The sequence below is a fragment of the Cucumis melo genome, chromosome 7 (assembly GCF_025177605.1).
Source record: "Cucumis melo cultivar AY chromosome 7, USDA_Cmelo_AY_1.0, whole genome shotgun sequence".
In the NCBI taxonomy this organism is placed as follows: Eukaryota; Viridiplantae; Streptophyta; class Magnoliopsida; order Cucurbitales; family Cucurbitaceae; genus Cucumis; species Cucumis melo.
In genome coordinates this window covers 8,539,221-8,611,309 of record NC_066863.1, presented here as the reverse complement: position 1 = coordinate 8,611,309, position 72,089 = coordinate 8,539,221, and the positions used below count along the sequence as shown (strand labels likewise).

The following is a 72,089-nucleotide window of genomic DNA, read 5'->3' as shown; positions in this document are numbered from 1 at the left end:
TCTTACATTTTTGCATGACTACCTTGTTTATGTTTTTATAAATGAATTTCTTAAACCGTATGCGTTTTAATAAAATTTTTAGACTTAAACCACTTGTTCTATATTTAGTAATGACTTCGATTCAGCATAAGGAGTTGGGTCGTTACAATTAAAAATTAAAACTTCTTAACATTTTTTTAAGAAATAGAAGTAGAGGGAATCACATTATTTTTTTAAATGCATTATTTTTCTAAATTGTTTGTAAAGTGCATTAATTTACTAAAAAGTATTGAAAACAACATTAATTATTTTAACAAAACATGGTAATGGTTAAATAAAAGACATGATTAATGATGTTTGGCAAAAAATATATACAATATTACTCCAAAAACGTAATTAGTAGAAGCATTAAAAGTGGAGAGGGTAATCAAAATGATACACTGAAATATATGTAATTGTGTGGCGTAACACAATTTAATAGCCAAAAGTAAGGAAGCGTTGTGTCATGAAAGAAGAAGAGACGAACAAAGTTTAGAAAAGAAAGAGGATGGATGGATGGATGGATGGTTAATATACATTTTGGATTGATAGGTAAAGCTAAGTAATTAAATTGAAAATGAGATAGTTCGAGTAAAAATGGTTTCAAATTAGAAAAAAGAAAAAGAGAGGAGAGAAGAAGTATAGAAGAAATGAACATAACAGATGAAAGAAGGAGAAAAGGTGAGAATAATAATAATAAAATGAAAAGCCCACTGCCCAATGCTCCGCCGCCCTCGGAATTTGGTGGCAGAAGAACAGAGGACGGAAGAAGGAAGAAGGAAGAAGGAAGAAGGAAGGAGAAGAAGCTAAAGGAGCTATCTATGTTATAATGACGTACGGTGATGGGAGCCTGAGAAGACAACCCAATGAACACCCAAGTAAAGTATACCCTGACCACTAATACAAAAATCTCTCTTTGTCTGTCTGTCACCCTCCTCTCCCTCTCATCGCCTCGCCACTCTATGAAAGAAAACCCTATTCTTCTTTCTTTCAAACGGTCACTGTTGGACAGTAGAGATTCATTCCCATCATCAAACTTTTTTTCTTCTTCTTTAAATTATAGATATAAATATATATATATATATATATATTATTTATCCATCCATCTATCGGCCACTGAGGGAAAGATGAAAAATGAGAATGCAAGTGTAGGGCGGGAAGGCATGTAGTGTGCTGTCAAACTACAAATCTACCGCTTGCGTCATCCTACCAAGCCCCCACACTTATATTCGTATTCATTCAACTATGTATTCGAAAACCACTTCATTGTTCATTCTATTTCTATTTCTTAATCAAAATATATGTTTTACTTTTATTTATTTTCCTTCTATTATCTTACCAATCCAAACTCTTTTTAAATCCGATTCTTTGTAATTTCTTCCACCTAAATAACCTTTATTAAATAATAAATCTAACTTAACCCATCCTTCTCTTGAATTTTTTAATTTTGTTGCCTTGTATTATATTTATATCTTTTCATAAATATAGAAATATTTTCAAAAATATCAAACAAATTGAAATTATAACAAAATCATCACATTCTTTCATTCGAGTTTTTTATTTTTCTATGTTTTATAAATAGTTTCAATATTTTGATATTTATAAACATTCCTCGTAAACATATGTATGTATAATAATATCATAACTAGAAAAAACATATTTTTTAAAAAATTAATAACAAGTTCGGGTTGTTTATAGTGAATCCACGAACCAACCGAACTTCTAAGATTTTCATTCTTTTGAATCCAACCCAAACCGTGAGTTGGGTTGATTGGATATTTTTTTAACATCCCTAGTTAAAAGGTTGTGAGCGTAACCACTGTTTTAAGTAACCAAATTTATATCTAAGTCTAGTTCAATAATTTAATAGATGGCCGTAACTTTAAGTTCACGTGCAAATCCTGCTTTCATTTTTTGAGTTCGTTCAATTTTACTAGAGAAAAAAAAAGTCTTAATACAAGTAAAATTGGCAACTATGGTAGGGATGTATGAAGTCCTTGATTCAAAATTCATAAACCTATTTCTTTCTTTAATAGTGTTTACAGAAGAACACTAAGAAGCCACATTTCCAGCCTTCTCAGATTCCACAATATAGAATAGCCAATCCAAAAGGTTTACAATGGATGGGTATGACAAGAAAAACGTAACAATACGATTGGCTATACAATTTTGTATGATAAAATTTATGTTTATCCGACTGAGAATCAGTAACTCCTTGGATCACACATTAACTAACTCCCTCAATTCTATCTATTTGGGCCAAACACTCTATACAAGTTCTTTTCCTTTTTTTCTTTTTGTCTGAGAGCGATTCAAACATAGTTCAATTAATATATCCACTTATTTGGCCTATTAAGAAAAAGCAAACTGAAGAGAAGAGAATGAGCCAATGTACAAAGACTAAAGCAGATGTTTCATGAATAAATTATTCTTTGGTAGTGTGGTTCTATAGTAAAATGCTCAAGTATTCATGTGATTGATAACATGAATTGTCTTCCATTGCTTCTTTTCAAGTGTCAAATGATTTTGGTACTGTGAATTTTCAAGTGTGCGCATGAGAAAGCACTCAACAATTTGTGGCTAATAAAAGACAACCCCAAACCAAAATCTAATCATATCAACAAAATTCAATCTCATTTCCAGCAGCTTCCAATGTTGTATTAAGATGTCGCTGAAAATGTTTCATTTCAACTCCTTCAAAACGTTCTTTGTTCAACCACATTCATATTGTTCATAAAACTCCATTTTGTAAAAACCTGATTGCTTTAGCTTCAAAATGTACATATTTTACAGTTATCATCATCGCTAACACTTCAACAAACACAAAGGGGAAGATTTAATTTCACTCATTTAAGATCAATATAAGAAAATCATTACATTTCGTTTACAATGTTAACTTGCTTGCATTTTCATCCGTGCTACCAAGACAGCGACTATCTACACCGAGCAAAATTTAAAGCCAATGGGATTTTCCCATTTCGAGCCACGTGACTGCAGAATCCTCCACCTTAGAGGATCTGTTTGCTTTGGAATCATAGATGCAAATCAGTACCATTTTGATGGGAAATTCAATTGCTATCTCATGGATCCAAAGAGCTGATAGAGCATATAATTGTCGTCTGTGGAGTTAGTATTATGGGGTTTTTGCAGACATCTGCATTCGGGTAAAGGGTAAGTATAGACAGACGTTTTTCTGTTGAATCGTCTGATTCTAGGTACCATTAGCCCCTTTCGGTCGCTCTCTGAAAGCATCACTCCCATTTGTTCCTTGAATTCTTTCCAGCTGTAAAATCAACATGATATATAAAGTTATCACGAATGCAAATCAACTGATTTTGGGCAGAATGCTATGCAGTTCATCTTAACATTTATCTATTCTTAACTTCTCCGTGATCATCATAAACCAACAGTCACTAACTACTTAAGTTCTTATAATAAACAAGTTAAAGAAGTAATTTGAAAGCTCGTGTGAATACCTCAATTTTATTCTATCATCCATTAAAATAGCAAGCTTTCGTTTATCAGGCTTGATTGTCTTGGCGTGTCCATCGTAAAGGAACCGTCTGTGCCCCATTAGGAAGTGTGGAAAATTACCTCCCTGAGTGGTAACAAAGACCTCACTTAACAAGCATACCATATAATCCAAAGCAGCCAATCTTGAAGAATATTCCTGTCAATAGAATTATGCCAACTATTAGTACTTGATAAAATAAAGATCATAGGTACATGTCTTCTAGTTTCACCCATTTTATTACCTAGGGTATTTCTTAACTTGGCCAAGGTGGCTATGGTGCCAAACAGATCATATATACAAAAATGGTTGTCGCACTTAGCTTTGAGTAAAAACAACTTATTTCAACGAGTATATATTTTAGTATTGAACTTATAAGAGTTATTTAGTTGAACTGAAAAAGATGGTGGATTAAGCAAAAGCACAGTATTTGATGTTTTATTTTCATGATAGAGACTTTACTCAGTTTTGCTAAACGTTCTCCTTAATGTTTGAATGAAAAGCTAGTGAGTTAAGGCACTATCTTTCAGTAGCAGCCATGAAAATTAATGGAAGTTTTGTCAGGCAGACAGTTTTAATAAAATTTACAGACCACTAAGGTTGAAATAATGAAATTACCATAAACGGAGCAAGTTCATCTGGCGTAGCAAGTGATTCCTTTGTATGCAAAAGAGGAAACATTTCCTGCAGTGGAGCTAAATATCTCTCTGCCTGGTATAACTTACCCGAAGCCAAATAAATGGAGGTGTTGTTATCAAATCCCATACCGCGCAACATCATTCCAACCTAACATGAAAAACAAAGTTCAAAAAGTAAAACATAGGAAATTGGTTGAATAATTTACCTACAACATACCTTAAGCTTTTACGAAAGCAATTATTACTAAAAACATGACTGGTAAAAGACGCATTTTATTAAGTGTGATTGCTTGTTTGCTCAAAACTTCTAGCAAAAAGAGAATTTACATACCTCCAAGGGGGTTAAAGGGCATTTTCCATTAATTCGGTTAAGACTAGGTGAAATGAGATGGTTTTTGAGTTTGAATTTCTGCTTCCATCCTTTTTCTCGAATTGAATCCATTTCAACCTTTTCAGCTTCACCTCCATCATATACACAACAGGAGAAAGCTACCATGTCCTAGAGTTCAGATATCAAGGCAACAAAAATAAGCAATCGAAAAGATAAAACAAATAATTTTGCAGAAGATGATGAAGAAGCATTAATACCTCCTCAAATCGTAGGTGGATGGAAACATACTTCCCATCATCTCCTGAACTCTTTTCAATCATCCGGCTAACTAGCTTATGTGCAAAAGTCAGAATAGGAGAAGAGAACTTCAGTGCTTCATAATTGGCCAAGCATCTTAAGAATTGAATTTCAGGTGGAATATTCATAGCCAATCTGTTGGCAAAAGGGGACACTCGAACTACCCTGCATCAGAATACAGTAGAAACGCACGTGGAGTTTCCTTTAGTTTTCAGTGCACAAATGAAAGTGTAAATAACATAAAAGGCTTGAGCTGAAGCAATATGCCATTGATGCATACCCTTCCCTTCGCAAAACAGGTAGAACCTCTGCCAAATAATAATTAGCAGTAGACCAAGCTTGTACGTGAAAGTTTGGTATATTAGAAATGTTGTAATCATATCTTTGCATTAAAGCCTCAGGTAGCTCTTTAACAACTTTAACGTGACCATCAAGGGCAGCTATGAAGTGATCCTCATCATAAATATCACGAAACTTACTGAAAGAAATTAAAAGAAAAAAAAGAAAAGAGTTCATTATATTCTGAGAAATGAGCGGATATAGAGAGTGCAGGTAAACTATATTCATCATATATTCATACTTGTAATGATTTTTAGCTATATCCTAACACAGCTTTTGCACTTCTATTTTAGAATTTTTGGGACATTTTCAGAAATGAACTGAAATTTAAATATCTAACAAGAATTTCAGGAATACACACATAGATAACCTTGTAACAAGTTGTGTTGGTAGCCAGGGAAAAATTTTGTATTCTTTCTATATATAATCTGTTGATTCTAATTCTCACTTCCATTATACGAATGCCATTGCCACCCTTACTTCCTTTCATGTTCTTCCCCTGCCAGTTGCACAAACGGCATCCATCATGCATGTTTAATTCTCCTAAAGGCTAAAATTATCATTCACATATGAGAATCAACAGGTACAAAGTAGGTAGTTTGACCTCCAACAAGATGCAAACAGAGCATCCATTATAGCTTGAAAAGATGAAAATCCAATAAAAACATGTTTGAGTTTGACCAGCGTTTGTTTTAATTAATTGTTTGCTTCTCAGATTGTTCAAACAATAACTTTCAACTGTATGAATAAACTTAGCATTTACAAACTACCATATCCATGAACACAGATTTATAAAAACAATTATTGGAAACTGTTTGCAGTGATAAACCATTCTCCTTCACAAGATGCAAACAGAGCATCCATATCACACACATAAACATCTCGGTACGCTGATCAGGTAGGGCTACACAATAATTTAAAAGCTCCCTAACTCTTACTTGACTTATTTCCAGTTTTCTAAAGGTAGATTGTCGAGATAGCACAGGATCATACCACAGAATTGAAAATAAAGGTCTAATCAAAGCCAAAAAAGAAAAAGTTCTTAACAATATTACACAAGAATTCCATAAGCATATACCTTGAATCCTTCCAGACATTGTGGAACTCAAAGCGGGGAATAACTAGAATGGCATTTAGAAGCCCTGCCACAGCCACTGCATTGCAGATCTGCCAAAGGAAGAAAAAAGATTAACATACAAAGGTGCCAAGCAAATAACTGAAACTGCAGACTTCGGTGCAAGAATTGCCAAAATATGAGAGAGGAAAAATATCGAGTTACAAAGTACATACTGCAGACCGTTGTTGGTTGAGTCCACCATTAGCATCAATAATCAGGTAAGTAGTGGGGTCATTGGATTCTGAAATTCAAAGGAAAGAATAGTTAATCTGGAGAAATAATTAGCACAGTTATTGACATGAGAAGATAAAAGTAGAATAAGCATGCTTCTGGAATGTTATGTTAAAAATCAGTAACTCAAGAAAAGTCAAAGCCCCTAGCACTAAACACTTGGTCAACTCAGCAGTTTGCATACCTGAATGCAATCGAGAAGTTGTTGAATTTGAACATGGCTTTCTCTCCTTCAGCCTTTTGTATTTCCAAACTGATGACAACTGCAAGAGAAATTATACACATTGTAACAGAGTTAGAGCAATGCCACACCCGAAAAAAAATCATTTAAAAGAAGTGAACTAATCCATATCACAACATTATTGGATCCAACAATAACCAGAAGTCCAAATGAGATAAAATTTCCATTGAAATGCCCCATGTAGCATCAGTGTTGAGAAAATAATTCTCAGCTCATTATAGCTTGAAAAGATGAAAATCCAATAAAAACATGTTTGAGTTTGACCAGCGTTTGTTTTAATTAATTGTTTGCTTCCCAGATTGTTCAAACAATAACTTTCAACTGTATGAATAAACTTAGCATTTACAAACTACCATATCCATGAACACAGATTTATAAAAACAATTATTGGAAACTGTTTGCAGTGATAAACCATTCTCCTTCACAAGTACATGAACTATTACTCTCCTCTGTTTTGAAAATCAGAAATAAATGCATGCCGGAATCAAGCAGTTAAAGAAGTTCATAAACTAAAAATAATTTTTATGTCAGATCCATGAGAAAGAAACAGATGAACTGCATCAAAACAAATATAGCATCTGAACATATCCACTCACAAAGTCCCACTCAAAACCTCCAAAACAATCAAAGAAACCATTCAAATCCCATATCTTTCAACAACGATACATATTCACATTCACAGTTCCCACCAGAAATGTTTAACATTGAAAACTACGATCCCCCGCCTCTCCGACCCCACTTGTTAAAACCCCAAAAGCAATCATAACAAAAGAAATGGCGAGAATGAATTTAACACACAGCCCCAAACTCCCCAACTCACTATGCGAATCCGGCATTTCAGCAGAAACCCAGAAAAAAAAAAGATGAAGAAGGAAGAGAACTGGACCTGAATTGCAGAGGAATTATCAGATTGAATATGGCGATGGAGCCGGTGATACATTAGATGGCTACGATAGAGCGAGCCAGGGGGAGGGGGCTGACCGACGAAAGAAGAGAAAGGGCCAACGCACATGATCAAACCAGAGATATAAAGCAGAGGAAGAAGCACCATATGTCTAAAGCTAAACCTGAAAGTGAAACCACCGACAAATAGTTCCCGCAGTGGTTGGTAATAATGGGGTTTGGAGCGTGGCTTTCGTCGGCACTTAGAGGAAGCATAACGCGGCGGCGAGTGAGGAGGACTAGGAGAGCTACTCCCACTGCTCTGAGACCCATCACACTGGTACCCATTAGCATCATAGCCATGATAGTGAAGGTTCTTAGGTTTCATGGCAATGCGATTAAGAAATGCAAGAGATCACTAAATGTTTCACCTCAAAATCGGTTCAGAAACAGAAAATGCAACAAACCCAGAAAGAAAAACCGGGCATTAAAGGTATAGAGTGAGATTTTCGTGGTTTGTTTGAGAAACACCGAAAACAGAGAGAAAGGTGAAATGAGTAATGTGATGAGAGGAAGTGGAGTGAAGTTCATCAATGGTGGGCTAATGGGTGTCCCTGATTTCGGGAAAATCGTTAAGAGAGAGAAAGAATAGTGAGATGTGAAGAGAATTGTAGAGAAAAAAGTGAGATTAGTGGAGACAAAGCAATAAAAGTTAGAAGTTAGAGGTACGTTTTATATGATATCCAGTGGGTACTGAGTTTGACCGATTATATTATTTATTTGTTTGTTTGTTTGTTGTTGGCATTTTGGTAATTTTAATCCATGGATTTCTGTTGATTGTTATTTTCCCAATTAACGAATGAATAATTTGAAATAAGAAAGGGCTTTTTTGGTATTTACGCACGTTTCTTCTCTTCTCTTCTCTTCTCTTCTCTTCTCTTTTGCTCTCAAAAGCATCAATTCTTTTTTCCCTTTTATTTCTTTTTCTTTTATCTTTCCAAATTATAACCATCATCTTCCCTTTCCTTCCCCTTTACCCCCAAATATATCAATCTATTTAATTAACTAATTAACAATTATTACAAATCCTCTATTTTCAAATAAATTCCTATTTTAAAAAGAATTAATAATTGGAATCTTTTTCTTTTTCTTTTTCTTTTTCTTTTTTTTTTTTAATTCCTTTTGAGAGAGACAATTTCTCTTTCTTCCCTTCTTTATTTTATTTTATTTTATTTTATTTTATTTTATTTTATTTTTAAAAAAAAAAAAGAAAGAAAAGAAAAAGAAAATAATTTATTAATATCGGTTTCTGACAAAAGCCAGATTTGTATTTCCAGTTTTGTCCTTTGCAAATCTCTTCCCATAGCTGCTCAATTATTTATTTAATTACAATAAATCATACCCCCAATTGTCTATATTATTTGTACAACCAAACGCATGACATACTAATTTACTCCTTCCTTCTAAATTTTACTCACATATATTCATTCTAAAAATAAACATACACTTTCTTTCTTTCTTTTTTTTTAAAAAAAAAAAAAAAATTACAAAGGAATGAATGGAATAAATGTTTTTTTTCAGAAAAGTAAACTAAATACCTTTTTCGCATTTATTTCTTCTTATTTTTACTTTTTCTTTTTAACTTTCACAATTAAAAAAAGAAGAAGCAATAATTACTATTGTGTTTTTCATGCATGGTAAAATTATATTATTATAAAGTCATTGTGATACATAAAAACAATCATTTATATATAACCTCTCTCTACTCTGGAGTGTAATTTGAGTACTTATGTTGGATTTGACCAATTGATATGGATTATGGGATGCTGCTAAAAAGCTTAGAACCACTATTATTTTGACAACCTTTGATTTAATTACACCAGGATATAAATATGAATTCTTAGTTGGGTAAACTACATGTGTATAACTACCTCAATCATTAATTCAGCTGTAAGAATGGGAAACTCTATCACATCTGGACTCCCTAAAAATCATTTACCTCAACTCGTGTTATAAATTTATATGATTATCAACTCAATATTATCATTTCTTGTTACTTATTACTTTAAATTATAATATATTTTGATTTTATTATTATTATTATTATTATTATTATTATTATTATATATACATCCAAATGACTGTAAGGTTCTAAATTCAAACCATTCGTGTGAAGGTGAAGGTGCTTCATGGTTTACATAAGGTAAAAAGTGAATATATATTATTGTTCAATTGATAATGGACGATGATTAATTACTAGTTTTAACTGACACGTTCATTATAGAAGAATGAACATAATCAAAAACCTCTTTAAAGAGTGAGTTTTAATAATTATTGCATACTTTAAGCTACTTGAGCTAAAATTTCTGTATACTCCTACTTGTTGTACATAAATAATTTTTTGCGTTTCAATATTAATTAGAATATATTTGTTATGGGTTTAGCGAGACCTAGTACATCTGTTTAACTATACAATAAAATATCAAAATATTGAGTCAATTATCAACTGTGATAACTTGTTCGTAATACGTTTGATAGTAAATTGTTATAACGGCTAACAATTGTTTTGTTGACTTTATTATTGTTCTTAAACAATTAACTATGATAGATTTTTAAAGTACTGTCGTTGTACTCTTGCGCATGCGGACATACACACATATAAATTAACTAAGTTGTCTTCAACCATATGTGCACTTATGTTAATAGGAACGTAATTCTAAACTAAATAAGTTAAATATGAAATGTGGGCTAATTGGATTTAAGGTACAATGGTAACATAACACTACAAAAATGATTACTTTGTTAAGAACTTAAAAATTAAACGAAAGCAATCATCTAACGAACTCAAACAATTTAAAAATAAAACCTATGTTATACGGTTAAGTTTAAGCTACCTCTTAATATTAAACAAAAATCAATAAAATTGTGTCATCTTTGTAAATAAGTTAATTGATTTTGTTATATTTGAAAACACCTCTAAATTAAAATTGTTAAAAACAGTGAATTTTTCCCGGTGAAAGATTTAACCTAATTTTCTTTTATTTATTTATTTTTATTGTCTATTTATTTTCTCTTTTGTTCATATGAAATAATAATTAATAAAAAAAAAGTTAGATTATGGTCTTCTCTGTTACTTAGATTTTCACCAAAGGTACTATCTATTTATTTTTGCCGCTTTTTTTTTTTTTTTTTTTTTAAAAAAGTAAACATGATCAAGATTATATTATTTGTTGAATATTTTTAGTATATTTGATTAAATCATCAATTCATTTTTATATGAATATGTAGATGAGTAAAATATAAACAGCAAGGATTTATATTTAAGAATGAAAGAAAAGCAAAGTATTTAAAATTTTCAAAAAATAAGAAATGGTAAATTTTGTATTTTGACAAATTGCTAAGATTCTCATAAAAAAATATGATACGGTTAATAATACGTAAAAAAAGTTATTTAAAAAAAGAAAAAAAGAAAAAAAAAAAAGAAAAAAGAAAACTAATTAGTAAAAGGATGGAAAGATTTAATAGAAGAGAGTAATAGGAGGTTAGTTTAGTTAATAAAAATGAAAGAAGGGAATTAATTTGGCAGTGGGTGGGACCCGTAATTAAATTAAAATAAAGGGAAATGGGTCTGACATCTTTATTATGAGCACCACCACACGTTCTGCCTCCTCATCACACCACCTTCAATCCTCACACCACACTCCCACCTCCCTTATTCCCTTATTACATGCTTTACTCTAATTCTAACTTTTTTTTTTTATTGGAATAGTTTCCTAAAATTTGTAGTATACATGAATATTTGATCCAAGCATTTAGGGAAATAAAATGTTAGAGATGTTGGATGAAGCATTTTAATTATTTAGAAAAATAATTATACTTGTGCTTGATAATAGAGTATAAATTATTTAGGCACTATTATTGTTAAAAGCCTAGATGTAGGTAGGATCATATATGACTATGAAAGTATGGGTGTAGGGGGGAGCACATGGTCAAATATGAATGAAATAATTACACACATAGAATTAATAATGCATCTAAAATGAAATAAAAACAAATGCTTAGTTGGTATTAGTGTAAAAACTGGATGGTTGAGCAATGTGGAAAAAGGGATTAGTATGAAGAAGGGCGTGTGGTGCGTGATTGCCAGCTGCACAAGAGGGAAAGGGGTGGGGGGTGGGATTAGCGTGATGTGTCCGAAATTGGTGAAGTCGAAGAAGAAAAAGAAGAGGGGGATCTGGATCCAACGGTGTGGGAGCGTGGGTGTTGTGGTTTTGTAAGTAAAGAATAAGGGGTGGTATCACATGACACATCATGAACAAATCCCCATCCTTTGACTCTACTTTTCTCCTCCATCGCTACCTTCTCTACCCTTCCTTTCTAACATTTCTTTTCTCCATTTTCTTTTTTTAATTTATTATTACTTTTTTATTATTATTATTATTATTATTTTATTTTTTTGCTAATCGCGACTTTAAAATGTCAAAACTATTATTGAGTTCTTAAATGTCATGTTTAATGGATTTGAACATGTCTATTCCTTTTTTGAAATTATTGAATCTACTAAAAGTCTCAAACTCAATATTAATGGAATAAATTCAATTTTGTATCAAATATAACATTATACTAACACTTTTTTCTTCTTTCTTATGGATTGATTACAAATAAAATGAAATGAAAAGGAGATTGCAAAATGTGTATACAGCAAAAAGGATTGCTTGATTAAAAAATATCACAATAAAATGACTTTTATATTACAAATTGAGTTCAAAATGCTCCATCCAAACATGGTTTTTTTCTATAATGTTACAATACAATCTCATCCCATTATGGTTCACTAAATACTCTCTTAGGGGTTGTTTGGATGGTGGAAGTGTTGGAAAGTACAATTCACCATGATAATTTTCTCAACTAATAACTTTGTATTAATCACCAAAGTAAAGAAATCTCAATTAACACACTAACATCTAACAAGTATTAACAAATATCGAAAAGAAAGTCTTATATGGATAATTGATGAGAAAATTAAAAACCATAGCTAAAATATTTATTTATTGAGAGAGACATAAATTTTGTAACTACATCTAAGTGTTATATTAAGAACAACTCAGTTTTTGGGAAATTTCTCCTTATAGGCATTAAGAGAGAGATCTCAAATGTAGTTTGACAACATTGTAAAACCATATTTTTGAAAGTGAAATTAGTTGTTTGTCCTCATCACATTTAATACTAAAATACAAAAGTGTACCTACCACAATCCTCAGTTATATATATATGGATACACACATATTGAAAGTGATAGGAATGTTATTTTATGAAGGTTAATATGACTCCTCTATCTGACATGTAGTAACATGGAAAACACCTATTAGATTAACTTAAATATCTAATGAGTTGACCTAATAATAATATTTATATAACTATCAACTAAACAATTTAAGAGTAAAAATATTATTTTTAATAATTCAAGACTAATTTGATGATATAAACCCGTTTCAAATAACTTTAAACATAAAAACAAAAAATGTGATTTTAACCCATAACTTTTAAACATGTTCTAACTTCATCCATCCTAATATTTAACATATAGAAAAACAATGGATAAATTTGTGTTTTTGTAATAATTAGTAGTTTATTTACAAATTTAATTTTCTTTTAGAAAAGGTGTCCAAGATCTGTATAATTTAGAAATATTTTAATTATAAAGTCAGAGGTTTGAAAATTTTGGAAGGTTAGAAAATCATAAATGAAAAGGCAATAGAAAAATGTAAAAATGAAGTTTAATTGATTAGGGTGTGGGAACACCAATGAAATGGGAGAGATTACATAGATTCCCCATCTTAACATTCTTTTGTGTACAAAGACAAACTAAGATTAAAGTAAATATATTTAATAATAAGCAAAGAGTTGACATCCAAAACATGCTTTTATTTTATTTTATTTTCTTGAATCCTACTTGACAGATTAATTAAAGATTAAGCAACTCCATAACCAACCCCAAGATCTATGCATTTAAGCACTGTTAATTTAAATTAATAACAACGTGGAAGTTTTATAATCAGAAGTCCAACTTCTGTTTTTAGATACATCATGTCCCACTTAAACACAATATATATTGTAGTGTTGATGCGAACAGAATTTAAGCAATAAATAGTATGTAAACTAAAATGGAATGAAATCCACACTTTGACTCTGAAAGCTAAAATGGTTCCAACTATGTTGGTAAGAAAGGGTGAATTTTTGCTATCTCAGAGTTGAGGTTTACTAATTTTGATTACCTTCTTCAATCACAAATTTTGGACTTTATCAAATTAAATAATAGAGGTTGAGACTAATTAAAAGTTTATGTGTCCCAAATTGAAACTGAGAATATAAATTGACAAATTTCTAATGATGTCACGGGATAAGTAGGACCTAAAGTCCAATTGAACACAAAAATAGGTTTAATTTAGCCAAAATGCTAAATAAGACCAAAATTCAATACAACTGGACATACAAAGTCAGGTCCATAGACCAACCAAAACCAAGCCTACAAAACACCAAAGAGAATTTTATAAATTGAGGAGTTCACTAAGGGTTTAGAAATTGAAACTTCACATGGTCTAAAAAGATTTCGTAACTTGCTTGCTTATGAAGTCGATCACGTTTAAGACTCAAGTCCACGTGTACAGACTTCAACTTAAATATTCTTTCAAAACTTCAACTTCAAGCATATTAACGCATTTCACTTACTCTAATAACATGTACAAACTCAATCGAGAGAGAATGAATGAATCAAGTACTAAAGGTCGGACTACATCACATGAAATCAACATATGAAAATTTAACTCTACGAACTAAATTTATTTGAAAATCTCGGGCAAACACCTACTTTTGATCCTCTTTAGAAATTTTGAAACAACGTACTAAGGGTCCACGAGTTTCATAAAAAAGATATTATTAGAAGAAAATGTCAACTATGTGAATGTTTGATACATTTGGTTAGAATAGTATAATATATAGCAGAAACTTGAAAGATGAAGCCACATTAACTCCACCCACATTTTGGAAAATTCTAAGCTTTTAATAGCCATTACGTTGCTTTTACTATTACTTTGAATTGGAAGACTTCTCTACTCTTTCTCTCCTCAATAAAAGGCCGATACCATCCATCCTTCAAGTTTTCTTTTGATGATGTGATCTATCTCTCCTATGTTTTTGTTTTCGTTGTTGTCTTTTGCTTTATGTTGAAATTCACCATTCTTGCTTTGGGTGAGTTTTACTCATTCTAGTACTCCAAATTAATAAAAAGTAAACTCAAATCTAAAAGATAAAAGAGTGTAATAATTTGATATCAAATAGAAATTAAACTCCAACACCAAAACGAGAATAGTCTCCCTGGTTAATTAAAATGTGAATATGTAGGGTTGTAAACAATAAAGCATATATTTTCAACTGAACATAGCTTTCAACAAAGTTGTGTGTGTTTTTTGTGTCACACGGTTTTATCTTAGGCGCATCTTGATATGAACATGAGTACTTAAACTAAAGATTTTTTTTTTCTCCAATTGCCTGATCTATTCACTTTGATGGTTATGCCAATAATACAAAGATATATATATATATAGCAAGACTATTAATAAAAATATCTTTCAATCTTAGTATTGATGTTACCATGTGATCGGATGATTGAGTAAGCTACAAAGATTCATCGTTAAATATCTTTCAATCTTAGTATTGATGTTAAGTATATAGTTTTATCTCGACGCTTAATGAAAAATAAGCTTTATTGAATGTAATTAAGAAAACGATTGCAATGCCATTTTGGTCCTTATACTTTGAAGTTTGTTTAATTTTGGTCTTATATTTTTAGTAAATCTTAAATTTAGTTGTTTAAAGTTATTTTTTATTGAAATTGTTTAAATAATCACAACAATTTTCATGTAAAGAAACATAATATATAAATACATTTTTAAAATTCAAAGTAAAATTGCAAATAAAAAATAAAAAGCAATGAAAAAATCTATATTTATTAGTAAAGACTAAATTTAAGATATATTGAAAGTCAACTAAAATTGAATATTTTAAAGTATAAAGACTAAAATTCTAGAGTATAGAGATCAAAATGATATTTTAATCTAAAAAATACAAGTTTTTTAACCCAAGTAAAGAAATGGAAATCATATTTTAGTGTGGAAAATTGAAAATATGTTTTTTTTTTAATAAAAAAAAGTTTAAATAAGAAAATGTTCTAAAAAGAAGCTTAAATGAATGTTATGAGTTTTAATTGAAGAAATTTAAATGTAAAGAAAGTGGTGGGGGGCACGAAAAAGGGTAAAAGAAAGTGGTCATCATAAGAGGAGGCAAACCAATAAATAAGATGGGGTCAAACCTAAAGATGAAACATACCAAAAATTTTAAAATCACTTTGCCTCTAATTCCAAATTCAAATTCTCATTTTTGTCCATTCGAAACACCTTAAGACAGCAAAATAAATAAATACCCACATTGTTCTAATTAATGTTGGTTGGGATCCAAAATACTGGCTTTGAAATCAAAATTATGTAATCCTCTTTGATACTTTTTGGCACTTGGATTTCATTTATTTTGAGTTGATTGGTGGGCGTATAATGGTTTTGACTTCCTACCTACCTCCTCCTAGTTTGGTAATGATATTATATAATATGACTTGTGTTAGAGATCCTCTCATCAATGTGGTAACATGTCTACGACACTCATTGTCTAAGCACAACGAGTGAATAATTCAGCTAAGCACTAAAAAATTTAAGGTCGACACTCTTGTTTTGAGAGTGAGAGTACTTACCCACTATGTAATGTAGTTGAATAGAACTATTTATAAGCACATTCTCTTGAATGATAGTGTCAAGGATGTTTTCGACGTTCGAGGGTGTAGGCTGTTAATTTGATCTAGACTCTTATTTCTTAATCAATATATATTCACTATGTTGACTAATTGATCCTAACTTTGAAGTAGAGATATTTCTCTTTTGGGATGAATGTACCCCTATTGTTTTTTTCTTTGTGGTGCTTTTTGAGCCTTGGGTCTTATAATGAACAATACTCAACATTAACTGTTTTTTTTTTCTGATTTAAAAATAATGAAACTGAGAAAAGAAAGAATGACGTAACCAACATAATTCTACCCAACATAAATTGTCCACAAAATCAACCCTTCGAACTGGTTGTTAAAATCCAGGAAAATGTAGAGAAAAGTTAAGACAAAAATAGGTAAGGAAACAAGTGGCCAAAAAACTGCAGTGTTTAGATATTTGAAGAAAAAAGGCTTGAAGCCAAAACATTTGTATATTTTATCAACATCTTTTTAAAAAAGAAAACAGCGATTTGAAGATGTTTTTGTTAAAAAAAGAAAAAGAAAGAAACAAGATGCTTCTATTCTCAACTGCACGAACATATTAGACTCTTACATAAATATGTATTTAATTCAACCGTTAAAAAGCCACCATACCACTGTACAATGCAACTTATTCCATCACAATAAATAATTTTAAGACAGGTTTATGATTCATCTGTCAATATTTGAAAAAAACTGACACTTTTATCGTGTTCAAAATCACTTCAAAATACATCTTTTATCACTTATAAATAATTTATACTTTTTAATATAATTTTTATTTTTATAGATTAATGATTAAAAATATGTTTTAAAATAATTTTTGAAAACGTCAAAAATGTTTTAATCATTTCAAATTTAATCTCAAACAATGCACTCAAAACAATCAAAAATCACATTTATCATGAAAGTTATTTACAAGCGTTCTTTTAATCACTCGAAATCAATACAAGTCTAGTGCATAAAGAGGTTTAGCACGTGAAAATTTCAGTAACTATAAATGCTTGAAACTTGGCAGAGCAATAATAGTGAATTTTCAGAAAATGGCCAAAAAGAGAACAGAGCTACAGTAAGAGTTTTAATGTCATAAAAAAACTCAAGATCCCTTTGAAACAGAGTTAAATTTTTTATTACTATTTTAAAAATAACTTGAACCAGTATAGAATGGCAAGAAAATATGACGACTAATATGTATCTAACTTCGATGGTATTGATAAGAGTTATAATGTGTTTGACTAGTGTTAAACTATATCTAAATTGTCATTTTAGATCTTAAGACCCTTTACAGTTTTCAATTGAAATTACACGAACATTTTCAGTGATCAAGCACTTTTTAAATCTTTTCATGGGATATATTGCAGTTGAATATGGACCAATCCCCTTCCTTCTCTATTTTGTTATTCATCAAATCACATCACCAAAATGAGTTAAGGGTGGGATGTGGGCTGCCTTGTCATAGCCAAATCTCAGAATCGATGAAGGAGAAGAAAATCAAAGTTTACCCAAGCTGACCCACATGAAAAGTGGGTCAGGTTTTCTCCGTACAAAGTCGATCTCCGTCAAGTTGGGTTGATTTTTGTTAAAGTGTAGTTTGTCTAAAAGAATATCTTTTAAATTAAAAGAGAAGATATATTTGAGAAAAGATAATTAATGAATATTTGATTCTCCTATATTTATGGAATCTCGCTACTTATCTCGAAGAATATAATAAGTTCCTTTTCTTTAGGGATCTCATTAAAGATACAAGGCATATACATAGCATGTATATATTGGGGTCTTGAAGATCGGCTGAAAAACGCAGAAAATAGAGAGAAAAGTTTTTGTTGCTGATACGAAGAAGTAACTTTTGATTTATCATTGAAGCGCCCTCTACAAAAGGTAGTGACCTTATGACTTCGGAAGCAACATGATTATCTAATGTTGAGGTTTGCAGATGAGTAACATACAGAATGAGACTATGGTTAGTCTGATTAATGATTGAGTCACGCATACATTCCCGGGGGAGCTTGACCATCAGACGCTGTCGACGGGAGTCTTCTTTATTCCAGGGGGAGCCTGGAGTCTGATGTTAATTCACAAGTCATATAGTTTTAGTATTGAGATGTATACATAAGCTATATTGATGTTTTGATGTTTATGGTGACTATTAATAAAATTACTCATCTGAGCTGTGCGCAGCTCCCTAGCAGTAGGCAATATTAATCCAACTGGGTTACCAAAGTCTCATGTGTTATTCTCTTATGCTGTCTCACTAGTTATTACTTATATTATTAGCTACAGTTGTAACTGAAGGGTCCTTGATTATCTTTTACTGTTTTTCATTTGGTATCAGAGCGGGTAGAAAGATCATGGAGATAATCAGAGAAGGACCATCTGCATCTCGTCCTCCTGTTTTAGATTGTAAAAACTACTCATATTGGAAACCTCAGATGATCTTCTTCATTAAGACGTTAGATAAAAAAGCTTGGAGAGCTCTTGTGGTTGGTTATGATCCTTCTATGATTACTGTGAATGGTGTCTCAGTTCCAAAACGTGAAGTTGATTGGACCGATGCAGAAGAGCAAGCTTCTGTTTGGAATGCCCGAGCTCTTAACGCGATATTTAATGGTGTTGACCTGAACGTTTTCAAGTTAATAAATTCCTGCAACATAGCCAAAGAAGCTTGGTAAACCTTGGAGGTAGCGTATGAAGGTACCTCCAAAGTAAAGATCTCAAGACTACAGTTGATAACATCTAAGTTTGAGGCATTGAGAATGACCGAGGATGAATGAGTGTCTGTTTATAATAAGAGAGTTCTTGAAATCGTAAATAAATCCTTGCTGCTCGGTGAAAAGATACCTGATTCTAAGATAGTTCGGAAAGTACTTCGATCCTTGCCTAGAAAATTTGATATGAAAGTTACTGCGATTGAGGAAGCTCATGATATTACAACCCTGAAACTTGATGAATTGTTTGGCTCGTTGCTTACGTTTAAGATGACCACTGCTGACAGAGAAAGTAAGAAAGACAAGGGAATTGCTTCTAAATCCACACATGTAAGTGAGGAGGTTGATTGTGATATTGAAGCAAACATGGATGAGTCAATAGCTTTATTAACCAAACAATTTACAAATGCCTTTCGAAATTTAAATAATCCGAATGTCACAGTTATGAATGTTCAAACTTCTAATCAGTATCGAAGAAGAAATGATAATGGTCCTACCAGGAGAAACAATGAAAATTCCGATAGACGAAGTGATGGTTATCTTAAGAAAAAGGAAGGTGACAGAAAAATTTTCAGGTGTAAAGAATGTGGAGGAATTGGTCATTATCAGGCAGAATGTCCCACATTCCTGAGAAAACAGAAGAAAAACTTTCGTGTCACACTGTCAGATGAAGAATCTGTTGATAGTAGAGATGATGATGGAAACATAAATGCTTTTGCAGTACGAATTACTGATGAGAACACTGACGATGATAGTGAATGTTCGGTAGAAAGTAAAAATGATGAATTGTCAATTGAGAAGCTTGAAACTCTATGGAAAGAAGATTGTGAAGCTAGGGCAATACAAAAGGAAAGGATCCAAGATCTTTTAGAAGAAAATGAACGGTTGATGTCGGTAATATCTTCTTTGAAGTTAAAATTGAGAGAGGTTCAAAATGAGAATGATCAGATTTTAAAATTCGTTAAAATGCTAAATTCAGGAACGGAGAATCTAGATTAAATACTAAAAGCTGGACATAATGGCTCTCATAGATATGGGTTGGGATTTGTGGCCACTACAAGTAGTTCTAAAGCTACATCAGAAATCAAGTTTGTCCCTGCCTCAGTGAGAGTTGAATATGACATGATTCATACAGAGACTGACATCAGGACTCCAGTTAAATCTCTTGGGAGAACTTGTTACTATTGTGGTCGAAAATGTCATATCAGGTCAATTTGTTATAAATTAAGACGAGACCAGTTACGTCAACAGAAACACTGGAATAGAAGCCGTGGTCAACCTCGCTTGGTTTGGAGAATTAAATCTGCTAAAAGATGTAAGATTGCCTTTACATCCTTTCAGACCGCAGATGATGCGTGGTATTTTGATAGTGGGTGCTCCAGACATATGATTGGAAACAGATCATACTTTACGAACTTAAACGACTGTGTCACCGGACATGTTACTTTTGGTGATGGTACAAAAGGAAAAATTATAGCTAAAGGTAACATAGACAAGGATGATCTACCACAACTGAACGATGTTAGGTATGTGGATGGACTAAAAGCAAACTTGATCAGTATAAGTCAATTGTGTGATCAAGGTTACAAAGTTAGTTTTGATGATATTGGTTGTGTTGTCATGAATAAAGAAAATCAAATTTGCATGAGTGGTAAACGACAAACTGATAATTGCTACCATTGGAATTTAAATATGTCTGACACCTGTTAGTTGATAAGATCCGATCAAACATGGCTGTGGCACCGAAAGCTGGGGCATGTCAGCATGAGAGGATTGGAAAAAGTTATTAAAAATAAAGCAGTTGTGGAAATTCCTGATTTAGACGTAAATGGAAACTTCTTCTGTGGAGACTGTCAAATTGGCAAGCAGACAAGGTCTACTCATAAAAGTTTGAAAGAATGTTATACCAATAGAGTCTTGGAACTGTTACATATGGATCTCATGGGTCCAATGCAAACAGAAAGTCTTGGAGGTAAGAGGTATGTTCTGGTTGTTGTTGATGATTACTCAAGATACACTTGGGTTTGTTTTCTCAAAGGAAAAGCAGATACGGTTGAAATATGCAAAAATCTGTGTTTGAAGCTACAACGTGAAAAATGGAAGAAGATAACAAGAATCCGAAGTGATCATGGTAAAAAATTCGATAATGAAGGCTTTAACAGTTTTTGTCTGTTAGAAGGAATACACCATGAGTTTTCTACACGATAACTCCTCAACAAAATGGTGTAGTAGAAAGAAAGAACATAACATTACAAGAAATGACTCGTGTTATGATACATGCCAAAAATTTACCTTTATGTTTTTGGGCAGAAGCTGTAAATACTGTCTGTCACATTCATAACAGAGTAACTATTAGAACTAGAACGACTGTTACTCTTTATGAACTTTGGAAAGAGAGAAAACCAAATGTCAAATACTTCCATGTGTTTGGAAGTACATGTTATATCTTAGTTGACCGAGAATACCGTCAGAAATGGGATGCAAGGTCGGAACAAGGAATCTTTCTCGGATACTCTCAAAACAGTCGGGCCTATAAAGTCTACAATAACAGATCCGGCAGCGTTATGGAAACAATCAATGTAGTTATAAATGATCTCAATTCTGATATCAAACAGATGAATGATGAGGAAGATGAGACTCCAAACATGTCTGAAGTCAGAATTACGAGTATTGTGGAAGAGTCTAAAGCTGATAATTCATCCGACGGTCCAGGCAAAAATTTAAAAAAATCATCAGAAGAAATTATTAATAAAAAATCTGAACTAATTCCGTCAACTCATGTAAAGAAAAATCATCCAGCAAGCTCTATCATAGGCGATCCATTAGCTGGGATGCAGACCAGAAGGAAAGATAAGATTGATTATTTGAAGATGGTTGCTGACTTGTGCTATATTTCCACCATTGAACCTTCGATTGTTGACTCTGCTCTCAAGGATGAGTATTGGTTAAATGCTATGCAAGAGGAGCTACTGCAATTTAGACAAAACAATGTCTGGAAGTTAGTCTCAAAGCCAGAAGGTGTAAACGTTATTGGCACCAAATGGATATTTAAAAATAAGACTGATAAAACTGGATGTGTGACGAAAAATAAAGCCAGATTAGTAGCTCAAGGGTATACTCAAGTTGAAGGTGTTGACTTTGATGAAACGTTTGCTCTTGTTGCTCGATTTGAAGCCATTCGACTTTTACTGGGCATATCATGCATACAAAAATTTAAATTGTATCAGATAGATGTAAAGAGTGCTTTCTTAAATGGGTACTGAATGAGGAGGTTTATGTTGCTCAACCAAAAGGTTTTGTAGATTCCCAGCACCCGAAGCATGTGTATAAGCTCAACAAAGCCTTATATGGACTAAAGTAAGCTCCGAGAGCTTGGTATAACCGGCTAACTATGTACTTGAGAGGTAGAGGATATTCCAGAGGAGAAATTGACAAGACCTTGTTCATACATAGGAAATCTGACCAACTGTTGATGGCTCAAATTTATGTTGATGACATCATTTTTGGAGGATTTTCTCATGATCTAGTAAATAATTTCATTAATATTATGCAGTCAGAATTCGAAATGAGCATGGTTGGAGAGCTTTCATGTTTTCTGGGACTTCAAATTAAGCAAAAGAATGATGACATTTTCATATCACAAGAAAAGTATGCTAGGAATATGGTCAAAAAGTTTGGTTTGGAACAGACTCGAAATAAGCGAACTCCAGCTGCGACACATGTTAAACTTACAAAAGATACTGAAGGTGCTGAAGTTGATCACAAATTCTACAGGAGTATAGTAGGCAGCCTATTTTACTTAACAGCAAGTCGACTTGACATAGCTTATGCTGTGGGAATATGTGCTCGTTATCAGGCAGATCCCCGCATCACTCACCTAGAAGCTGTTAAACGAATTCTTAAATACGTTCATGGGACCAGTGACTTTGGAATGATGTATTTCTATGATACCACTCCCACTCTAGTTGGATATTGTGATGCTGACTGGACAGGTTCAGCTGATGATCGTAAAAGTACGTCTGGAGGTTGCTTCTTTTTAGGAAACAATTTAATCTCTTGGTTAAGTAAGAAGCAAAACTGTATTTCTTTATCTACAGCTGAAGCTGAATATATAGCTGCAAGTAGTGGTTGTACACAATTGTTTTGGATGAAAAACATGCTGCTTGAATATGGCTTCGATCAGGACATTATGACGTTGTATTGTGACAATATGAGTGCAATTGATATATCTAAGAATCCCGTTCAACATAGTCGAACTAAGCATATTGATATAAGACACCACTTTATTCGAGAACTAGTTGAAGACAAAGTAATCAAGCTTGATCATATTCGTTCAAATTTACAATTAGCCGATATCTTCACTAAAAACCCCTGGATGCTAGCTCATTCGAATACTTACGTGCTGGTTTAGGTGTGTGTCGCACTTAATTTCGTGATTAGCTATAAAGACGGCGCATGTCTCTAGGTTTCAAATCTTTAGAGTTGTTAGCGCCGTTTTTGTAGTAAATGGAGGTCTTTTCGGCTGATGGGGTTCTTCTTTTCATTCAAGGATGTTTAATTTCTGACTATTTGAATTTTATTTTGCCTATTTAAACTGAGATCATCTTAAGTCATTTCACATTCTAGAGTTGATACATTAGTTGAAATTTCTCATCGGTTACTCGAATTTTTTTCGTCATGGTGAATACTCGCAAGGGGTCTTATGTGCCTAAGCAGTTTGAAGATGCACCTAATATCATCACCTCTTCGCCTCCTCCAGTACAACATGTAAGGGTTAGAGGTCGCCGGTTCAAGAGCACTCCTCCCCGAAGACCCTATCAACTTCCGTCTGAGAAAGTGCAAGGTAAGGCCTCTAGTAGGTTGCAGAAGTCTTTACGTTATGAGGTAGTGCTTGAAGTCGGGGAGTCTGTTGCTCCTGTCTCTCTTGCTGTGCATGCATATTGTGCTTCTGAGGCCACTGTATCGGATATGGATTCAGATGATCAGGATAATGTTCTGTTAATCCGTTTGTTAAAGAAACCCTCAGGGCCAGTTACAGCCGAGAGGCTCCCTTCTGATCCCCCAGGTTCCATTCACTCTCAAGAGAACTCATCAACCGAAGGGGTATTCATTCCAACTCCAGGAGACCCTCGACGCTCACCAGCTATACCTTCAGGTCGTTCTCCCTCTGTTCACCTTTCTCGATCGAAACTACCTACTTCGCAACCAGATGTGGTGCCTGCACACATTCCTGAAATCGCTACTGCTGCACATGAGGAATAGATTGATGGTTCTCAAAATGATGATCAGTGTGCTTCTTTTAACCAGACTGAGATACCTCCTGAAGACATTCCTCCTCCTATTGATAATCCCATTACACCATCTTCTGAAGGAAGACCAGAGTCTCCTAAAGGTCCTAAACCCCCCAAAAAGAAAAACTCAACAGGCTAGAAAAAATGTTACCACAAAAATTGGCAGAAAGAAAATCCCTGCAAATGTTCCATACGTTCCCATTGATGGAATTTCTTTTCATCACGAGGAAAGCGTTCAACACTGGAAGTTTGTGATGCAGAGGAGAATTGCCGATGAGGTAAATATATCTGACAAACACCAATCCTGCATGAGTATCATGAACCTTATCCACAAGGTTGGTTTGGAAAAAACTATCTCGAATGTTGCCCCTTTTTATCCCTAGTTAATTAAAGAATTTATTGTCAATCTGCCTGATGAGTTTAATGATCCAAGTAGTGCTGACTATCAGACGGTGCACATTAGAGGGTTCAAATTTGTGATTTCACCTGCTGTGATAAATGGGTTTCTTGGAAATACTGTTGATATTGACTGCTCTCCATCGTGTCCTACTACTGAAGTTTTAGCTAATGTCTTATCTGGAGGGACTTTGTCCACATGACCTGTGAATGGAATCCCTGCAGCTCTCAACATCAAGTATGCCATTCTGCACAAGATTGGCATTGCCAATTGGTTTCCTTCCTCACATGCCTCAAGCATATCTGCTGCCTTAGGTACATTCTTGAGATGTATACATAAGCTATATTGATGTTTTGATGTTTATGGTGACTATTAATAAAATTACTCATCTGAGCTGTGCGCAGCTCCCTAGACGTAGGCAATATTAGTCAAACTGGGTTACCAAAGTGTCATGTGTTATTCTCTTCTACTGTCTCACTAGTTATTACATATATTATTAGTTGCAGTCGTAACTGAAGGGTCCTTGATTATCTTTTACTGTTTTCAGTTTTAAAGGAAATCTAACTAACCTGACCCACTGACAATCCTAGGGGGTGAGCCAAGGCATCTTTTGTACTAGAAATCATGTAGAGATTTTGGGAGAGAAAATCTTCTACTATTGGCTGGAGCCTGTATGGTGGCATTCTCTCTTCTCTACGTCAAATAGAAATTTCTAAGACTATCATAATATGAGCACCTATTTATATTTTGCGCATATTAACTTATTTCATAGACTCCACATCATGCTTAAATCCTACTGTTAAGACAAACATATTACTTTCTCTATGGTTCATAAATAAAATTCTTAAGAATACCTAACAAATCCTTTGCAGCCCTGCATACTTTCCTCGTATGGAGGCTGTAATCAAATGATAGGTAACTCGAGAACATGGCTATGTGCTCTTGGGATAGCGTCATCAAAGCGATGATTTGCAGTGTTTCAATTCCAATTGTCGAGCTGATAAGAAAAGAACACGAGTGAAATTAAAAGAGGATAATATGAGGCATATTTCAGAAGTGTAAAAAATGAAACCGATGGACTTCATTTGGATGATAAGGTATATGGAAATGTTATAGAAGAGAGAGAATCAAGGTGACAAAAATACTATTGTGATGGATAAATACTGATTGTTGGATGTAACCGTCCCTCCATGTTCGAAGGTTTGGGTGGTAAGAAAACTCAAGACAATGCTGTGCTTCCCGCACGATCAGTTAAATAGGTTAAAACAACCATTCAACAATAAAAAAGTTATGTCAACATGAGCAATAGACATAAAAGATACACATTTGACCAGAACTTAGGGATTCAAATCTCAATCCCGCAAACCTTTTTATTGGAATAAGAAAAAATCCTGAAATGTCATACAGTTCTTAGTTGGCTTTCATGAAGTGAATCTCATGGGAAGACATTTTTATCACATTAGCTAAATTCAGTCATTTTACCGGATTTAAATATTGAATAAGCAGTAGCGTTTCTCAACTTGCTTGGATGAACAGTTGTCGGGAGAAATTAAGATGGTCCACCTTCTCTGTTTATTTTCAGAGACACTTAAACTCAAGAAAACAGCGCACTGAAGGATTACAAATTTCACCTGCCATTATACAGAGAGCCACTAGGCAGATTTCGATTCCTACATTCAAAAAACAAAAAGGTGCCTTCCCGAAATGAAGAAATCCGGCTTCCATCATCCTCCACTTGGAAAGTAATCGTCCACCTAGAAACAATTAATTAGCAGGCAATATTTCAAATCATAAGTTCGAAATCTTTTAAATCCCTTAAACTAAAAAGATTCAACCATGAATATCACTTCAACTACACTAAGATTGGCTGCATCACTGACGTCGTCTCACTTTTTAACTCGTAGGTTGTAGGCAACATTCTAAATAGTTGCTATGTTAATCCAAATAATGAAACAATACGTGCAACCAATTCAAATATTGACATTACAAATGGCTTTTGTCCTCATCAAAGTAAAACAAGGACTAGGAGAACATCTGGCTAACAATGAAACCAATGATGGAATTGGAGACAACAGCTAAACAATTTAGGCAAAGAAATGTTAAATTGGGTCCTCACATGATTACGATGGAAGTCAACCTGTTTAACGAGTAACAAAACAGGCTCATTGAACAGCCTCTCAATTTTACAGAATATGCTGGGTATGGTACATCATACATATAAAGAAGCTCAATGATGACCTTCGGCAGAAATATGCGTATCATTTACTTGAAAAAAATTAGAAGACTTTACACGAGCTGTTGAGTGAAAACCAATTACTTCCACTGAGGAAGATGTAAAATTACAAAGCATCTTTAGCCATACAGAAGGAAGTCTACATTACATAACTCTGATGGTTGTTTATGGAAAGTGCAAATAACATGATGAGCCGAGCTATCTTGGGCCTGAGACCTGCTGCGAAGACATGTAAGAAAAGAGGTAGTTTGAGCCACTCATACAACTTGGCAGAGCATTTGCTGGTGAATATATAACTGATCCATTTTGGTACCCTTCCTCCTCTATTGTTGAAGCCTCAGTGAACCTACGGCCATAAAAGCGCAAGAAATTCAATGACTCATTTCTCGGCTGACTTAAAGGAATCCCACCTTCCAACATGCTGACTACTGCATCCATACTAGGCCTTATTGCAGGTTCCTCTTGAACACAACACAAAGCAATGCAAACTAATTTCTTCACTTCTTCATATGTCACTCGCCCCTCTAGCCGTGGATCAGCAAGCTCCAAGTACTTTCCTTGCTCATGCATCTCCAATGCAAATAAAGGAAAATAAACCAGTCCTAATCCTGCTGAAGATGATGATTGGCAACCTGAACTATCACTGCCATCCAAGCTATGGTCATGGGATCGTGTTGTGCAATTTTTCCTCCCACTTACAACTTCTAATAGCACCATGCCATAGCTATAAACATCAGTTTTTTCTGAAATTGCTGAATTAGTGAGCCATTCAGGTGCCAGATAACCACGAGTGCCTCTCATCGTTGTAAATAGACCCGACTGTTCAGGCGCAAGAAGTTTTGAAAGACCAAAATCAGATATCTTTGCCTGAAAGGAGTCGTGCAATAAAATATTTTCTGGTTTGACATCACAATGGATGATTTTATGCTCACAACCTCTATGTAAGTATGAAAGCCCGCGTGCAGTCCCAAGTGCTATATCATATCTCTCTTGCCATTCTAGAACAGGTCCACTGCCAAAAAGGGTACGGTCTAATGAACCGCGATTCATATACTCGTATACGAGAAAGCGTTCTCTTCCTTGGGCACAAAACCCTTTCAACTTGACCAAATTCGTATGGTGTATGTTCCCAATGACTGCAATCTCAGTGCAGAATTCTTTTTTTCCTTCAATGCCTAAATTTGTTATTTTCTTCACTGCCACCACAGATTTGTCATGAAGTACACCTTTGAAAACCGAACCAAAACCCCCAGAACCGATCTGGACTTTAAAATTGTCCGTTGCAACCTCCAGCTCTTCCAAAGAAAACTTTCTAGGCAAACCTGGAAGAAAAAAGGCATCCAATTCAACCGAAGCACGTGAGCTAACACTGCCTAGTTTTGTCTGTATTCTTTTTGAGATTAACCGTCTCCTCCACCAAAGGAAATACAGAGTCAAAAATAACAATAGGAGAAACCCGGAAATTGGCAAGAGAATAAGAGCGGCTACTGGAAAGTCTTGTTTATCTTCACCATTGAAGCTTGGTGGAGTAGATCCAACTTGAACTTTAATGTAGCCCAGCAGATCGTTTACAAGTGAACTACTCTGTCTGATTGACCCTAACCTGTCTTTGATCGTGTAGCAAGAACCTGATGTATTTCCATAGAATATACCCAAACACGAGCATTCGCTTGAACAGAGAGCTTGACAGGATGAGATATTCACTCCATATCTAGCGGGCTCAGAGAAATCAATTGCAAAATATCCTATACCATATCCTAAACCCAAATAGGAAAAGACGGGGGATTTCATCTTGTTTCCACTACTAGAGGAGTTGCAAGGAGAAGCCAAAACGATGGAATGATCAATTGGTTTACAGCCCCAGCCACCCAAGCTTGGTGGAACTGGGTGAAAACTTGATGAACAGGAACAACTAGGGCTGTTGGTTACACTGTCCTCATTGCAAAGACCAACTTGACCACAAAAGAACGGAATTCGACAACCGTCAACTGGCCCTATGAATTCTTGTGTCCAACCGCCACTAGAAAAGCTCTTGACGATAAATTGGCCTGTAGACTCCAATTTAGCAATTCGAAAGTTGGAACGAGGTAAGATAACTTGAATTGAAACAACAGAACTATTACGAGCCAACAGGTAGAGACCAGTTGAATTTATAATCATTTGCTCCACTGCAGCATTTGAGTTTATAAAAGCATTTGGATCCATGGACAATTTCCAATAGATTTGTCCATACCATTGCAGCAGAGCATCAGATGACGAAACCGAAAAACTATAATTACTGCTTGACAAGTCTGAACTTGAGATTGAGCTAAGCAGCACAGTACCAACAGGCAAAGACTGCCCAACTACAATGGTGTCAGTTGGATAACGGAAACTCTCCCAAAGGGAGACATTTGATCGATCAAGTAAGACAAGATTACCTATATCAGTTAGCCTCAACGCATAAACCACTGACTGTAATTGTGGAGTTGACCATCTGAGATTACCATCCTCATCTGTTATGGAAATTCCCTTAATGGTAAGATTAACTTCACCGGTGCTTGATATGGGATCATTGCGGTTAGCAGACCAGATGATTGTGTTGGAAGCCACATGAATAACACAAAAGTAGAAGCTGCTTTCTTGAGCCGAAGGGTTGAAAATAGCGGCCTTGAAAGTTTTATTGAGAGAGTACAAGAAGGCACCGCCATTGTCAGCAAAGTTGATATTGGAAGCCAAAAAATTTGGGTATATGAATTCAGTGTAGGAAATACTAGAGACAAGAGGCAGAAAAAAGAATATTACAGGGATGAACAATGGGAATCCCATGAAGGAAATTAGAGAAGCCAGACACAGAACAACAGGAGATTATTCAATGGTCTGATTGAAGCTAAGTAGCTTTAATTTGTCTCATTGAAAAACTTGTTTCATAGCAAGTTGACTTCTGAAACTCTATCTATATCCCTATCGCTATCTCTCTTAATTGATGGGCTAAGGTAGGCAATCATTTAGTTAGTGCCTCCCTCCATCGGTTGGAGGAGCAAGATTAGAAAAATTCATTAAAGGTCACAACTCACGTCACACAAATATTTAAATCATTTAGGTAAATTTGACCAAACATCCCTTCTTTGAGATGTGCAATGCTTATAGGCCGACAAACACAACTCTCTTTTCTTCAAATAAAATATGCAAAAATATGGCATATAAAAGTCTACATACTTCAATCAAAGTGAAATATGATATTACCCTAAATTCCAGCGTACATTAACAAACACGCAATCAAATTTCGAGAAATAACAATTTTCAATTCTAGGTGTAAGTGTAAGTCAGACTGACCTTCAATTGAGGAACAGAATGAAATGTATGGGTTCAGCTGGAGCTGTCACCCCCATGGCCGAAAGTGGGAATGGTTTGACCACGTTCCAGTGAGTGGATCGCATTGGTGCAGAAATAATGGGTAAACCTCGAAAGCATCAATGACTTGTAGGGAATAAAATGGATGAGTATAGAGAGAAATGTGGAGGGAAGAAATTGGAGAAAAATGGGAGGCGAAACATGGCGATGGAGAAAACTAAAACAGATTTGAAACGAGAGTGGCGGCTGCAGCCGGCAGGTTTGTAATGAGGAAGGATGTTGGCGGGAGACTCTGCAGGCCTTTTGAAACGCCAATTATCTTCTACAGATCTTGGAATTAGTATTTGTTTTTTTCTTTCAATAAAAGTATCCCCAAATAAACCTAACCTAAATTTAAATTATGAGATTTAATTTGATAAAATATCTAAATTGCTATATGATCATTTCTTTATGATATATTACTTAAGAAGTTCTAAATGAACTAAAATTTTCCCCAAGAGAATTGACGAATTTATCTTATTACTCAAATTTTATTATTCTTGAACAATATTTTCCTTAATTATCAACAACCATATATATTTATATTTATTAACTTTAGAATGATTTAAATATGATATAAATTATTATCTTACATGATAATAATATTTTTAATTATCCTAAAAAACAAATATTTTGTTCTTTGATCATCAATTCCGGCATCGATATTCTTCTTTGATTTCTATTACAAAAAGAATTTGTTCTTTCTTCTTTCCTTCCGATTTGCTTTTTGTGATACAATTTTTTTTTGTTTCATATATTATTTACTTTCGTTTTGTAGCATATATTTTTTTTCCTTAAAAAATTTGTTCTTTCTACCTCTGTTTCGTAATATGTAGTTTTTTCCTTTAAAAGTTTAGTTCTTTCTTCTTCCATTTCGTAGCATATATTTCGGTAGTGTTTCTCCTATTTTGATTTTTCACATATGCTACTGAATAATACATTTATGTTTTGTGATTTGTTACATATATACTACTGCATATATTTAATAATACATACACATATTTTTTTTCTCATGTTATGTAATTTTTTCTTACTCAATTTAACAAATCGAAAACATAACATTTCATTCATAAAATATACAATGTATTATTTCATATATACCATTCATAAATCAATATAACATATCCTATTTTTCGGTAAATGTATGTCATATATGTATTATTGTATATATGAAGGGGAATATATACACTAAATAACAGAATCAATATATCATATTTTTTTAAAACTGTATGTCAACATATATTTATAAATTGTATATATTAAGTGGTATATATCTAAATGCAATATTACATAATCGAAGTTTAAAACGTTTTAGGAAATCTACAATGTAATGGAGTAAGAAAAAATATGAGGAATTGAGGAAGACAACTAATCGAAAGTACGAGGATAACAAAAAATCGAAATAAACTGAAAATTGGTGAAGAATGAAACTGGAATCGATGATGGAGGAAATAAGATTACGTGAATAAGAAAACTTGATATACCGGAATTGAAAGAATGTTGCAAGTTTTCAACGATAGAATCGAGCTTACTTGAAGAAACATATGATATTCTACCGTTACTGGATGTCCATATATATATGTATTATGGTAAATAAGAAGGGTATATATCTATAAAAGAAGCATAACACACTAAATCATATTCGTTAATTACTGTATGTCAATTTATGTATATTATTGTATACGTGAAGGGGTATATATTTAAAAAATAATAAAACACACATATCATATTAATCAATTACTGTATCTCAATTTATATGCATTATTATATATATGAAATGATATATATAAACTAATTCACATAACCGACAATTGAAATTCATTGAGGATTGTATGTAATAAATATATGCATTGTTATATATATGAAGTGGTATATGTCTAAAACAAATATTTCAGAATATAACATTAAACGTTCTAGAAATACTACGATTTAATGGAGTACAAAAAAATATAATGAATTAAGGAAGACAGTTAACTAGATGCATGAGGAAAATGAAATGACGAAATAAATTGAGATTCTATGAATAACAGAATCGGAATCGGTGATGGACGAAATATAAGGAGATGAAGAATGAAACTGGATGGAATTGGCGAAGAAATTCGATAACTCTTCGACGGAGGATGTACCGGAATTGGTGGAGAAATTGGATAAATTGTAGGCGACAAATATAACAGAGAAGAATGACTATTGACGACAAAGATGAAGATGTAAGAATTATGCGACTGATGAATAATTAAGAAAGAGAATTTTGGAAATTATTTTCATATTCAAAGATATATTATTTGATGATAATTTAATATAAATTATATAAGGTAACATTTTTTTCTTAATAATTTAGATTTTACGTTAATTAAAATCATAATTAAGGAAATTATAATTTACACATTAATGATAAATATAATGTAAATAAGGCAAAATATACTTCTCAATTTTGAATTACCTATATAATTAATGTTAATCATAATGTTAAAATTGTGCTACAAATATGCGAATTCCTAATTAAGTAAAAATATCTCATTTTAGGGTATTTATAAAAATTCATAGTCAAATTAGGTATTTTCTCTAAACTTTTTAATAAAATAAGGGTCAAAGTTTATATCCCATTGTTTTATTTTGGTCCTCATTGATGAAAAGATATTTTTTCTCTTCCTTCCAAACATTTCTCCTTCCTTTCTTTTCTTTTTTCTAATTGATTCTCAGAATATTTATTTCTAATTTCGTAAAGTTTAGTTTTTACAGGTCTTTATACTTTATTTTTAGGTTATTTTACCTTGTTATAAACCTTAACACCATGTTATCGGTTATACATTTTTATTATTATTCTACATGTTCTTCTTATTTGCTCCAAAAATTCAATTTGACAAACAAATAAAAATAAAAATAAAAGATAAGAGAGTTAGGAAGGAGACATGAAAGAGCTAAGTTTTGACCGAAAAAAAAACAACAAAATTAGTTTTTGAGTTTATTTGATTCAAGTACATGGATTATGTTTAAGAACTTAATTGATTATATATATTATAGTTCATAATTATTATAATTTATATTACAGTAGTAAGTGGATGTCGAAGGTTGCATTTGTAACAATTTATAAGGCTAATTTTTATAAATATAACAAAAATACTAAAATATTTACGGTCTGTGCAACAAAATAAAAAAGTCAATGATATTTTCATAAATTTCAACTTTGTCCTTGAATGATGCAAGATCATTTTTTACTTTTCTTCTTTCTTCTTTGAAATTTATTTATCTCCTCTTCATATTATTAATTTCTCTATATTATAACTTCTTATTCGGTTTACATTATTATGATTATTTATATAAATATTTACCAATTTCTTCATTTCCTCTTCCAAAATTTCTTCCTTCTTTTTTATTTTTATCTTCTTTTTTCTTCTTGGTACAAGATTTAAATGACGATCTTGTACCAATATCTAAACGATCAGTTGTCTATCTCAGATAGATAGAGATAGACCACTATAACTATTAAATCGTTTAGATTTAGTATAAGATCGTTTAGATTTAGTATAAGATCGTTTAGATTTGATATTACAAGATCGTTCACACTGGACACAATATCGTTTAGACTAGGTACAAGAGTATAAGATCATTTAGGTTGGGTACAAGATTGTTTAGATTTGCTACGAGATCGTTTAGATCACTCATAAGATCGTTTAAATTAGATATAAGGTAAAATATCATTTAGACTTGGTACAAGGGTACACGAGGATGTTTTTGTTATTTTGGCCTGTAAACTTTTTTCTTTTTTTAAATTATTTTATACCGTATAAATATATTTTTATTTTGTTCTATTTTTTAAAAATCTTCGGTATATAATATGAACCATTGTGAGTCTAAAAGTTGAACAAAATATTTAGTTTAAAAAATCAAAGAGTTGTGATTTCATAATAGCAACGTGGAAGAAATCATTTTTAATATTAGCACTGCTTAAATAAAACATAGAAATTGGAGATAACATAAATAAGATGCGATTTTTGTCCATCATACACATAAGAAACAACATATTCACATTACCCATGACCGTGAGACATGGACCTCAACTCAATAATATTCTATCACTAAACAATACCAACTATCAATTAATTAATAAATAAATAACAACACCAACCCAGTTTAAAAATTATCTTCAAAAGAGAAGATATTTCTAAATTAAAATAAAACAGAAACAAAATTAATATTCAATGACCAAAACTTTAAGATTCCCTTTTGTATTATTCTTCTCAATAACAAAAACCACCTTTATAAGAAGTACATGAGGTTAAAAATAGAAAGTATGTAATATACATGACTCAACAACTAACCTAAGTGGTAACAAACCGCACTATAAAATAGGCTAAAACTAAGCAATTGTTGTTGGCCATAATTTACTAATTCAAACCTGAATAAATAAAATAGAAACCACATTGGACTGTTAGAATATTGTTAAACTATAGAGAAGGTTGTCCGTTTTAAGGAGATACTTTAACACCCCTCAAACTAGAGGGTGTGGGAATCACACCCAATTTGTATTTGAGAGAAAGAAACTTGTGTTCATTTGAGATTAATCTATCTGTGAATTGATCGGAGGAAAAAACATATCGAATATCAATCTATTTGATGAAAACTTTGTCATGAACAAAATGGATATCTAGTTCAACATGCTTACTGTGTGAAAGAAAAATTGGGTTAGTAGGTATGAATAAAGCACTCATGTTGTCACACAATATAACGGGTGTACTGTTATATAGTTGACTCATTTCAAACAAAAAGCGATTAAATCCATCTAATCTCTGGAACAATATAGGTTAATGATTGATACTTTGATAAGCGGGCCGTTGGCCCTAGGACTATGGGGGAGTGGAGTGGGTTATGTTAACCCACTACAACGATCTGGGGCAGGCTATGCCAATGTCGAAAACTCCGTCGACCAGAACGTAAAAAATACAACGTCGGGTGAACTTTTTTCGACGTGTTACGGGACAATGTCGACATAGAGGCATGCCCGACGCAGTTGACACTAATATCTGATGCATGTCGGCAATTAACTATAGCCGACGTTGTTTTCTTGCATCAGGATTCAACTAATTCTGACGCAACGTCGGTAAAATGATCTTTGACGTCTTTTCCATGACGTCGGAGAAACTGCCTATCTCGACTTAGTTCATGTGTTGGGAATAAGTTTTTAATTAATTTTTATTATTTTTATTAATTTTTTGTTATTTGTTTATTATTATTATTTTATGTTATTCTTGAGTTATTATTTTTTGTTTCGCTTCGAAAGGCAACGAATTAACAAAATTTATAACAAACTATTAAAATAAAAAGTTTACAATTTATAAATCAAAATCATTCAACCGAATGTCTAATAAAAATTACAATTAATACTGTTCAAATTATTTAAAAAAAGTACATTAAAATAATAAAATTACATCAATCTATCCTAAAATCTCGATCATGCGCAAAAAAATCTCTAAAACTACAAATAACATAAAAGTATAGTTAGATATATCATGAGAAATTAAAGGAATTAAAAGTTGAAAAATACGTACCTCAACCGTCTTCATGGTCCTCTCTGTGCCTGACTCGATCATCTTCCTCATCTCCTCCATCCCTCGTGCACTTTCCGCCACTTGTCGAGCAGTCTCTGCAAATTGTCGGTCATGCTCCTTCTTCCTTATTTGTTGCTCTTTAATTAGGCGGTTAGCGTTTTCAAGGCTAGCCTTTAGTTCGCTAACCTCTATGAAGTACATCTCATGATACGAAGAGGAAGAACTTGAAGCAGTACTCTTCTGGGACTTGGGCTTAGGGTCCCAATTGATACCTTTTGAGTAACTCAGTCGCTTACCCAACATGGTCTTGTATATCTCATCTCTAGAAAGTGGTTGCTGACCCTTTACAGTGGACTGTGATTAGAATTCTAGCATTCGACTCTGCACCATACAAGTTGTAAGTTGTGAGATGACAATAATTTAAAGTATAAAGTATGATTGAAAAGTTTAATCTCATAAACTTACATGGGCATCTGCTGTTACCTAAAAAACGAATTCTCTTATTCTGTTGGCGTGTATTTCTCTAAACAACTTGACACGATCCACTGGACGACTGCGTTCTTCAGTGAGATCATGTTGTCATTGAAGGAACATCTTGGATCCTCTTTTGTGGTTGTAAGGTTGCTGTACTTTAGCAGCCTTGTTGACCCTCGATTGCTCCTACATTTAAAGAATTAATATTAGATAGCAAAACAATAAAAATAAATTTTTTACTATGAAGTAAAAGTAGACGGAAGAATCAAAGAATCACCTGAAATTGGTGGGTCATGTAATGATTGTAAAGGAAGTGTCAATCTTCCACAAGATTCACCAATCTTGCCGATGGGTTCATACATGCTTCTTTAGGATCGTTGAACCTTTTGAAATGTCGATAGTTTTCTCCCTTGAATTCCTTTCACGTGCTGAGTATTTGATGATCAACAAAACGAGTAAGAGCTTGATCACCAAAATTGAGCTCGAACCGGTGCTACAAAAGAAAAATACATATGGATTACTTTTCTACATATGTGAGGAGTAACGTATATGTTAAGCACTTTACAAACTTACATGCAGGCCGTCCTTGATGACCTTGATGTACTTTAGAGGTACATCGGCCTACTTGAGGGCAATGATCGAAAATGTGTTTTGCGTTAACACACCAATGGCTATGTTGAACCTAACGGTGTGTGGTGAGTTGGGCTTGTCCCCTCTTGAGGTGATCGATATAGGGATCTTCTCGTGTTGTTGTACGAACAGGTCCAACTCCAAGTTCTGAGAGTGCTAAAGTCTCCTCGGAGTGGGAGTGGATTGAGGGACATTTACAAAAAAAGAACACTTACGACACCATAAAGTGGAACGTCGAGGTTAGTGCCAACCAATCTCGACGTTTACCTAACGACGTCGAAGAAAGTTCAACATTTGAATTATTTTTTAATTTTTCCTGACGCCTTCAACGTATAAGTCGGGGATGGGTGCAACCATACTCGATGTTTCTGCATAAACATCGGAAAAAGTTTACAATATATTTTTAAAAAATCAATTTGGTGGAGCAATCTCGACGACTTCATTGTGACATCATAATGGCTCGCCTATACCCATGCTCATTCTCGTCATTCTCATTCTCGACATGGTTTTCGGCATCGGGACTCTTCCGATTTCTTGTAGTGCTACTCCAAGTTTGGGGAAAGGATTATGGAAAAACTAGGATTTCATTTCTCTTTTTCACTATTCCATTCCTTCCCCAATCCTTCTCACTTCTTTCTCAATCCTCCTCCAAACGCGTACTATCATAACACTAGGACTATTATAATAATAGGGTTATTATAACATTAACCCTCTCATAAATCACTCCTTTCCCTAAATGCCCCCAAGTGTTTGACTTGTGTGCTTGACCTTGTAACCAAATGGTACTTCTTTGAGGACCAAAAAACAAGACAATCACCAATAAATACACGATAAATTATAATTGATCTTATGTCATCAACACTACAATTAGCCCAATCAACATCTTTAAATGCTGCTAATTCAAAAGAATATGACTTAGCAAAATATAAATTAAACCATGAGACATGGTTCATTTGAGATAAGTAATACTCTTTTAACGGCTTGCCAATGAATACTTGTTGGAGATTGAAGAATTGGTTAAGTTTGTTCTCAATATAGGAAATATCTAGCCTTGTATTTGTTAGATATTGTAATGTCCAAATCACACATGTTGATGGACAGTAGAATTCAATAAGGTTCTCGTTCATTTGCTAACAAAACTTTTCTAGTTACAAAAGGTGTTGGGCATGGTTTGATGTGAATCAACTTCAATCGCTCCAACAAATTTAAAACAAACTTTCGCGGACTAAAGTAAATACCAGAGCTACCTCTGCGGATTTCAATTATAAGAAAATTAGAGAGTTCACCAAGATCCTCGAGAGAAAATTTCTTGTTCAAAATGGTAATGAAGTTGTTGATTAAAGTTTGATTGTGCCAATAACTACGATGTCACCCACATCAGTTAACACATAAACCTTGACCTCAAACTTAAAAAAATAAAATAATGAGTTATTAGCTTGAGTTTTTAAATCCAAGTAACACATTTTTACGCCTCTCATACCAAACTTTAGGAGCTTGTTTTAAGTCGTACAAAGCTCGATTCAATTTACAAATATGTTGTGGTTTATTTTTGTCAATATCACCTTCAAGTTGTGCCATAAAATACACTCTTCCAAATGTCCATTAAAAAATGCATTGTTAGTTGATGTCTAACTGCCTTACGCTCCAATTATGATTGACAACCAATGTAAGTTTTATTTAAATAGTGGATTATTTCACAACATGACTAAAGGTTTCTTTAAAGCCAATACCTAGAGTTTGATGAAAGCCTTTGACCACAAATCTAGCCTTGTATTTTTGAATTGTACCATTTGTGTTCCTTTTTTTTATTTTTTTTATTTTTATTTTAAATAGTCATTTGCATCCCACAAGATTAAATTTTGAGTTGTAGGGAACCAAGGTCCATGTATTATTTTTGTTTAAGGCCTTAATTTATGATTGCATAACATTCTTCCATTTTGCTAATTGCAAAGCCTCAAATGGTATGAGACTATTCATACAAAGTTACATTGTTTCATGAATCAACATGTTTTTCAAAAATAACCAATTTGAAGAAGAGACGTGACTATTAAAATGTAATCATGTACTAACATGAAAGACAATTATTCATGAAACTTAGACACTATAGTGAGTAAAATTTTCTTAAAGAGATAACATGAATTCATTGGGCTCAGATTATATTCAATATACCAAGTTCTATATTTTCTAACTTCTTCAATGATATTATTCCTATAACAATTTCATTGAATTAAAGAAGTCCTTATATCATCAAATGAAAAATTCAAGAATATATGGTATTGGGATTGGAGAACATTGATCGTAAATGTTTTATTATGATTCATCATTAAGTGTGTTCACTCTTTTATGACATATATTTTGATTGATTTAATTGTCCTTTCAGATTCATGGAGATAATGGTTTTCACATTTGAGATTAATTTATACTAACTTTATAAATTTTATATTGTTGGAGATATGAAATACAAATTAAAGAGAGTTTTAGAGAAAGAAGCTAGATATATGACTAATACAAAAGGGGAGAGAAATAAAACTTAAAAGATGAAGTATCATCTATCAAATACTTCAAGATTTTCAAGTGTCATCCATCGTATACTTTCCCAAGAACTAAGAAACGTGATCAATCCTTTGTCGATTTTGAAAAGTAAAATAGATTATTATGCTTTTTAGGATGTTACTTTAGTTAAAGGCTAGATTGTTAACTAAAGGAACAGGGAAAAAAATGAACATTACAACTCTGATAATTATCCAGTTCGGTGAATATCACCTACTTAGTTTTTATGCACAGATAAATAGTTCAATAATCAAAATTCAAATGAGTACAATATTGTGAGAATGCTATATATAGCAATATGTTAATCTAGATGACAACCCCCTAGATTGGTACTCTTTAGTAATTGTTATTTAGTACTAAATATTAGGCTCCCCTAACTTCTATATTTGAACCTTTCGAAGATCAGGCTCCCCCTGATTTAGATAATTGAAACCTCCAATCATTAAAGTCTTCTTTTAATCTCTTATCTTCATATTTCTTGGATCGATCTTACTGAGATAATATAATCTTCATGAGAATATTTTTTTTTATTGAAGGTAAAGACTTACATTCTAATCAAGATTCTTCTACAGTTTCTTTCTTGGATGCATCTTCTTCGATGAATTCGAAATAAAGTGAAAACTCCTATTTATAGGTAGAGTTGATGAACTTCAAACGAAAAAGTAGAGGCAACAATATTGATCAACAAACTCAGCTGATCATAAAAAACAACTGAAGTAATTAAAGAGTCGTCACAAATTAGACAGTCTTCATAATCACAAATTAAACTTAACATTGGTATTTTTCTTCGAAGGAAACTTTAAACTTTAAGGTACCCACCCCAAACAAAAACACTCAACATTCTGAATTAGAAAACATTATCAATGTATCACCATATATACAAATACTCCCCTTTTGCGTGAAAGAGAAAACAATCAATCCTTTGGAGGTTGAGAGAAAGAAGTTGCAGTAGTTAAAGGTAGAAGGATAGTCAAAGTATTTAATAAGGCATCAACTTCTGCTCGTCGTTCAGAAAGTGAGTGTATTAAGTCACTCAAAGATCTGAATTATGCAGATAAAACTCATATAATTCTGGTGACCAAAGAAGGAGGAATCAATAAACCTTTAGGAGATATGTTCACACTTTTTGAAATAGAGGATTCTATCGAGTGAGGAGGACGAACAATGTGTTGAATAACTGACACATGGGATCCTTGGAAAAGACGACAACTCAAGGTTAAAGTTTTTTTAGCAGATTAAGGGGCCTCTTGTTTTGTCATTACTTCACGATGCTGAAGAAGCATGATACTTGATAAAAGTCTTGGAAAACAAATTAGTAGTTTGACCTCAAAGGTGTCTACATGTTCGAGGAGTTGATTATAGATGAATTGTCCAACATTAACATGGGAACCAATGCCAATGTGATTGATCAGTGTAGCAAGTGCAATTGAAACACTTAAGGCATGAGTGGATGTAAACCAATTAGCAATAATATCTATCTTGTGTAGAATGACATACTTAACACTTAGTGAGACTGCAAGGGTATGACCATTTGCAGGCCATTGGGAAGATATTCCTCCAGTGAGTTCATAAGCTAAAGTCTCCGGTGATGGCTGAATTATAGAAAGGTCTTCTAGAATTGAGATTCCAAGAAAGTCATTAAAGATGTTGGAAGAAAGTTTAAACAGAATTCTTTAATATGAACAATATAAAAATCTAGGCTACTAGAATCATTAAAGCCTATAGGTAAGTTTACGATAAGCTCTCTAAATAAGTGAATATAAAACTGTACTCCTACTTAAGAAACAATTTTGTTTAGACCAACTTTATGATAATATCCATAATAGCTAGGCATGAATGGTGTTGGTCGAAAATGTTTTGTTCATCAGCAATGCGTCTTTGAACTACATACTTCCATTTTATTCCAATAATATTTGTTGAATTTGGTTTTGGAACTAGATTCCACATATTATTTGTAAGGCCTTAATCGCATAACCCAACACGATGAAGACCCCGACTTGAGGAAGGATTACGCGATGAAAGATTCATAAGGAGAGAAGGTTACGTGGCTAATAAACAGACAAACTGAGCTACTTCACCAAGAAAATCAGTGATATGGCATAGATGTCAATAGGTCGGCGATTGGTCTAACCCAGCCACCTAATTCAAATTCAGGATAAGGTGTTTTGAGATTGGTCTACTCCCCGCTGTCGATTAGAGAAATCATTTTAACATAGAAAAACTTGCCAAAGAGATCTATCAATAGAGGAACTCGGGTCATTTAAAGCTGCCTTTACTTGGAATTTGTTAAAGAAGAAACTGGCCAATTCATATCCAGCAAAGATTCTGAGAAGAGTAAGGGAGATTTTGGCCTAGGAAGCTAGTTGACTGCAACTGTAAGTGGTTCTCCGTATCAAATATTTTCAAACGAAAGAAAAAAGTTTTCTAAAATATGTTTGAACCCTTCATATATTCTTTGAAACCATGAACCATATAATTTCTACTATATTTCTCTACCTTTTAAACATAAGTAATTTATAAACGATAAAGAAGTAGTTGTGAATGATTTCATAAATAAAGCATCCTCTTGGAGTTTTTTGTTGCATTTTGTTAAAAGCGTGGAGATTGATGTTGACATTATGACTTGAGATGATGATGTCTAAAAAATACACAAGTGTTGTTAAAATTAAGATAAGATGATTCTTGTACCCTCTTAATTATAATTTGATGCCTTATCCTTGACATGTAATCTAGGATAAGATGTTCTATTCTTATTGTGTGATTTGGAATAGAATGCCTCATTCATGCTGTGTGATCTTGAATAGGATGCCTCATACTTGTTGTGTGATCTAGTATGAGATGCCTCATACTTGCTGTATGATCTGGTACGGGATGCCTCACACTTGCTGTGTGATCTGGTGTAGGATGCCCTCTCCTGGTAGACACATTATGTGTGAGAAAAATGATGATACTCGCCAATGCGTCAAGACTTCGTCACATGACTACAATTTGGCAAAAGAGTGTGGTAAACGCTTGAGCCAAGGCGAGGGTACACTAAAATGTCATCATGCATAATGATTCTGCAAAATAACTCATAGTATGTGACAGGCGTACGATGCGATAAATTGATAAATGGTTGTTTTGTATTTTGCTACAACGCATGTTCTAATAAAATGATATTTCAAAATGCTTGCTAAAAGATCCCACTCACTAAATGTATTTTTCTAATCCTTCAAATGTTTTATTTTATTTGCACTCTCCCAGGTAGCGAATGACATCCAACGTTGAACTTGCAGTCTTGATCACCTACCGTATCTTCTCAATCGTATCGTTTTTGTAGCGGTCATTGTCTACCTGCATAGCATATAGTAGCTAGGTGAGGTAAGTCTAAGTCTTGTTGCGTTTGATTTATTAGTTTTATGATTGATGTATTAAAAGTACGGGATGTACCGATTCTTCAATTATTAATAAACTTTACGATCGTCGAGGCTTCATTCCGCGTTAAGTTTCTTGTGATTTTTTTTATTAATTTTACTAACTAGATGTCCTTTGTGATTTCAATTTGTGAAATATCGTGTAGAATATTTAGACGGTCACGTCTCCATTCCATTGCATAGAGTGAACGTGGAATGAGGTGTGACATTATTTCTCTTGAATTGTATTAGTTCATCTTGCATAGCATTATTAATCTAGAATTCATTTTTAAGAGCTTCATTAACTGTAGTTGGTTCAATAAATGACGTGTGCTATATGTTTGCAATTAGTTTGAAATAACCAATTATATCTTTCTTTCTTGTTGTGATCCCAGTATTTAAATCACAAATGATTGTGCTTGTAGGATGATTCTTTTGAACATGTGTGGAAAGTGCACATTTTCTTTGGAGATTCTGAGGAGCTCGTAGTAGGTTTTCTGTGTTATTTAAGTCTTCACTGATGCTTTTATCATTAGGAACAACTAAGGAGACTTGCATTTTTTTGAGTTATGCTATCATAGAAAAATTCACCATCATTTGGTCGTCTGGGATAAATTTTCTCACTGTCATTTACAATAACATTGATAATTTCCATGACTATTTGAGTTCTTTTGTTAAAGACGTGATATGCTCTATTGTTTAAGGAATAACCTAGAAATATTACTTTATCAAAATTTGCATCTCATTTTTTGTGATATTCACGATCAGCAAGAATGCAACAGGTGCTATAAGAAAATATGAAATATTTTACATTAGGTTTTCTTCCTTTCCATAGTTGATATAGATAGTATAGGATATGTTCCTGATCATAATGCAATTCTGTTATGTATATGGTAGGCTGTGTTAATAGCCTCTGCCCAGAATTGTAAATGGATTTCTTTTGCATGTAACATAACTCTTTCATTCAACTACCCCATTCTATCGAGGGGTTAGAGGTGCTGAGAATTCTTGGAGTATTCCTTCTTGGTCACATAAACTATTAAATTCTTCATTTTCAAATTCTCAATCATGATCACTATGAATTCGAACAATATTCTTTCCTTGCTCACTTTGAAGTTGTAAGCACAAAGTTTTACAAACTTTAACTATGTCTGATTTTCCTTTTTGAAACTTGATCCATGTGTCTTGAGAATAATCAACGCACGCAAAATCATATTTCTTTACACCAAGGCTTTAGTCTGCATTGGACCCATTAAGTCCATATGGAGAAACTCCAAAACCCTATTAGTATAACACTTACCAACTTTTTTATGTGTAGCCTTAATTTGTTTACCGATTTGGCATTCTTTATAGATTAAGTCAAAGTTTATCTGCAACGGTGATATCCCCAGAATAACATATTCTTTTAGAGCTTTATTAACTAATTTGAGACTAATATGTCCTAGTTTTTTATGCTAAATTTGTGCTTCTTCTTCTTTTGATAGATTACATATAGTTTAATCAATTTTGGAGATCTAGTGATAGCAATTATTAGCTTGTCAAACCCCTTTCATACAAAATGAGTTATTTTTGTCAAAGACTACACATTGTTCTTTACAAAAAATTAATGTATAGTCTTGTTCGCATTATTGACTTATACTAATTAAGTTAGCAGCTAGACCTTCAACAAGTCTTACTTCTAATAAATTTGGTAGATTAGGTTTAAATATATTACCTTTTCCAAGAATTTTACCTCTAGCTCCATCTTCAAAAGTCACATGATCAGATGTACATTCCTTTAATTCTAAGAAGAAAACCTGATTTTTTGTCTTATGTCTAGAACAGCAACTGTCAAAATACCAATCATCTGCAGTTGTTGAATAGATGGTGAAAAAAGCTACATTGCATTTATTAGAAAAGATTTTTATTCTCCATTCCATTTTTGGTAAGTTCATTAGATTTATAGTTAAATGGATCAAATTTTTTAGGAATTTCTTTTATTTGAAAAATTGTTCTAGTCTTTGTTATTGTTTTTGTGATTTTCAAAATTGTTTGGACACTTGTTTAATTTTTTAACAACTTTAGAAAATTGTTTGTAAGCATGGCTATGGAATCAATTAAGTTTTCATCATAACATTTTTCTTTTTTGATAGGAGATTCTTCATTGTTTATGGAGTGAAAGATTGTCCTTTTTCCTTTTTGTCTTCTTTGTCAGAAATAGACGTCTCAAAAGTGTGTAAAGATTCAAACAATTCATCTAGTTTTAATATTTCAATGTCTTAAGCTTATTCTATTGCAGTAACTTTCACATCAAAACATTTAAGTAGAGATCTTAGAATTTTTTTAACAAGTTTTGACTCATGAATCTTTTCACCTAAAGCAAAAGACTCATTAGCAATGTCTAAAAGTCTAACGTTGAATTCAACAATTGTTTCTTCTTCCATCATTACTAAAGTTTCAAATTTTTAGCTTAATATCTGTAGTCGTGAGGTTTTTACTTTTAAAGTTCCTTCATAAACAACTTCAAGAATATGTCATGCTTCTTTTGCCGAGAAACATGTGTTTATTAATTTAAACACATTCTAGTCAACTCCATTGTAAATAGCATTTAGTGCACAAGAATTTTCGAGAGAGGCTTGATCTTCAGCATCTGTTCATTTTATTTTTAGTTTGAGAGCTGTTTTTCCATCAGTTGTTACACTTGGAGGTTCCCACTCAGTAACCATAACTTTCCATGTTTTGCTATCAATGGATTTAAGAAATGCAGTCATGCGAGCCCTCCAATAAGCATAAATTGTGCCATCCAAAACTGTTGGTCGAGTAGTAGATCCTTCTTCTTCAATAAGATCCATTGTATTAAACTTTGTTCTGATATCATTTGGAAAAGTAAACATTTTGCTTTTAAGATGTTACTTTAGTTAAAGGCTAGATTTTTAACTAAGGAAACATGGAGAAAAATGAACATTATAACTTTGATAATCCAGTTATGTGAATATCACCTACTTTCGGACATCCTTTATGCTTAGAGAAAGAGGTTTATTAATCAAGATTCAAGTGACTACAATACAGTAAGAGTGCTATATATAGTACTATGTTATTCTAGATGGCACTATGTTATTCTAGGCGACGCTCCTCCTAGATTGGTACTTTTAGTAATTGGAAGATATCAGATTCTTCTGGTTTAGATAATTGAAACATCCAATTATCGAAGTCTTCTTTTAATCTCTTAAGTTCATATGTCTTGGATCGATCTTGTTGAGATAATATAAACTTCATGAAAATAATTGTTTTTATTGAAGGTAAAGACTTACCTTTTAATCTTCTTTTGTTAGTTTCTTTCTTCGATGCGTCTTCTTTGATAAATTCGAAATAAAATGAAAACTTCTATTTACAGGTAGAGTTTGATGAACTTCAAACGGGAGTTGGAAACGCAATCTTTAGAGATTTACGGTTAAAAGAGATTTAAAGATTCTCTTTGAAGAAACTTTAGTAATTGTTTTGTCTTTAAAGATTTTCAAGTTTTTGATGAAGAAATTAAAATATATTCCTACGAGAGAAAGAGGGATAACAAAATCGCTGAAAAATTGAATAGGTTTTTTTTTTTTTTTTTTTTTGAAAAATAGTTATTTTTAAAGAAAACAAAATAAAATATATGGTACAAAAGATAATAGATTTGAGAATGTCATTGGATGCACTATAATTTATTTACAGATTATTCCTGAGCATACAAAAATTTGAAGTCACATCACCATCACCCCAATGGGATGAGGTTAATGTCATGGGCATAAATAATATGATGAAAGTGAAACATAGCATGACCAACATCACCACCAACGCATTTATTTAATTTTTTTTTTTTTTTTTAAAAAAGAATCGACTAATTATTTATTTGTTAAATAAATTAACATCATTATTTTATAAGGTAATATATATCTATTATAATACAATGTTGCTTTCCATCTCTCTCTCTTCAGTTATTCGTTTAGAAAGGGTCTCTACCATTTTTCTACTACTAATAATATTTATTAATTAAAACGTCATATTTTATTTTATAGAGATACAAAAACCCTTTATCCCACACCTGCCAAATTAAATGGCGCTTCAAAAACTTTCCTTTCTCATTTGTTTCAAAGTATAAACTACCATTTACGAAAAATAAATAAAATGTAGCAAAACTGGCTTTTATTTTTACTTTTCTTTTTCTTTTTATCAAACTCTCATAATTATGTTAGGGAGCTATATGGTATTTTGGCCTATGTCTTATATAAGACTTATTCGGGCAGGCCATTAAGCACATACGCCGTCGTGTTGTTGTAAAGAAACCCATAACTGACTCGAACGAAAAATAGTACGCGCCAAAGCAAACCATTTTCTTCATCGGGGCGGGCTTCATACTACAAAGTGACTGTACCGGGCATTGGCAACCGCCGGTAATGTCTGTATTCGGATGGTATGGACCTCTGATCGATCTCTCCGAAGCTGCTCTTCACGTTGGCGGTTTTGTTCAACTCCTCGTCTTCATTCATCGATCCACTCCTGTTGAGGTTCCTCTCTCTCTATTTCCGTTTACATTCATATCTTTCCCATTCTACTTTCGGAGCAACTCTTATTCCTTTGTATACAGTACAAATTGACCAGTGGCGGAGACGTCATAAGGACTGACATTAAGGTAGCTGATGATACACGGTCGTTTTTCTCTGTATCATTATGGCAGAAGAAAATGGCTGCCGCTGCAATTCCGGGCGATGTTGTGTTGTTGCAGAGTAAGCTCCGACGTTTAAATTTTACTCAATTAATGGAATGACGGAATCGACTTTCGCTAGTGATAAATTTCATCTGTAGTTTTAGGTATGATTTCTAAGGGCATTTATTTTATCTTTTTCCCCTTTCGTTCGGGACGTTTCAGATGTGAAACTAAGGAAATTCGGAGATTCAACTGAGGCAACAACTGTTCATTGTTCTTCCCTAGAGTGTATAATCCATCCTTACGAAACACTTGTCTCTGAAGGTATGTTAGTTTACGTCTACCGTTGCTTTTATTTTTGAGGAAATTTCTGCAATTTGTTGCATATTTCTCTAATAGATGAAGAACTGGTGCAACATATATATTTTGTGGCTTTTTCAGTTCATGATTTCCAGCTTAGCATTGTATTCTTAGTATTATGATTGGATTATAATTGATAGTTAAATTGCAGTTTTTTTAACGCACTGCTTTGATGAAATTTGTATGTCCTAATGAGTTATAGAAAGCTTTCTTCTTCAAGTTCTTAATAAACGACCATTTTTTGGATCGACTGGGGAGAAATGAAATCTAATCATTCTTTGTGTCTATAGGTGTAGATGAATTAACGGCCAATTGTCGAGCTGGTTTAGCAGCTAAAGAAAAGCTGAGGAAGGTTGTAGAATGGGCGAAGGGGGCTGGTTCTACCTTCCACAACATAAGATTGCCTAGTGACCAAGTATTTATATTTGCTATCTTTTTCATAATCATGCAGTCTCTCCATACTCTTTACTTGTGTGATATATTGCACATTAAAGCATGAGATCTATCTCTTTATATTATATTGTCCGACTGGTTTAGTTTGTGGAAGGTAGACGCAGCCTACTTTTAATATTTTTGTGACATGGCATTATCCTTCTTTTGGTAGCTGGAAAATAACATTTGTGATTGAATTTCTTTTCTGATTCATGAACTCGGTCCTTTTCAAGTTATTGTATGATCAAGTGTTTTTCTGACGACTTGCACATATACGGATGTTTTGTTGATTTTTCTCTTTTGACGCCTTGAATGGCTTCTTATAAGCTTCTTATAACTAATAGTGATTATCAAATTTGCCAGTAGTTGGCAACTGGGATTCATTTGACTTGTTGATTTGAATTATGAACTCTAGTGAAGCACACGTTACAAGACATTAGAAGGAACCTCCCTTCATAGGGTGGAGGCATGGCGATAAAGAGGTGGAGAGCATACAATTTGACCTTTTCGAATGAAAATCACAACTGACAATACGTTACTCGAATTGTCGAATGCAATTTTGTAAATATGGTATGATAGGATACGCTCATTCCAAATCACTGTTTTCATGGTCAACTCAGATACAAATTGTTTGAACATCAATGGAGATCTGAAAATGTAATCTAGTACCATTGACTGTGAGGTTTTTCCCATCCTAAGATACAATAGTTTTATTACAGTTTTCTATATAAGATATGATTGCATACAAATGTAGTCTGTTGATTATTATGGAAGCAGACTGACATTGTAGATTAAACATTTTGAACGAACTGAACAATAGTTTGGATTTGAAATTTCTATATGCATGGCGTATCCATCATTTAGTGATTACCTAATTCCATTTCGGACCCAAGTCCTAAATCATTTGTTGTATTCATCTTGTTGTGCCTGGTCAGAAAACTAACCAGTTCTTCCGTAACTGGAAATTGCCGGAAAAGGGGATGTCCAGAGACTATCTCTTGCTATCCGAAGTATCATGTCTTACTGAATCATGCAAGGTTATATTTGATGCGTCAATTGGGGAAATCTTTTTGTTAACCCCCTGGATGAATCTTGATGAACTTCGAAAAGAGAAGTTGTTTGTCAGCAGGCGATTGTCTAACGATGAAGATTTTGGTCTGGCAGAAGATCTCATTTGCACTGGTTGCCAGTTGTGTGGTTCGCCTTTAGGTCTGGAAAATGGGTACGAAAGGTTGCAGCAGTTTGTATTATTTAACTGAAGATTATTTTAATTCAGATTTCTGGACACTGATTGTTTTTCTATTGTCTTCAGGTCTGTGGATAATCAGATTTCCGTTCCACTTTGTTGTTCAAAAAGCTTGAACCGCCTTCATGTAGTAAGCATGATATATAGGCCTTTCATGGTATGAACTATTCTTGCACTTTCTTTATGTTCTAGACTCTATTTCACCTAAAAACCGAAAATACCATTAGCCTGGTCACGATGGGCATTAAATAATCCATTTTTTAGTGACTGGAGTGTTTCTAGCTTACCCGTCTTTGAACTCCTTTGCGAACACCTGATTTCAACCATCCTTTCAACTGCTTTGAACGAGTGTTATGAGTCTGCTAGTTTCAATTTAGAATCTCTAATAAACAGAACGCATCAACTAACCATCCTGCTGTTCTGAACATATATACCCTGCATTATATCACTCGATTTAACGTTGTCTTTTTAGTTGCACTTTGGGAGTTCATGTCTTCCCTTTCTTTAGACCACCTTTTATCAATCCCTTGTATGATATCCCGGAAGCTTCAAATGCTGAAGAGTCTTCTTCCATATAGTGTTCGGTCACAAACTTACAAAGTATGTATCTCACATTTCCATTTTGCTCCTTGATTGGATTCAAAATCACTAATCTGAACAGTTCCCGACATATGTGCTGGATTTACTATTCATGTTCAAGTTCAATAGTGAAACCCATCATCAGTTTGTTTCATCACGATGACTAGGAATGTCATATGCTTGTTTTGTCTCGCCTAAATTGTATTATATGTGTTTTGAATTTACTGTATGGTTCTACTGCAGCTATACGTATGGGATGAATCAGAATACCTTCCTCTGCTTGTTAAGAATCAAGCTGCAGAAATCTTGTTTGGTAACATCAAAGCTGAAAAGATTTATTCTCACTATAGTTGGCATAAATCCAATTCCCATCCCAACACAAATGCTGTTTCTGAATCAAGCCATTCCAGTGCTCCGATTGGTAATTCCCCTCGAGCATTCGAGAACGGAGAGAGGCCTTCTAAAACTTTATATCAAATCTGGTTGATTTTGCTGAAAATGTTGTTAGAACAAGGAAAAAACAGCCCTCTTAAATTTGAAGTAACGGTTAATACCAGCATGGATAAAGAGAATGGGAGATTTGAGATGGTTTCTTCGACATTTCCATGCTCCTTATTGATCAATCGGTCTTTGGACTGATCACATCCAATTCCCTAACGTAAGGTAAGAATTCACTAGTAAATTATGGACTTAACATTTGAAAAATCGATGAAACACAAAATTGTATTTTATGTTTTCAAATGTTTGGTGGTAGATTCATTAATTAAATTCTAATTTAAATAATTCTATTTTCTTATATCTAGAGTGTATAGACTAGATTTTAATTTATATAATTGTTCACAATTAGTTGCCTTACCTACTCTATTTTGAGTTGAATTTAAACTACATTTAACTTATGAACATGTTTTATGTTGCAATTTTTGTACAAGTATTATTTCGCAACATCATATAGATATTCTAATTTAATAAAAACAACTAAAATTTATAACATAACTAAGTTAAAGTTTTGACGAAAAACCAATAACCTAAAATTGAATTCAAATTGTCTACCATTAGAGAAAATATTGAAGTGAAGGAGAGGCAAGTGAAGAAACGTTACACATAAAGATTTATTTGAATTCGAACCTATTTACTTCTGAAACTGTTGGTTCTTCAAGAGAACAGTGAAACTAAATACTCAAAGTAGTTTATAAAATCTTAATGCACATGAAAATTCGTACCTTAGTAACTAAAGAATAATTTTATTGCAAATCAATAAAGCCAAGGCAAACGATTTCGTGAACCATAACTGATGCAATGTCACTGTGATTTGAAAGAAGGCTGAACAAACCCAGCCAAAGGCCATGCCACAAGAGTGTTCATCATTTAACACAGTTGGGGGAAGAAAAGGTCATTAAGCATGGCACGATACGAACGGGTGATACAACCGTGTTAGCAAAAAATCAAGAATGGGAATTGGAATCGTTAAGAGACGATTGAGGAGCAGAGTTTTGAGCTTCCTCTAATAGCTTCATTTGACGCTCAGCATGTTCTCTTTCACAAGCACTAATTCCCATTATAATGTCAAGCATAGTACCAGTTGTGCCAAAAAAGACAAGGGGTGCAAGTGATTTCCTCTTTATTCCCACTGGAATTGCTAGCAACGCTCCTGCTACTGAGAATACCCAAGTACCCAACGCACTGTGAATGTCCAATCGTCAATAAAAATCAACACATAAAGTACCAGTTAAAGACACAAGGAAAGGAGGGCAAAAAAAGTTCCAAAATGATCATTTTGATCCTTGTATTTTTTTTTTTTTTATCATTTTAGTTCATGTACTTTCAAAAAAAAGTTTATTTTGATCCCACATTTAAAATTTTTTGGTTATATTGATCACCATTTGCAAAGTTTTAACACAAGTTTTATACACAATGAAAAGCTTTAACAATCAAGTGCCATGCTAAAATTTTAATATATAAATATACATAAATATGAAAATGAAGGCACCAACCTCCACAACAGAGATAGAAATGGACATTTTGAAACTAAGGACCACTAAACATTTTAACAGTATATGAAGCAAAATGAATTAAATTACGAGACCAAACTAGAATTTAAACCCAAAAACTCATAGAACATTATGCTCAATAGGTGGAAGGTTGCAGGGTTACCTTAATAAAATGATACAGTTCAGATTACAAACGGTAGAACTTTTCGAGATTCCTTCTGTCATCTTAGACAAACTACCTACGTGTAGCTACTAAGTTATATTTACCAAAATTTAAACCATGGCTACACCAGAGTTAAGACATTCGGCACCACATTTTGAACAAATTTCTGCTTACATTCGATACCCGAAACAAGCAATGAGATTCAAGGATGAATAAGGTAAACGTATTGGTTTTGGAGTAAATACCCTACTTGGCAGAAGTTAAAGCTAGTCTTAACATTTAGAAACAAAACAACACATACATATCCCTCGGTTTTGGAAAAACTATCCTGTTTTTTTTTTTTTCTTTTTTTTTTTTTTTTTTGCTAAGCAATTTGAGATTTGCAGGCACAACAAGATGGTGTTACAAGATAAGATTCTAGAGGAATTTTCATTTGCAAGTATACAGTCCAGCTTTCAACAAGTGGAAAAGGAGAAAAGCCCTCAGAGATAGAAAGAAAGTGAAACGCGAAATGGGAAAGGAAGGAGAAGAGAGCTTACTTTGAAACTGAGCAATCCTCAATATGTTTAACATTTTCTTGGCTTCCCATATCTCTTCCTCAATAAAATCAACTCAATTACTACTGAGAAACAGCAGCAAAAATCAACTCCAATATTAGCTGAGAAAGAAAATTATATGTTAGCGTACAACATTCAACAATCTGAATATCAAAAGTAAACTTTAAGAAAGAGCTGTCCATGGAAAGAACAATCAAAACAATCCTAACTTCGAAATAATTCAAGGGTTTTCAAGAAAATGGGCTGGTGCAGAATTCAGATACAGTAAAAACACAGTTCCATCTTTTCATTAAACGAAGAAAATTAGCAGTTCTAGCTCAAACTCCCACCCTCACAAAATTATTATCAGGAACGAAGGTTCTAAAACCCACCCATAAACCTACATTTCTATTTGCACTCATTTCTCAGCTCGCAACACCTTAATAGTCATCACTCCTATGTGCAGAAAGGCCGAAAGATATCAAAATTAAATTTATCGCAGACAGAGGGGAAGCGAAGCTGAAAGCAGAAGAAAAATGGAGAAAATATACACACAAAAAAAACTTTCACACACCCAAACAGCGATTGCCGGCGGGGATGACGCTTCTCCGGCGATGAACTTATAGAATTACGATCTGGGGCGGTGAATTTTATGAGTCTCGTCTGAACGGTTAGCCCTAGAATCGAATGCTGTGGACTGTCGATGGCCTCGGCCACCCCATTCGGGGAAATAAATAAATAAAATGGAAATTGAAAAAGCAGTTCCATAGCTGTTTTCTTTTTCCCTCGCATGAGTAATGAAAGGGCTATTAGAAGTTATCTCATTTTAAATTTGTTATTTTTACGATTTAAAAAATTAATGATATATGTTATATTATCATAAAAGTTTCTAAATAAATATCCATTATGCATTAAACTTAATGTTCGTGTAGTCATGTGTTACTTTCTCTCTCAGCTCGTATCATGTGTGATGAAGATGTCAACCCTTAGCAACGTCAACTAAACTTTTAGTTGTCGTGTTATATTCTACCTCTTGCTTGCCAAATTGCCTATAAATAATGACATTTGTTAGGTTTTGAAACTGAGATACACGTTGGTGAACTTCCCAAATAAATGGTGTGGGAATTGAAAAGAATTTCCTAATTTCTTATTTATATTAGTTTATTTATATACTATATTTTATTTATTTTAATATTATATTTTCTTGATATTTGTATTTTGGTTGTGCCTTGTTTTCACAACACGTTATCAATACAAGCTTCAGTTATCTCCTCCATCGAAGACAGGTCCTAATGGTATGTTGGTTTCCTTATACTCGTTATAATTAATAAAATAAATATTATTTTACATGTTTGATATAGATTAAATTTCTATTATTTGATACTAATGGTAATAATTATTTATCATGAATGCTTGATACACTGAAATGTCATTAAGAATATGATCGGTAGAAAGTAATTATTCTACTTTTTGAATATGCTCCTACAGTAACAATATCGAGAAAATTATTTTGATTATACTTATTTTAATGTCTTCATGTGGTTGAATGAAATAACGAGTTATTGATTGAAAAACCATAAACATCGGTCAACTAAAGAACCAACATTAACGTTTTAAATTCTAATAGTGGTGGATCAAAATAATGAATCTTGACTAACTAAAACAATCTCATTTACTGAATGCTATGAATTTGACGACTATACGGTTATAACCGCAATAAAATAATAAATAATTATTTTTCGAGGTTGGTCGTTATAATCCTCCAAATCTCAAAAGAACCACATGAAATGATGGTAATAAAAGAGAAGCTCCACAAAAAAAGAGAAAAATGTGAAAACAAATTTTGAATATCAAATTGATAATATATTTGACCCATCTAGTATGACAAATTTGAATGTGGTAAAGTTTTAAATCTCCTAAAGATAAAATTGACATGCTTGATAAAATAGTAGGTATTTTATTTATGAATTAATGTTTGATAAAATAATTAATGTTTTTTTTTATCTCTCATTTTTTAATATATATTCTAAGTTTTTTTTAAAATTATTTTATTTATGAATTAATGTTTGATAAAATAATTAATGTTTTTTTTATCTCTCATTTTTTAATATATATTCTAAGTTTTTTTTAAATTATTTTGTAATAATTTTCTTATGCTGAATAACTTTAAAATGAACAATGAAGTTATATGCATGACAGACAGTGCAACTACGCACATAATATCGATAAGTTTAAAATATTTTTCCAAATTGATAACGTTGTAAGCTTATAAATACAATATCAGGTTTAATTGAAGGATTTGAAAAGGCAAATATTATTTTGTCTAGAGAAACAAAATTCATCATTGATAATGCATTGTTCTCTAGTCAATCAAAGAGAAATCTATTGAGTTTGAAAATGTACGTTAGAATGGTTATCATATTGAGATTGATAGAAAGAATGAGATAGAATATCTTTATATAATATCTACTCTCTTAATTGAAAAATGTATATTAGGAAAAGTTGCATGCTTTATTTTCTGGAATATATTATACTCATATAGAAGTAATATTTGAAACCTATACAATAATGAATCTGAAGTTTATGAATCCAAACATTTTTGCAATTTGGCATAATTGACTGGGTCGTCCATGATCTATAATAATGAGAAGAATTATTAAAAATTCACATGGACATTCATTAAAGAACTAGAAAATTCTTCGATGTAACGAATTATTCTGCTATGATTGCAGTTAATGCAAATTAATAATTAGACTATCACTAGCTAAAATGAGAATTAAATCACCTATATTTTTGTAACAAATTCATAGTGATATATGTGAACCTATTAGCCCACCAAATGGACCATTTAAGTATTTCATAAATATTTCATAAGTATTAATAGACATAGTTAGTGTCACATGTGTGCTTATTATCAAGTCAAAATCTTGCATTTGGAAGATTATTTAATTAAATAATTAAGTTAAGAACACAATTTTCTGATTAGACTATCAAGAACATTTGACTTGATAATGCAGATGACTTTATCATCCCAGACTTTTGACAATTATAGTATGTCTATTAGGATAAGCGTTGAACATCATGCAGCTTGTGTTCATACACAAAATGGTTTAGCAAAATCATTTTATAAAATGTTTGCAATAATTAATTGCTAAACCATTACTTATGAGAGCTAAGTTTCCTACAATTATATGGAGACATGCTATTTTGCATATTACGTCACTTGTGCGTATTAGGCTAACAGCTTATCCCAAGTACTTGCATATAAATATAGAATATGACAATGAGCCAAATATTTCTCATTTGAGAATTTTTTGATGTGCAGTATATGCACCAATTGCTCCACCACAAATGTACTAAGAAGGGTTATCAAAGAAGGCTAGGAATATATGTTAGATTTGACTCCCCATCAATTAATAAATATCTTGAACCCCTGACGAGTGATGTATTTACCGCACGATTTGCTGATTGTCATTTTAATGGGATAAAATTTTCAACCTTAAAGAGAGAAATTCAAAAGTTGGAAAAAGAAATTATTGGAAAACGATACATGCCAGAATTAATATCGAATCTTACTCTAGATGCATGTAACTAATTAGAGATTAAAGTGCTTATAAAACTACCCCAATCAAACAAAATTAGGGTTAATAGAGTCATACATGCGTAGCTTCTCGATTCTTCGATATTTCTTCACGAACTCAAATTGGAGACCACCACTAGTGTTGACCCTTTATTCTATGAACTTAGAATTGGGTTGTGAGACCCAATTAGGTCAAGGAATTTGAGAAAGAGATGGAAATTAAGGAGAAATTTTAGTTTGAGATTTGGGGGAGAAAACTAGTTTGAAAAATAATTTTGAAATTCATAAAATCAAAAAATTTCCAAAAGTTCTAAAAATATGGAAAAAAAGCCTTTGAATAAGCTAATTACATGCAAATTGCAAGTAATTAGTTTATTAAATCTCAACACCTAATAATCCACTAACCATAAGTGGAACTTAATGGGTTAGGTGTTTACGTCTTATCTCACTAAATGTTAGTGTGATTATCCAACAAAATGTTAGATCTTCCCTCTAACTTTAGTCCAAGGGCAATATGATCATTTGACTATTCAAGTAAAAGTCAAACTAACTTTTTTAAGTCAAAAGTCAACATTTTGACTTTTTACCATTTTGTCCGTCTTAACTAATTTCGACCTCCCAAGCATGAATCTACATTCATTCTTTTGAAATTCAAATCACATTTGAATATAAATCTGGTCAAAGTTTGACTTTTTAAAGTCAAAAGTCAACATTTTGACTTTTTAAAACTTTGACCATTTCCATCAATTTCGAACTTCCAGATATAAATCATATTCATATTTTTAATATTTAAATCACATTTAAAGATAAAGCTCTATCTCAAACTAATAACCGACGTCGGTTTTTCTCTCTTTACTTTAGAACAATTCGAATTATTGCATCATATTATTCTAAGTTAAATCCATATGAGCTAGCATTGGAACCTAATTGACCTATAGATCATGGGTTCTAACAATCTGAGGTTAACTGGCTAAATCCTTTTTAGACCGAGCTAATCAACATTCGTTAACCAATGGGTCATTCTACTAAAGTCTCGTAGCTGTATCCTCCTCACTATAGATATATTTCTGTCCATCTAATATAACTATGATCAATAAGTTAATCCTTCACAGCTTGTTCGTAACCTCGATTGGGTCAAAATATTGTTTTACCCCGAGATTGCATCTTGTTCTTTAGGTCCCACTGATCCACTATTAAACAATTGGTTTAAAGTTCAACCTATACCGAATCCCTCTCAGGCCAATGATAGGATGGAGCCCTTTGTTTAAGACTTCGATTCAGTCCTTAAGAGAACAACCCATCTACTAACGCTAAAACGAGTAAAAATGAATTCCGTTTTGCACCCTATGTTCCAAGCCATTAAAACGAGGGCTTATTGGGTCAACACTGATGAGTTGCCCTTACCTATGCAAATTTAAGGATAATTCCTTTTGAACAGAAGTGTATAGTTAACTCAGGATTAAGATTAAGTTACACAGATTATCATAATCAAAATAGTAAGTTTTATACGGCAATAGTATTAACTTAAAAGTGACTATTGTATGGTTCATGTCTAATGTAAACTCTCTAAATAGGATGCTCATACTTCCATATCTATACATAAACGATTTAAGATCATATCGTTTTTATTAACTACAAAGTAGACTGCTTCCATAGTGTCCCTAGAATAAGTCGTTCAACCTTATTCATACACTATAGACCATTTGGGCTATATACTCGAACTTGATCCACGTTTATATTTCTACATCAAGTTAAAGTCTACATTAGATAACCTTAGGACCTTAGTTTATTGAATTTCAAAACTATAATATTCTGTTTTCACAAATAAATCCTCAATAATCACATTATTGAATATAATATAATTTAAACTACAAACTACGAGTTTTAGAACATAAATTCCAACCGAAATTACATAGAATATATGTGATATAGTCGTCAGTTATAAATTTGAAATAGGACTTTATGTTTAAATGTGATTTAAATTTATTAAAATATGAATACAGTTTTATATTCAAAAGCTAGGAATTGATGGAAATTGTCAAAGTTGTAAAAAGCCAAATTGTTGACTTTAACTTTGAGTCAAACTTTGACCAATTTTATATTCAAATGTGATTTGAATTTCAAAAAAAATGAATGCAGATTCATACTCGAAAGATTGAAATTAGTCAAGATGAACAAAATGTTAACTTTTGATTTGAAAAAGTAAAAGTTTGACTTTGATTTAAATGGTCAAATGACCATATTGCTCTTGGACTAAGTTGGTAGAAAAATCTAACATTTTATTGAATAATCCCACTAACATTTTGTGGGATAAGTGGCTACAATAACCATATTATTGAATAGAATACCAATCTATCTTTGATATAGTGTGATCAACTCGGTCTAAAAGAGTTTAGTCAGTTAATCTCAGACATAAACTCCAATAGAACAATAGGTTTTAGGACATAAATTTCAATAGTCGTAAATATCTCTCTCTGACATAGTGCAACTTCCGTCCTACATTATTAATAGCACAAACCTCATTTTATATAGATTAGGAAGGAAAAGTGAAATTAAATTTTTAGACCAAAATCAGATCATCAAAGCAAGCGGTAAAGACAAAAGCAAATATTCCAAATTACAAAAGCTTTATGAACCTACGCATGCACACATCTAATGGCAATTACTTACTCTGCGTTTTCCATTTTGAATGTTGAGTTATTGACAAATTGTTTCCTGTCTATGGGAAATGTGTGGTCATATCTTGATAAGCATTCTTTTTAAGTTTGACTATGATTACTACAAAATGTCACAACTGTAGTTCCACCATTCCTTCAAAAAATCCCTTGTGGTTACTTGATAAATTTTCCTGTTCTTTTTCCTGTGAGCAATGATAGACCTTATGAAAATGGAAATCCAAGAAAATATCTTTCTTTAGAAGAATTCTTTATACTTGTTCCATTTTTTTTGTTGCATCTCACACATGAACTGATTTTCCTTTCCTAGAAGTATATTGCTAGATTAATATACTTTCATTTCTTACTCCTAATTGCTCTATTTTCTGGGTTCAAGGATGATTCTGACAAAGTGAGAAATGTCTACCAAACTCTCTTCATCTATGTCTGAATGCAACCTACATCCTACTAACCTATTTGAGGATTGCTAATATACCCTGATAAAAGCCATGAATCTATTATACTTGAGACCATTATGAATGCAACCTACATCCTTTGTTCATAGGATATGTAAAAGAAAAGAAAATCTTAACAAGAAGCTTCACGAATGGAGTCACTGTATCCCTAATAATCAAACCATATCTATGATAATGCTACCATAATCAAAATCAATCTAAGGCAGTTGCTATTAGAAGGAAAATTAGGGGGAAAACTAATAGTTATGAAAATATTTCCTAAGAAATTATCTCAAATTTACACAAAAAAGCCTGGGGATGGTAGGTACTTTACTAGAAATGTTTTATCCCTTTTTGGTATTTTATGTAGCATCTGATCAGTAGCCATTACAATTCAAATTGATTTTACAACCTAAAAGAAAACTATATGAAAATTTAAGTTCAATAAATAACAGGAAGAAGATGAAATAGAAAAATTGTTTCAACAGTTATTATAATTAAAAGTCGAGCCAGATGACATCATATGATATTTCACATTGCCCTTGTAAGAGCAACTAGACTTTTATTTTAATGTTCTTTCAAGCAGTGATGTTCAACCAACTATGGTGATTACTGATTACCACAAAATATTCCAAAACCATTAATATTTTGTGGCAAGAAGGCAACCCACATAGCGCCACTTTTACAAGTGTGATAAACCATAGAAAAGGTATATGATATCATGCTCATACTAATTTGTCTAATTGCAAACTACTAAATAAAAGGTAATCAATTGATGCTCTTTAATTGAGAACTACATATATCTCATGATGACCAATATGGCAGTAATAACGAAAAGAGATTCTTCCTTTAAGATTAAATAAGTTCCACTTACACATACTCCACCTCATCTCCATGAATTGAACAAATAGTTTCTACATTGGGCTCCTAAGCCTAAGAGAGGTCAAAATTGAGAGTGGCAGAAGGCATTTTATTGCAGCATTGTCTTCAAACACAAAGCTTTTCCAATAAAAAGACAAACTACTTTCAAAATTTGAACTAAATTAGAAATAACCTCATATATTGAGTAGATTGAAGAAGAATGTCTCTTACAGTATTGTGCAAAAATTGTACCACCATTATTAGTTGAATGAGGGTAGATAATTAACAGTGACACGTACCTCACAAATGTTGCCATGCTGCATTTCCTTCAATAGTGAAATTTCACGAATGGTTGTGCTTGGCTCTCCCTCATCTTCTTGCTCCAAACGAATCTTCTTCAAAGCAATAGTCTCATTCGTGACCTGATCACGTGTCTTGTAAACTACACCATAAGTTCCTTCTCCAATCTTCTCAAATTCCTCATATTACGAAGCCAACCCACATAGCGAATAAGATCAACTAAGAAAAAAGTGAAAAAATGAAACAGAAAAACATGCATTTAAAATCCAAAAGATATCACTAACCTGTTCCATCGAGTCAAAGAAAAGTGCAAAAGTATAGAAAAGAAAAGAAAAATAGAGAAAGACGGTGAGGGAAACGAAAGAGAGGGAAGAGTGAAGATTACCTTTGGTGTTTGGACTTACTACCACCAAATATGGATGAACTGCAACGAGAGAACTGCCATGAGAGAGATCGATGGTGAGCGAACAGTGAGGGGAGGAACATGAGAATATCAACACAAGGGAAAAAGGGAGAATCGGGGTTTGAGGGCTTCCCCATTTTTCATCTCTTGTTATATATAAGAAATCCTAAAAAAAACTAGAGAAAAAATGAGGAGAAAGACCGAAAAACTAAGGTTATTATCTTTAATATATACCTTTAATGTCGATAAACTGACATAACAAATGAAGGATTAATGTCGGTTTTAAATCGACATTAAAGATCCTTAGATTATCAATACAACTTTCTTTAGTGATAGATAGTGAATAAAAGTTCATCATTATTTATTAATGATAAAAAGTTAAACACTTTTTTATCATTGTCTATTTGTGATAGACATTGATAGAGTAATAAACAATTATATGCTACTATTATCAATGGTCTATTAAGAGAATAAATTTGTTGCCATCAACTATAAACATTTAAACGTTGATAGTTGTGATAAACATTGTGTATCAGTGTCTATCAATGATAAACGCTGAAAGATCAATATCAACGTCTATCAATGATACAAACTGATAGAAATATATGATTGATATTAATAGTAATAAAATCTTATACAAGTCTATCACTGATATTTCTATCAATGATAGAAACAAATATAGTTTATCATTGATAAAGACTGATAGAAGTTATCAGTATTTATCAATGATAGAAACAAAGGAAAGTACAACCTAAGGTAAAAACAAATTAGTGATAGATGATGAGATAATGTTTTTATCATTATCTATCATTAATAGACAATATAATAAGCCACTACCACATTGATAGTATTATATCACAATATATCAGAGGTAGACATTGATAGTGTTCATTCAATGCTAATTATAGATATTACATAGATATTAGACTATCATTGTCTAGAAGTAATCGATAGACAAAATGCTAGATAAATACTTATCTATCAAATGATATGTTTGGCTTGAGACTAGTTATTTCATTATGTACAAGGTTGGTTGATTCAATGTTTTGATGTTGATAGGATGTTCTGATATTTGTTTTGTTTTTAGTTTAAATGCAAACAACTTTATCTCATGTAGAACTGTTTTCAAAATTCAATATTGAATAAAAGATTTCAAGAAGAACTAAAACTGCTAGTATCCATTCAAGTCTTCAAGGCTCTTCATACAAGCATCTAAAAATGGCACTTCTTTATTTCTCCTTTCGATTATCCATTTTTGCGTTCTCTTTTCTCCTTCTCGTCTCTTTCTCCTTCTTCATTTGTACTTTATGTTACACTTGTTGGATTCGTCGATTTCACCCACTTCTCTGAAGCTTCTGATTATCGAAACATCGTCAATTACTCTTCTTCCGCTGTCACTGGCCCATTTTTAGTCAACGTCGCAAAATAGAAGTAAAGTGAAATAACTGGGAAGCCAGAGAAGAAGAAAATTGATGAGAGTTGATGAAGAAGAAAAGATCGATGATCAATACGTTGGCGAAGTTCAAAATGTTAAAGGGGCAGGTTGGAATTTAAAAATATATATAAATGCATTTGGTGTGAATCTTTTTATTTTTGCTATCATGTTTAAATATTTTGATTTTTTTCTATTTATGGCAATTCTCCAAGTAAATATAGCTAAATAGAAAACAAAATTTAAAATTGAATATGGAATTTGGAAATCAAATAATACATAAATCTAAATATTAAAATTGGATTTTTTTTCAAAAAGATAACAAACCGACAAAATATTTACACTTTATTAAATAATTTTGAAACGGAAAAAGTCTATAGACCAACATGTAAAATATCAAAATTACCTCAATCAACAAGTGATAAATCGGCCACATGTGCGCAATACATGATCGTGTAGATTTTAATACACGACCTTGGGCATACCATGCCATAGGATGAAAGAATTTTGCCTTTAATGAAGGAAAATGAGACATGTGCAGCAAAATAAATATCGAATTTGACTCTAATTATTACATTTAAACAATTTAGAGCTTAAAACTACCCACAAATGAAATTAGGGTTAAAAGAAAACTTACCTCCGTAGCTTTTCATTTCTCGTAATCTCCTCACGAACATGAACTCAGAACCACCACTAGAGTTTACTCGCTATTCTCCAAACTTAAAATCGGATTGTGGGACCCGATAAGTGAAGGAAATAGGGAGAGTGATGAAAATTAGAAGAAAGAACTTAGGTTTGAGATTAAGCAGAGAAATAAGAATTAGGTTTGTTTTGCAATTCAAAATTACAAAAATTATCAAACGTTCTTACCCATTTGAAATAAAATTACATGCATGCAAAAATGCATGTAATTTGTTTATAAAATCTTAACACCTAATATTCCACTATCAATTAGTGAAACTTAGTGGGCTAGGTGTTTACAGCTCATATTATTGAATAGACTTATTTGATTTTCACTAATAAGTCTCCAATAACCATGTTATTGAATAAAATATAATTTAAACTACAAACTACGAGTTTTATGACATAAATTTCAACATTTAATTCATTCAATATTGGGCATACAATCCCCAAGATGCCTCGAGATGAAAGATGGAATGTAGATTTACACGATCATGTACTTCATTTTAAGCGATGGCTTTCAAATTTAAACGATCGTGTAGATTATGATACAAGATATTGGGTCTTAGTTACACTAAGATGTTCCGAGATGAAAGAATTTTGTCTTTAATTCATTTGATCTCGGGTATACAATGCCCCAAGATGCCTCGGGATGAAAGAATTATGCCTTTATTTTATTCGATCTCGGGCATACACTACCCCCGAGATGTCCCAGGATGAAAGACTTCTACCTTTAGATATTCGATCTCGAGCCTTAATTGCACTGAGATGGCCCAAGATCAATAAATCGCCCAGAAGATATAAATTGTAAAGGGCATATATGGAATTTAAGAAAAAATGACCACGCGCCATGGGCTTATCTTATTTTGTTATATTGTAACGCCCCAAAATTTTAGATGTTTAATATTATTCGATTTGTGATTATGTGATTTTGTTAGACATTAAGGAAATACCTAATGGGGTGGTGCTTGGGAGTTGTGTTAATTTGATGTATTTGAAGAAACTTGATTAATGAAATTTTTGGTTGTGTAATTAATTAAGTTTTGAGGAATATAATTATTTTGTTTGGATAATAAAAAAATTGGTAGAGATGTTGTTTGTAGTTAAAGATGATTGGTTGGTGGAGGAGGGAGATTATGTGATTTATTTGGAAAAATTTAAAAGAAGATAAAAAGGGAGTTTGGTGAGATTTATTTGAGGAGAGAGAGAATTTGTTGTTTTGAATTAATATAAGGAAAAGGAAAGAGAATTTTATGTGGGTTTTCTATTGATGTTTAAATAGGTATAGGGATCCGTGCAAAAAAGGAAAAAAAAAGAGAAAAAGAAGAAGAAACCCTAAATCTTCCTCTTCCTCCAGCCGCTGTCGATGTGGTGTGAGTAGCCGCCGAGTCGGTCCATACGCCTTCCCCATTCGTAGATCCGAGTCGAAGCCACGCTGTCTCGTCGCTCGCCGTCGCAAGGCAGATCGGCATTCTTCGTCTTCAGCTGCGCCGACTCGCCATCCGTCGCCCGTCTTTCGCCGTCCGTCTTCGCCAGCCACCGTCGATCAACAGTCGGCAAGTCGCCCGTCGTAGTCTATCGCACCGGTCGTCTTTTGCGAGCGGTTCCAGTCGTCCCGACCTGCGCCTCTCTCCATAAAACCAAACCCGACCCGTGCCTTCGACCCGAGAACCCGACCCGCACCTCCAGCTCTTTCGCGTCTCTAGCCGTCCGTGGGATCGCGTGAAGTCGAGCCGTCCACTGCCAGCCACACGCGCGTCCCTGCAAGCCGTGCACGAGGAAGCCGAGCCGCCCCCCTAGCCGAGTGTCACAATCGTAACTTCTCAACACGATTGTGCGGCACTTGCTTAGCTCGATCAGCAAGTCAGCCGTTCGAAAATCGGAATCCGCGGACAAACCCGCGGTATGACGTAGCCTCCCTCCCCATTCTTGGGAAAATGTTTTTATAAAACGGAAGAGAGAAAGTAAATAGTTGAAAACATCATAAAGAAAGCATTGAAGACTGTCAATTGCAAGGAAAATAGTTTAACATGCAAAGAGTGCGACAAGGATTGGGCGGGGGTCGGACTAGTCATGTACCCCCTATAGTACATATTGAGAATTTTGGCCTTGGCAGGCTTGCATATGAAAAAGCCGAAATGTCACACTGTGACTCGGCGACACCTAAAAGAAAGAATTAACCTAAACTACTTTCAAGACATAAAGCTAAAGTGATTTGGGAGTATTCGGACATACGGTCATCGATAAATAATACCTTGGACAATTATGCCCTTGACATTCTCCCCCACTTAAACGGTTGACGTCCTCGTCAACTGGCGAAGCTGGAGCTCTTCGATCTTCTGCATCCACGCTTCAAGGTCTTCAACATGTCATCTCTTGTTACCTCCACTAGGGGCTTCTTCTGTTTCAACAGGAATTTATGTGTCTCCCTCGTGGGTCTTCTACCAGTCCTTACTCTGTCAGCAAGGACTTCCTTGACTTCTCTGTCTTCCTTCAGGTCCAGGTTGACAGATAATGATACGGCGTTGTTGCACCGTCAATTGGAAGCTTGGTCATCCACTCGAACTCAAGAGGGCATCGCTCTCGATCTACCCCCTCCTCCCTCGACCTTGAAGATTCTTCTAGGCACACTCGAGCGATGTCGGCCATCTGTTCCCATTCTTCTTTAACTCTGTGAACTTGAGGGCGGTCCCCTACATAAGGGTCATCAGCGACGGGCGGCAATACAGAATGCCTCTTACCTTTAATCTCAAACGGACTTCTCTTGATCAGCGAGTCTGTCTGAGCACTATGACCGAATTGGGTTACCTTCAGCAGTTGAACCCAATTCTTTTGTCTGCCATCAACACAATGATGCAGGTATTCTCCGAGCACACAGCTGAATTGCTCGGCTTCAACTTCAGGAGTCTTGGTCGCATCGACGACCCCAAGACTTGGCCCCTCGATCATGGCTTGCTTTGAACCATTGAAGGCGACCTGACACTCGAGGTTCTCACTCCACTAAGTGTCTTCTTCTCTCAACGACCCACCTTGGTGGCATTCCCCCACATGACTCAGCGTGCTCATCTGGCTCTGCATAGAATAACACTTTCCTCCCTTGGCATCAGTAAGACTCAGCGGCACCACGGGAAACTCATATGCTTCATGCCTAGTGACACAATTTTTCTCGAATCCCTTTGTCTTTGTTGTTCTTACTCGACATTGCCTCGGTCGGTCGTTTGACTTTGGGAGATGCTTCACTCCACGTGAGTGGTCCACCCGCCTCGTGAGCATAGGGAGTGGACATTTACGCCGAACCGTGAGCTTACTCTGGGTACGGCGGTCAACACACTGTTGTGGGCTTCTGTCCTTCTTCTTTAGGGAAAGGACGTGGGCTCCATACGGAGCTTCTACAGGTCTACTAAATCCTGTATTCAACATCATCTTTGATGGTTTCCGAAGTTTAGCTAACTCCGATGGTGCCATGCGATAAGCATTCTTCGCATGTGCTTTTGCATCTGGCAACAATTCTCTTCCCTAGTCGATCGTCCTTCGCATCAACACGGATTTGGGCCAACTACTTGGCATCGCACCATGGCACTTCGCTGAGACACACAGAGTGTCCTTGAGGACTGTCTCCCCCGGCTTTTCCAACGCCCCAAGCAGGATCTCCACAGATGGTGGTTCCTCTTGGGCGCAACTCTGGTTTAGTTGCATGACCGATATCATTTTAAACCCGTTGGGCTGACGAATCTCTGCTTGCACTATCGTGGGAAAGGATCCAGTAATCACTAGAAATCTGGCTGAGGGCATTGGTATGACTTGATGTTCAAGGAGGAACTCCATTCCTAGCACTACATCGAAGTCATCCATCTTCAACACCACAAAGTCTACGCGGCCCTTCCATCCTCCCAACTTTATCGTCGTTTGTTTCACTAACCCGACGACGGGTAGGGCAATGGAATTCATGACCTTCATTCTTCCTGAGTCATTCTCCCAACTGAGTCATTCTCCCAACAGAGTCTTAGCTGTCTGGCCTCTACCTCTGTTATGAAGTTATGGGTTGCACCGGAATCAATCATAGTGCTTTTCGTCTGCTTTTGATTGATCCAGAAGTTAACATATAATAAGCCCCCTTTCGTGGGTACGTTTCTCTCCCCTGACTTTTTCTGGAGAGACGACAGATATTTTATGGCCCCTATTCGAGTCTTTTCGCCTCCATCTATCAGGCCCGCTTCATCCTCATCTTGATTTGGCTTATCATCTGAATCCGCGATTAATGAGGCCTGAAACGCATGAAAGTCGACTTTATTCGGGCATTCTCTTGCCATATGTGGCCTACCACATATGAAACAATTGAGGCGGCGCTTGGCTGGGCTTTGATTATTCGGCCTTTGCCATGTGTTCCCTGTGTTTGACTGGTGAGATCTGCAGTCTTTACCAGGGCATTTCTCTCCCCCTACAGTTTTGGGAGAACTCGGACTACTATTTCTGTTCCTTCCAGGTGAGGAACTTTGGTGACGTCTCACATCTTGAGAGTCACTTGTCAGATCGAACAACCGTTCGGCTGCTGCATACGCTGACGTGAGGTCTTGGACCCTTTGTTCATACAACTTGGCCCTTGCCCACGGTTTCAGCCCTTCGACAAAACAGAAAACTTTGTCTTTCTCGGACATATCGCGGATGTCTAACATCAACCCCGCGAACTGCTTCACGTACTCCCGAATCTCGCCAGTGTGTCTTAGATCATGCAATTTCCGCCGAGCAAGGATTTCCATGTTCTCGGGGAAGAATTGCGAGCGGAGCTCTCTCTTCAGGGCGTCCCAAGTGTCTACTGTGCAACGTCCTTCTTGTATGTCCACGTATCAAGACCTCCACCACAACTTTGCATCTTCAGACAGATGCATCGTTGCCAATGTCACTTTGGCTTCCTCGGTGACGGTGTTTGTAGCCTTGAAGTACTGCTCAAGGTCGAAAATATAATTCTCTAGCGCCTTTGCATCTCTTGCCCCACAGAAGGGCTTTGGTTCTGGGATCTTCACTTTGCTAACCAAAATCGCTCCTTCAGCTGGAGCTTGGTTTGCCACTGCTCGCATCGTGAGATTCAGCCTTGCGTTCACGTCTACGATTTCATGCCTAACGGCATCGAGGGTGACTCTAAAATCCTCTGACATGCCGTTTATCATCTCTAATAGTGTCTTTTGAGAGCTATCTAGCTCGCTGACACGTTCTTCCATGTGGACAGCAAAGCCTGATGAACTGTCTCCACGCTCGTAGTTAACATTTCTTCCGACGCTTATGTTTGTTTCTATGGTGTCGACTCTTGCCAACAACTCTTGTATCGGTAACGCTTCGACACGGCCAGCTACCGCATCGATTGCATCAGTTTTCTCAGAAATTTCGTCGAGACGAGAGTCCAAGTAGCGGATGGAGTCGGGAACTTTGACTAGGTAGAGCATCTGCTCTTCTAGCTCTACTAGTCGGTCTTTCTGGGCCTTGCCCGATGGATTCGACGACGACATGTTTCGGTCTTATCGTCAATTAGCCAATTTGGCTCTGATACCACTTGTCACAATCGTAACTTCTCAACACGATTGTGCGGCACTTGCTTAGCTCGATCAGCAAGTCAGCCGTTCGAAAATCGGAATCCGCGGACAAACTCGCGGTATGACGTAGCCTCCCTCCCCGTTCTTGGGAAAATGTTTTTATAAAACGGGAGAGAGAAAGTAAATAGTTGAAAATGTCATAAAGAAAGCATTGAAGACTGTCAATTGCAAGGAAAATAGCTTAACATGCAAAGAGTGCGATAAGGCTTGGGCGGGGGTCGGACTAGTCATGTACCCCCTATAGTACATATTGAGAATTTTTGCCTTGGCAGGCTTGCATATGAAAAAACCGAAATGTCACACTGTGACTCGACGACACCTAAACGAAAGAATTAACCTAAACAACTTTCAAGACCTAAAGATAAAGTGATTTGGGGGTATTCGGGCATACGACCATCGATAAATAATACCTTGGATAATTATGCCCTTGACACCGAGCACGTGCGCGAGTCGTGCGCGTTCCCCCGAGCCGTGAGCGTCTGTCCGAGCCGAATCCTTTACTCTCAGCCGAGCCGCCAACCATTTTTGAGCCGCCAAGCCTATTTTTGGTTCTTTCCCACCTATTTTTGGTAAGTTAATTGGGTTTTCGGCATTCCCAGCAAAGTCGTAATTTTTGAACCTAAATAATTTAATTTAGATTAAATTAAATTATTTCCCTTAAGGAACATCGTGAACCAATTGATTTTAGGAGCATGGGATTTCTTCAGTTAAGGGCTCAAGCGTTGCAACCTCGACCTAGGGTAAGTTATTTCAACTGAATTTTTGGGTCTTTGGTCATTTGGTGATTAAGTTATGAAAATTGGCGTTTTCTAAACATTTAGGACCTCGCTGCTTGGAAATCGTGACTTTGCGGTTAGAACTCGTTGAGCTAATCTTCAGGTAAGAGATTCTACTACTAGACCTAGGAGTGGAATTAAGAGGTCGCATTTATTATTGAGTTGTGCATATTGACAACTAAATTGTACAACGACATGGTAATTAATGAGGATATGATATGACATGATGATTTGATGATGTGATACGATATGACATGACATGATGATATGATTTGACATGATGATATGATGTGACATGATGACGTGATGATGCTATGTTACGTGTATGCTATGGTTAGGGTGCATGTTAGCTTATCCTATTAGAGTCGTACCTGCATGGGTGTCCTTCGGGATCATCACCTATTTAGGACTGCGTAGTCCAACGGGACCGGCAATCTGGCATTGATATAGACATGATTCGAGTAGTTCGATGGGATTGCTCGCAACCCGATTGTCTTAGTGTTTCCTTCGGGTACACTACAGACCAGTTTGTCCTAGGTGTTCCTTTGGGTTCACCGAAGACCAGTTATTGTTCCTTCGGGATCACATGATGCACATGTTCGAAAACGTGCCAGTTCTTGGATACCATTTTCAGAACTCTAATAGAAAGTTAACAAGCACCTAGCGGGACTAGTAGTGGGTCCCTTACTGAGTATTTTATACTCACTCTTTCCATTTCATTTTTCAGGCAGAGGCAGAGGTAAGGGCAAGAGCAAGCTGGCGAGCGGCCAGAAGTTATCGTGGCGAGCCATGCGAGCCATAGGGATCTCTTGCTTCCGCTTTATATCCGAGTTCAGACCTTAAATGTTTGCATTTTAGTTTATTCCTTATTTGTTATTTTATTTCTTTAAAATTAGATAGGACCCGAGTTAGGATTTTATTTTTATACATATCTCAAATTACTTTTAATTAGGCTTTTAAATAAAAAGTTTGAGGTTTTGTTTCATTTTATCCAAACGTTACAAATTTTATTTGTCTTTTAAAATTAGTAATGGCTTCAACTTAGTATAAGGAGTTGGGTAGTTACATATATGGGCCGTAAATATTTTGGGTTTTATTACATTTATGTAAATTACTCTATTAAAAAATTCAAAAATAAAAATTGATTAAACATATAAATATGAAAAAATAATAAAGAAAGGAAAAAATCAAATTAAGAAATATTAAACAAAAATGCTAAATATTTACAACCTGTATAACAATTTAAGAAAAATCCATTGAACTCAATTACTTTTTCATAAATTCTATATTTGCCCTTATTAGTTTTGATTATTGTGGGACGATTTTATAGTTCTATTATTATTATTATTATTATTATTATTATTATTATTATTATTGTTATTATTATTGTTATTATTATTGTTATTATTATTGTTATTATTATTGTTATTATTATTGTTATTATTATTGTTATTATTATTGTTATTATTATTGTTATTATTATTGTTATTATTATTGTTATTATTATTGTTATTATTATTGTTATTATTATTGTTATTATTCTTGTTATTATTATTGTTATTATTCTTGTTATTATTATTATTTATTCTTCTTTTCTTCATATTATTACCTCTCATTCTTCATATTTCCACTTCTTTTTGTTCGCGATTTTGCATTTTCTCTTTCAAAATTTCTTCCTTCTTCTTCATCTCTCATCTTCTTCTTATACAAGATCTAAACGATATTGGTACAGGATCTAAACTATCGTGTACCAATATTTGAATGATCAATTGTCTATCCCAGATAAACAAAGATAAATCGTTATCACTAGTAGATCGTTTAGACCAGGTACATGATCATTTAGATATTGTACAAGATCTTTTAGACTAGATACAAGGGTACAAGATTGATCGTTTAGGCTAGGTACATGGATACAAGATCATTTATACTAGGTACAAGGATGCAAGATCGTTTATACTAGGTACGAGGGTATAAGATCGTTTAGACTTGGTACAAGAATACAAGATTACCAAGTCTAAACGATCGTTTAGACTTGGTACAAGGATACAAGATCGTTTAAACTTGGTATAAGATCGTTTAGATTGAGTACAAGATCGTTTAGATTTGGTATAAGATCGTTTAGACTAGATACAAAATCATTTAGATTAGGTACAAGAGTATAATATCGTTTAGATTTGGTACAAGGTTACTAGATCCTTTAGACTGAGTACAACATCGTTTAAACTTATACAAAATTGTTTTTTCACATATGTGTGATTGATTAATTGCGGGGTATTTTTGTTATTTCTCTTGTAGGCTTGTGAGTTTTTTCTTTTTTCAAAATTATTCTAAATGATGTAAATATTTTCACGT

The 72,089-nt window shown here is 33.8% G+C and overlaps 3 protein-coding genes and 2 long non-coding RNA genes across 8 annotated transcripts; 1 reads left to right on the top strand and 4 right to left on the bottom strand.

The window, feature by feature from the left end:
• Positions 1 to 2,837: 2,837 nt before the first annotated feature.
• Positions 2,838 to 8,300, bottom strand: LOC103487566 (O-fucosyltransferase 10-like). The gene is made up of 10 exons (XM_008445904.3): positions 7,610 to 8,300; positions 6,667 to 6,745; positions 6,425 to 6,492; positions 6,213 to 6,301; positions 5,076 to 5,273; positions 4,756 to 4,960; positions 4,499 to 4,666; positions 4,148 to 4,315; positions 3,495 to 3,688; positions 2,838 to 3,301 (listed from the first exon to the last, which is right to left on the bottom strand). Exons 1-10 carry the CDS (start codon positions 7,991 to 7,993, stop codon positions 3,094 to 3,096), a joined length of 1,761 nt encoding a protein of 586 aa, XP_008444126.2. The 5' UTR covers positions 7,994 to 8,300; the 3' UTR covers positions 2,838 to 3,093.
• A 17,871-nt stretch (positions 8,301 to 26,171) lies between these two features.
• On the bottom strand, positions 26,172 to 30,729 carry LOC103487568 (uncharacterized). Its single transcript, XR_537297.3, has 2 exons — positions 30,395 to 30,729; positions 26,172 to 26,600 (listed from the first exon to the last, which is right to left on the bottom strand). It is a non-coding gene; the product is annotated as an uncharacterized LOC103487568 (long non-coding RNA).
• Positions 30,730 to 46,992: 16,263 nt separating this feature from the next.
• On the top strand, positions 46,993 to 53,020 carry LOC103487569 (uncharacterized). 3 transcript variants are annotated; one of them, XM_051087540.1, is made up of 8 exons: positions 47,175 to 47,566; positions 47,647 to 47,785; positions 47,929 to 48,030; positions 48,357 to 48,481; positions 49,434 to 49,729; positions 49,811 to 49,901; positions 50,567 to 50,986; positions 52,861 to 53,020. In XM_051087540.1, exons 1-7 carry the CDS (start codon positions 47,456 to 47,458, stop codon positions 50,960 to 50,962), a joined length of 1,260 nt encoding a protein of 419 aa, XP_050943497.1. In that variant the 5' UTR covers positions 47,175 to 47,455; the 3' UTR covers positions 50,963 to 50,986; positions 52,861 to 53,020. The 3 variants fall into 3 exon arrangements, with proteins under 3 accessions (XP_008444128.2, XP_050943497.1, XP_050943496.1); XM_008445906.3 differs by lacking the exon at positions 52,861 to 53,020 and having other exon boundaries at positions 46,993 to 47,566; positions 49,434 to 49,720; positions 50,567 to 51,119; XM_051087539.1 differs by lacking the exon at positions 52,861 to 53,020 and having other exon boundaries at positions 47,176 to 47,566; positions 50,567 to 51,119.
• LOC103487570 (uncharacterized) lies at positions 51,545 to 53,615 on the bottom strand. 2 transcript variants are annotated; one of them, XM_017044358.2, is made up of 4 exons: positions 53,585 to 53,615; positions 53,014 to 53,132; positions 52,475 to 52,550; positions 51,545 to 52,003 (listed from the first exon to the last, which is right to left on the bottom strand). In XM_017044358.2, exons 2-4 carry the CDS (start codon positions 53,045 to 53,047, stop codon positions 51,766 to 51,768), a joined length of 348 nt encoding a protein of 115 aa, XP_016899847.1. In that variant the 5' UTR covers positions 53,048 to 53,132; positions 53,585 to 53,615; the 3' UTR covers positions 51,545 to 51,765. The 2 variants fall into 2 exon arrangements, with proteins under 2 accessions (XP_016899847.1, XP_050943498.1); XM_051087541.1 differs by lacking the exons at positions 52,475 to 52,550; positions 53,585 to 53,615.
• Positions 53,616 to 60,731: 7,116 nt separating this feature from the next.
• On the bottom strand, positions 60,732 to 61,443 carry LOC127150216 (uncharacterized). The gene is made up of 2 exons (XR_007822358.1): positions 61,246 to 61,443; positions 60,732 to 61,079 (listed from the first exon to the last, which is right to left on the bottom strand). It is a non-coding gene; the product is annotated as an uncharacterized LOC127150216 (long non-coding RNA).
• Positions 61,444 to 72,089: the final 10,646 nt, after the last annotated feature.

Coding starts and splice junctions, on each gene's coding strand:
- LOC103487566 (XM_008445904.3), bottom strand. CDS start 7,993: ATGAAACCTAAGAACCTTCACTATCATGGCTATGATGCTAATGGGTAC. Junction 6,746..7,609: donor ATAATTCCTCTGCAATTCAG/GTCCAGTTCTCT, acceptor TTTCTCTTGCAG/TTGTCATCAGTTTGGAAATA. Junction 6,493..6,666: donor AACTTCTCGATTGCATTCAG/GTATGCAAACTG, acceptor TTTGAATTTCAG/AATCCAATGACCCCACTACT.
- LOC103487569 (XM_051087540.1), top strand. CDS start 47,456: ATGTCTGTATTCGGATGGTATGGACCTCTGATCGATCTCTCCGAAGCT. Junction 48,031..48,356: donor CGAAACACTTGTCTCTGAAG/GTATGTTAGTTT, acceptor TTGTGTCTATAG/GTGTAGATGAATTAACGGCC. Junction 49,730..49,810: donor CTGGAAAATGGGTACGAAAG/GTTGCAGCAGTT, acceptor TATTGTCTTCAG/GTCTGTGGATAATCAGATTT.
- LOC103487570 (XM_017044358.2), bottom strand. CDS start 53,047: ATGTTAAACATATTGAGGATTGCTCAGTTTCAAA. Junction 52,551..53,013: donor GAGGATTGCTCAGTTTCAAA/GTAAGCTCTCTT, acceptor AGCTACACGTAG/GTAGTTTGTCTAAGATGACA. Junction 52,004..52,474: donor AACTGTATCATTTTATTAAG/GTAACCCTGCAA, acceptor GGACATTCACAG/TGCGTTGGGTACTTGGGTAT.